The 65,040-nt window shown below is 42.5% G+C and overlaps 6 protein-coding genes and 1 long non-coding RNA gene across 12 annotated transcripts; 4 read left to right on the top strand and 3 right to left on the bottom strand.

Annotated features, from left to right (window-relative positions):
• Window positions 1-27,352: 27,352 nt before the first annotated feature.
• Window positions 27,353-33,144, top strand: LOC114794449 (uncharacterized). Its single transcript, XM_028987003.1, has 9 exons — window positions 27,353-27,473; window positions 27,597-27,667; window positions 27,758-27,884; window positions 27,978-28,141; window positions 28,415-28,563; window positions 28,702-28,855; window positions 28,937-29,027; window positions 29,115-29,190; window positions 31,246-33,144. Exons 2-9 carry the CDS (start codon window positions 27,616-27,618, stop codon window positions 31,750-31,752), a joined length of 1,320 nt encoding a protein of 439 aa, XP_028842836.1. The 5' UTR covers window positions 27,353-27,473; window positions 27,597-27,615; the 3' UTR covers window positions 31,753-33,144.
• Window positions 32,617-40,683, bottom strand: LOC114794448 (UNC93-like protein MFSD11). 3 transcript variants are annotated; one of them, XM_028987001.1, is made up of 14 exons: window positions 40,151-40,683; window positions 39,950-40,055; window positions 38,955-39,010; window positions 38,565-38,672; window positions 38,348-38,427; window positions 36,729-36,825; window positions 36,315-36,373; window positions 36,077-36,221; window positions 35,770-35,819; window positions 35,514-35,579; window positions 35,315-35,440; window positions 35,050-35,224; window positions 34,834-34,969; window positions 32,617-34,482 (listed from the first exon to the last, which is right to left on the bottom strand). In XM_028987001.1, exons 2-14 carry the CDS (start codon window positions 40,037-40,039, stop codon window positions 34,330-34,332), a joined length of 1,341 nt encoding a protein of 446 aa, XP_028842834.1. In that variant the 5' UTR covers window positions 40,040-40,055; window positions 40,151-40,683; the 3' UTR covers window positions 32,617-34,329. The 3 variants fall into 3 exon arrangements, with proteins under 3 accessions (XP_028842834.1, XP_028842833.1, XP_028842835.1); XM_028987000.1 differs by having other exon boundaries at window positions 39,950-40,683; XM_028987002.1 differs by lacking the exon at window positions 39,950-40,055.
• A 287-nt stretch (window positions 40,684-40,970) lies between these two features.
• On the top strand, window positions 40,971-43,736 carry LOC114794396 (ubiquitin domain-containing protein UBFD1-like). Its single transcript, XM_028986917.1, has 7 exons — window positions 40,971-41,048; window positions 41,757-42,038; window positions 42,121-42,329; window positions 42,426-42,491; window positions 42,845-42,950; window positions 43,076-43,158; window positions 43,314-43,736. Exons 1-7 carry the CDS (start codon window positions 41,033-41,035, stop codon window positions 43,422-43,424), a joined length of 873 nt encoding a protein of 290 aa, XP_028842750.1. The 5' UTR covers window positions 40,971-41,032; the 3' UTR covers window positions 43,425-43,736.
• Window positions 43,737-45,203: 1,467 nt separating this feature from the next.
• On the top strand, window positions 45,204-46,493 carry LOC114794739 (recQ-mediated genome instability protein 2-like). The gene is made up of 2 exons (XM_028987497.1): window positions 45,204-45,549; window positions 46,254-46,493. The coding sequence occupies exons 1-2, from the start codon at window positions 45,267-45,269 to the stop codon at window positions 46,403-46,405; spliced, it is 435 nt and encodes a 144-aa protein (XP_028843330.1). The 5' UTR covers window positions 45,204-45,266; the 3' UTR covers window positions 46,406-46,493.
• A 256-nt stretch (window positions 46,494-46,749) lies between these two features.
• Window positions 46,750-50,079, bottom strand: LOC114794526 (uncharacterized). 3 transcript variants are annotated; one of them, XR_003750358.1, is made up of 4 exons: window positions 50,001-50,079; window positions 47,956-48,193; window positions 47,171-47,327; window positions 46,750-47,073 (listed from the first exon to the last, which is right to left on the bottom strand). It is a non-coding gene; the product is annotated as an uncharacterized LOC114794526 (long non-coding RNA). The 3 variants fall into 3 exon arrangements; XR_003750359.1 differs by having other exon boundaries at window positions 49,990-50,062; XR_003750357.1 differs by lacking the exon at window positions 50,001-50,079 and adding an exon at window positions 49,200-49,440.
• A 402-nt stretch (window positions 50,080-50,481) lies between these two features.
• Window positions 50,482-52,955, top strand: LOC114794467 (stannin-like). The gene is made up of 3 exons (XM_028987032.1): window positions 50,482-50,734; window positions 50,985-51,049; window positions 51,486-52,955. The coding sequence occupies exon 3, from the start codon at window positions 51,601-51,603 to the stop codon at window positions 51,856-51,858; it is 258 nt and encodes an 85-aa protein (XP_028842865.1). The 5' UTR covers window positions 50,482-50,734; window positions 50,985-51,049; window positions 51,486-51,600; the 3' UTR covers window positions 51,859-52,955.
• Window positions 52,956-54,009: 1,054 nt separating this feature from the next.
• LOC114793949 (zinc finger CCCH domain-containing protein 7A-like) lies at window positions 54,010-64,410 on the bottom strand. Of its 2 annotated transcripts, none has more exons than XM_028986140.1 (23): window positions 64,292-64,410; window positions 63,156-63,262; window positions 62,545-62,584; window positions 62,253-62,450; window positions 61,989-62,147; window positions 61,810-61,887; window positions 61,646-61,699; window positions 61,503-61,542; window positions 61,145-61,422; window positions 59,735-59,972; window positions 58,942-59,033; window positions 58,697-58,847; window positions 58,443-58,601; window positions 58,156-58,361; window positions 57,841-57,941; window positions 57,567-57,748; window positions 57,207-57,280; window positions 56,820-56,956; window positions 56,418-56,523; window positions 55,805-55,913; window positions 55,558-55,691; window positions 55,320-55,483; window positions 54,010-55,232 (listed from the first exon to the last, which is right to left on the bottom strand). In XM_028986140.1, the coding sequence occupies exons 2-23, from the start codon at window positions 63,221-63,223 to the stop codon at window positions 55,046-55,048; spliced, it is 2,955 nt and encodes a 984-aa protein (XP_028841973.1). In that variant the 5' UTR covers window positions 63,224-63,262; window positions 64,292-64,410; the 3' UTR covers window positions 54,010-55,045. The 2 variants fall into 2 exon arrangements, with proteins under 2 accessions (XP_028841973.1, XP_028841974.1); XM_028986141.1 differs by having other exon boundaries at window positions 58,942-59,030.
• Window positions 64,411-65,040: the final 630 nt, after the last annotated feature.

The raw sequence follows: 65,040 nt of genomic DNA, 5'->3' as shown, positions 1-65,040 counted from the left end.
CTGGCTGCGCCGTTTCCCAGACGGAGAGGGCACTGGGGATGGCGATGTTCTGAAGAGCCGCAGTATGCGCAGAGGCCCTCTCTCCAGCGGCGGTCTCGTTCCCCCTGCGGCAGTCGTCCAAGCTGCATGGGTTCCTCGGCCGCTGGGCTAGCGGCCGCCGGGAAATGAAAAACGAGGCGGAGACGGCATATGAGTGGAAGGTGGTCGGGACCAACGTTGAGCAGGTGGAGGCCGTGTCAGAATCCGCTGATCTATACGGAGAGCCAGATCCACCGCCGCATCGAGGGTTTGAGGAGCTTCCTTGCCAGTCATCTCGTCTCGTATGTGATCAGCCAGGCCCTCTATGAAGAGAGCGCGAAGAGCGTCGTCTCCCCAAGAGAGTTTGGCTGAGAGGGTTCGGAACTCTGAAGCGTAGTGGCAGACGGAGAAAGACCCCTGACGCAGATGGAGAAGCTGGGAATCCGGAGCCCTCTCACCGCTGGCTGGGACGAAAGTCTTCCGGAGCTCCTCGGAGAAAAGAAAATAATCATTGCAGATGGGTGATTTGCCGTTGTATAGGGCCGCCGCCCACTCCTGTGCATGCCCGGACAGGAGAGATGTTAAGAGAGCCACCTTGGCGCGAGACGTCTCATAATGGGAGGAGTAGCACTCGAAAATCATATCCAAGGTGGCTAATAACCCGTCCGGGCGGCCGTCCACCCCGTTCCATTTATCTGGCAGAGCGATACGAGGACCGGCGGTGGCGCCGGAGAGCTGGCGCTGTAACACTGTCATGGAGGTGGAGAGTTGCAAAACGGAGTCCTTGAGAGTATTAATGGTGGTGGCTTGTGCATCAATAATACCATGTAAATATGTGACTTCTGCCTTCACGCGCTCAAACTCCGCTGGGTCGACTACGGGCTCAGACATCCTGTCAGGCGTGTAACCACACAGACAATCGTGAGAGAGGTACGCCCTTGTAGCGTGCGGGATTGACCCAAACGCGGAGAGAGCCGTGGGAGGTTGGAAGACACACGTGATTGTTGTTGTAACGCCCGAGCGCTAAAAGCGGAATCCCACCGGGGAAACGGCGTTACGATAAACCGGCCGATAACAGTAGCTCGCGAGCTGAAGAGATGGAGGAACTCACGGTACCGGAGATGGAGAGGACTGGATATGGGAAACAGGTGAGAGCTCATGGACCATGAATTAAACACGATGTCTGAGCGAGGAGCAGGCGCCAGGACTTCCTGTTTATCTCCTGTCCTAACCAATCCTCGCTCTTCCTCGCAGTCACCTGACTCGCTCACCTGACACAGATACTGTACACTGATGAGGCAAAAATCAAAGCAAAATCCAGCATCTCTCAAAAATTAAATTAACAATACATAACAAAATAAGGCATGTGCCAGCATACTCTTTTTAAATTAAATGTAATATTTTTCTGCATATTAGAGATACAAAAATGAAAAGTGTAACCTGAGAGCATTAGGGGAACCTCAGAATATGCAGTGTAAACCTATTAGCACAACTTGGTACGAGTGAGTTCAGTCAAAATCTACACCTTCAACGTCATCTGTATGGCTTTTAAGCATGCAAACAGACCTTGAGATCGTGGTTTTTGGAAGACATGTATCTTAGGTCCAAGGCATAGAGAAGGCCCATCAGATAGGTGCAAGCATGAGCCACATCTGGGATACCAAAAAGGATTTATTCTCCTTCGATGGCTATTCCAGCTAGCTTGGAGAGATCTTCGCTGGCTTTGCTGACCACAAAGATGCCAAGGACAAATGTAGTAATGGCTTCTTGGACAGCTGCAGCATCGCTGTCATCGAAAACCTGTGAAATACAACAGTGAATAAAATGTATTATTGTATATATTTTAAAATATCACATATTTGGGTCTGTCATTTACAATTCTACAAATGGTTATACATCAGATATTACTGTAATTGCACTACAGCGTTTAACCATATAACAAAGCAAAATCATACGTCAATAGAATCTAATCTAAATGTCATAAAGTAAATCAAATCCAACTGTCAGTAGCAGTTCTCAGAAAACCCCAGGATGTTATTTTACATAGAGTAGAAGTAGTCTCCAGGCATCTGTGATGATTTTACATGTTTCACTGTCATTTTTAATTAAGACACTAAAATCTTATGAACACCACAATGGAAATAAATCCTAGATATGGTGTTCTTTTTTTATCCTTGATTGTAAATTTTTCCTTTTTGTGTAGGGCATGTTGATACAATCAAATAAATCAAATCCCATTAATTTTGACATAGGCATGTTATTTAAAATCTACTAGAAAATCTGGTCAAAGTATCATCATCAAACAGCTTTTTTGCACAAACTTGTATGTCATTGACAGGTCTTTGAATCAGTTATATATTCAGGAGGTAGAGCGGTCGCCTGCCAATCGTGGAATCGATGGTTCGATTCCCCGCTCCTCCTGTCATACGTCGAAGTGTCCTTGGGCAAGATACTGAACCCCAAGTCACCCCTGGTTTGTCAGGTCAAGCTGTATAGCAGCTCTGCTATCGTTGTGTGAGTGTGTGTGTGCTTGTGTGTGTGAATGGGTGAATGAGAAGCAGTGTAAAGCGCTTTGAGTACCATAGGTAGAAAAGCGCTATATAAGTGCAGACCATTTACCATATCTTCCTGACCTTGAAGTCCTTGATTAACTCCCCTAAGTTTTCACCAAGGTAGACAATGAGGCCCCTTATCACAACTTCTCTTCGAGACTGAAATATGTCAATGAGATTACTTATTAATATGAGATTAATTTAAAATACAATATTATACTACTATTAGACACTAGAAAGCCACTACATAAAACTAACTACTAATACATGCCTCATTTAACATGTCAAGGGTCTAATCAAGTTTTTTCCCCACGGCTCCACCCTTCCTCCTGTACAGGCTCAACAGCGTGTGTATTGGTCCAACTTGCCCAAGAATGTGGATTGCAGTGGCTTCAGTGTGATCCTGCGGAATTCCTCCTCTATCTGAGAGACCAGGAGAGAAACATGGAGATGTAGAAACATGAGATACACACACACACACACACACACACACACACACACACACACATACAAAAAAAGGAATTACAGACAAACATGGGCAAGAGAAACAGAATGAGACACAGAAACATGGTATCCTGACTGTCCTGAAAGCAACATTTACTTGATAAGTGATGTAAGAATACTGCAAAAGTATTCACAGGTAATTAGGTGAGAATAGCATTCATTATGGTAAATATATTGTTCATTTCCCCACCAGTGTTAATCAGATAAGTTTAGCCTTTATTCTCAGAGCTTCACGAGCTAAGCATTGATCTTATTTGTGCTCACATATAATGGAGTGAAGAAATTTTTGCTTTACAGCTTAATTTAGGCATAAGATTGACCTTTCGCTGGCCCCGCCCCCAAAACGGCCATTGACCAATCACTCAACTGTTACTATTTGAGCAGGTCTGACAAACATTAACTCCAAGCAAGATGGTGAAGCGGTGCGCCCAGCTTTATATATATATGCGCAACTTTTTGTCTCAAGAGTGAACAAACAAATTTTTGGCTCACATTCAATACTACAACTAACCAAGTGTTTGTATACAAACCTTAATCTGTAGTTATAAAGGCACCTGGTAGAATATCTTCATCCAGTTTAGAGACAGCTGATAAAGAAAAGTCATAGTTACTGACCATGTGTCAGGATTGACTGCAGCTGGGCTCATCACCTGTACCCAATCCTGACAATGCATAAAAGCCAGAGATTTCTGCCCCTTCGGAATCTCCGGCATTTTCGTGAACTCGGTCATGAACTTGACTCCCGTTAGTGTATGTGTTTATGTTATGAGTTCTGGCAATCGCCACACGCCTGCGGGTTTGTTTATGTTCTTTTCTTAAGTTAAATTGTTTTCGGCCACCGCGGATCGAACTCTGCCCCTCCACCACATCCAGCACCAGTCAGGATCCGGGGCAAGAAGACTCAGCACTGGCGGACGACGAGAAGGTCGCGCCTCCTGAGATCCCGGAGCTGCCATGCGGTACCACGCCGGGGAGCCAGCCCGAGGGACCGGGGCTGCTACGCCTGACCTCACCGGGGAGCCAGCCCGTCTATGATACTTAAAAATGAAATTAAAAAATTTCAAACTAGAAACCAAAATTCCAAGATAAATTTTGATGGGCCTGTCCGTGTATTGGTCACAGCTGCGGGTGTAGCATTTGTAAAATGGGGCTTCTTTTAAGTGGTACTGCATTGAATGCTAATTTTAGCATTGGTAGCATTTGTAAAAATTGAGCTTCTTTTAAGTGGTACTGCAGTATCACCTAAAAGAAGCCCCATTTTACAAATGCTACCAATGCTAAAATTAGTACAAAAGTACAAATTTTTGATATATAGCACACTGGTGTGCGTGCTTCGGTACAACCCGCATTAAGTGCCGAAGACTAAGGCTGAGATAATAAATAAATAAATACATTTTTTCTCGCCCATTTGTTTTTCCAAAATTGTGCATGATCCGTAAATCAGACAGAGACAAACCATATGTCAAAACGTCGGTCTTCACGAGATCTACGAGACAACATTTTGTATGTCAAACCGTCTGGACACAAAGTCCAAAAAAGTTCAATTTTGGACTAGGATAATAAATCGCAAATTCTAAGAAACCAAAGTTTTTCACACTATATTTCCGGCCCTTCGGAATCTCCGGCATTTTCGTGGACTCAGTCATGAACTTGACTTCTGTGAGTGAATGTGTTTGTTTTGAGTTCTGGCAATCGCCACACGCCTGCGGGTTAGTTTACGTTGTCCCCCTTTATTTCCCGTTCTTGGCCACCGCGCCGTTGTTTATTTGTGTTTATTGTTAAATTTATTATTAAAAAAAGCCAATCACAATGCAGGACATCATGCAAAAAAAGTATTTAAAGTATTTATTTATAATTGCATCATTTGAATATTAAATCTCCAACCCATAGTGCCACAAAGTACAGAGGTTCTTTCGGCAGATAAGACTGAGGACCCCTTATTGGCTACAGGACCCCTTATGGGCTAATTTGCCCCAAACTACGGCAGATAATACTCCACTGCAGATCACACAATTCACCTCTTTGCTTCTTGCACCCCCTCAGCAGGCTTCCAGACCCTCTTCACCTACCAAAAGCAGCAGTGCATCCGTGTCCTCGGCACAGCCATCTGCCGGGCCAGTATGCCAGTTGTTTTAGTGTCTCATAAGTGGCTCTGGTGCCGTGGTGTCCCACACTTGGTGTGTCGTGAGCATACATTAGCATAACCCCTCTTAGGCACTGTGGCACCACAAGCCTTGGCGCAGTGACGTCATCAGGGCAGTACCCTAGAATGTGATAGGGTGGTTGGAGGGGTCAGAGAGGTGGAGAAGGATAGTATGTATAGCTGCGTCAGAGGCTTGCATGTCAGCAATGTCATTAGTGGTGATTTGAGGAGCCAGCGTAAGCGGCTGTGAGGTGGTCATTGAAGTGGGCTGAGTCTGTTTGCTGCGGGTTATGGCTGCCACGTTAAGGGTGGGTGGGTGGGCAGGTGGAGACCATAACTCGCTGTGTAGTGCACCTGCTAGCTGGAAAGTACATAGCAATGACCTTGAACCTTGCTCTTGGGTCGATGTGTTCCTGTGGCTGTTGGCGAGACTTTCTGTCTGGTGTGATCTTGGTGACTGAGGAGGCAGAGGTTCTCGCACTTGAGCCAAATTTTTAGGAGTTTGAAGTCCAATAGGGGCTCAAAGCGGTCTAGCAGGTCTTTGCCAATAAGGAGAGGGTACGTGTCAAATGGATAAATGTATACAGGGTGCACTAAGCTCATAGGGCCGATGGTTAGGTGAATGGGAGCTAGTTGTTCTAGTTGTACATCATTCTGGCAGTATGATTGTACATTCAGCGCACAGTTCTGATATTTAAGAGTTCAATTCTGTCTCTTGGCAGCAATCTGAAGTCTGTGAAAAAGTTGGGCTGACATCAGAGTCAGGTCTGCTCCTGTGTCCACCAGGGCCTCTAGTCTCACCTCATTTTCCAATGTGATGGCCAGGTACAGTTTTTTTGGCCACCCCCCTTTCAATTAGGTTCCCCAACAGTCTTGGCATTGGGGCTTGTGTGGTGATCGGCAAGCAGTCAGGACTCTTCTGGAAGACAGACAACCAAGACAGCACTCTCAGGTACATCAAGGTCCTGGCCTGAGGTGTGATGCTGGAAATTGGCTGGCTCTGGTGGTTCTGTAGTCATCTGCGGTGGTTGCGTGATGTCATCACTTGGTGGTGGGACCTCTCGTTCTGTGGTCAGCAGAGGATTAGTATTGAGTTGGTTGGGAGGATCATTTTGAGGGGACTCTGATTGGGTGTTATGGTCAGACTGCACGCTTAGTCATGTTTGATCTGACTCATCCTTTTTGTCTCCCTTTTTCTGGAGGAGTTCCTTCAAAACTCTCATAATCTCTGCTGATTCAGATGTGGCAGTTCGGTTCTGCTGATGATTTAAATCTTGACTGATCCAGAGCAATTGACGCTTGTGTTGTTGAAAATCGGCTCCTTCTGGGTCATCTCTTTGCTTGAGGTGGTTGTGACCTGTCCCAGGATCTTTCGGGGTGACCAGTTTGGGCCGGGCACCACCATGTCCACGCTGCCCCCTGTCGGCTGGAAAGGTTTGTGACATTCTGTTGTCATTGTGGCTTTGCTCGGCGTCCTCTAGAGTGAGTTCTGCACTCTGATTAGAAGCAGGATAGATGGTGTGGTTTTTCACTGTCTTTTCAGAAACAGCTCTTTGTTTGGCATAGACCTTGTGGGCCAAGTCTCTCAGCTGTTGGGTGGACATCGTCCGTGGGCATGCAAGAACCCCCAGATGGTGACTTACTGTGGGGTGCAGGTTCCGGAGGAACAGGGATCTAAAATTGAAATCGTTCTCCATTCCCGGGCTAGTTGCTTGCCCCTAAGTAGGCCTGTCAGATGTAATAAGCTTGCGTGGTTTCCTGTCTGCCCTGTTTAAGGTCCTTGGCAGTGATCAGTCTATGTTCTGACTCTGGGTCAGATAACTCCCTGATTAGAGGTTGCTGCAGTTGCTGATAACACTGGGTTACAAAAAAATTTTTTGTGAGTTGTCTAATATATTTCGGCTGATTTAACATATTTCTATTTTTAACATCACTCATAGATCCAAGATTTTCCGGAAACCGATTAATATGTCAGTATAAGTAATGCATTTTGATGCTCATGTTGCATCCGAGGTTCCTGAAAGCAGTCAACATATTTGTGACAAGTTCCGCGTAGTTAGGGGCCTTATTGTTGCCCAGAAAGTTTTTCACAACCATAACAAAAGCCTTCCACGCTTCCAGCTCCACTTCGTTCATTGACTTTTCGAAGTGAGGATCTGTGATGAGCTTATGGATTTGAGGACTGTCAAAGATGCCAGCCTTTAACTTCTCAATGGTCAATCCTGGAAAAGCCTGGCACAAGTAAATGAAGCAGCCACCAGCTTTGTCCAATGCTTTCCTGAACTGCTTAATCAAACCAAGTTTGATGTGCAGTGGTGGGAAGAGTATCTTATCTCTGTCTACCAGAGGGTTGTTGATGACGTTCTCTGCTCTGCAAGGCACCAATTCCTTCCGTTCAGGCCAGTCCTTCTGTATGTAATGATGAGTTCTGTCCCTACTGTCCCACATGCAAAGGAAGCAGGGGTACTTGGTAAACCCCGACAGCTGTCCCAACAAAAAGTTCACCATCTTTAAGTCAATACCAGTGATGCTGATCATAGCAAATTTTCTCCAAAACGTACTTCACTGCTTCATACTTCTCCTTCAGTGTAGTCGAGTGTGTGAGGGGTACAGAGGCATAGAGGTTGCCATTGTGCAGCAAAACACATTTCAGTGATCGCTTGCTGCTGTCAATGAACAGTCTTCAATCTGTGGGTTCATATTGTGGCACTCCAAGCTTGTGTAGAAGTTGTGCAATATCTGAACAGTACACCAAATCCTTCTCTTGACAGAAATAACATAGGTAGTCTTGATGTCTGTTGCGGTAGAATGTGATGCGAACGCTGTCTGAGAGAAAGTTTTTGTCCTTTAATCTGGATGCTAATAGTTCGCAAGCTGAGATCAGGAACTAGATCATTAAGCTCCATCTGAGACAAAAGCTTTGGCGCACCTCTTTCATCAACCACATATTCTTCTTCATTTTCTTCAACACTGGAAGAGTCTTGGTCGCTAATTACAGGAAGTTCTCCAAAGACAAGTATTGGGATTTCATCGCAATGAGCAACAGGACGACGTGCTGATTCAAGATCAGGATATGTTTTTTTCTGTTTATCCCAGTCACATCAATAGCGCAAAAGTAGCAATCAGTGTCATGGTTTCTCGGCTCCCTCCAGACCATGGGTATTCCAAACTTCAGACAAATCTTATGACCCTTGGTCCACTGACGCAGATACTCAGTGCAGTTTTTGCATAGCATGTGTGGTGCCCAAGCTTTGTCTTGGTCACCTAGTGCCATACTGAAATAAGCAATGTATGCACACTTTACGAAACCTGTGATTGGTTTCCTGTTATGAAAAAGAGTGTATTCGTCGCAAATGTAACAGAAGACATCAGGCTTATTTCTGCAAGATCTTCTTAATGATGCCATCTCATTAACTTTGAAACTCTAAATAAGAATATTTGTAATATGCAGCAACAAAATTTTAAGTATAGGCCTATGAATGAGAAACACACAATGTAGTTTACGTAATGCTTTGCATGGCATTAGTTTATCTAATTTCGACAATAGATCAAAAAGTTGACCTGGTAGCGCAAAACCAATGTGATTTTTGCATTTAGCACATTAAAATTATCCTTAGACCTTTTTTCACTGTTGACTAGTGAATCCATTTAGACTCTCTCTGGCTGTCGGTCCAGAAAACTGTGCACCTCACGGCTAGCAGTGATTCTGAGCAGATAAAGTCTCGTGTGGTAACGTTAGCCACAGTTTGCAAGTGGAAGTCCACATCATCGAGGTATGAGTGGACATCATTTCCTCCTGCAGGGTTGGGAGTGAAAATAGGAATGTTCCTCGTCATGACCTCTGTGGCATCCTTTTCCTGCTCTTCTCGGTATGCTGTGTCTGCACGGAGATCAGTCAAGGCATTCTGGAGTCTCTCCAATTCCTCCTGTAGCTCTGGGTCCTTTTTGTCTGTTGTCCTGTCCTGAGTCTCCAAAGTTAGTTGCTCCAGTTGTCTTCGAACGAGTGTCAGATTCCTCTGCGCTTTCTCAGCCTGAAGCTTTAGCGCTGCAGTCTCCTGTTCTGGTGGTAGATTGTTGCTTCACTCAGCTTTGCCTGGCCGAGGAGGTTGTGAGCCAGTGACGCGGTGATCTTGGCCAGCTCCTTGTGGCTGTAGTCCTGCGTCGGATTGCGGGCCATCAAGATGCTCAGGTTGTTGTCAAGCTGCTCTTGGCTCAGGTTCTGCAGGTCCCCGGTGGGTTCAGGAAGAAGGTTGCTAGTCAGGGCACTCAGCCAGACTTCTAGACGATCCCAGTGGGCCTCAGGGCTGGATGATCGAGACATGTTTGCTCGCTGGTCAAGCGAGAGAGGGAGAGAGAGTGAGAGAGAGAGGGACAGCACAAAACAAAACTAATGGAAGTCGTACCAGTGTTAATGACTGCGAGTATAGTACTTAGATTTGGTCTGTATAATTTGTGTGGTGAGTAGCAACAATTAATTATGAGTGGGCCAAAGCACCTGTTATCTCAATCATGAAATGGCAAGGTACGTCTAATTGTTGTGGGAGTTCCAAGAAGGGTCTAACTTATTATTGTTGACTGCGTGACAGTCTTAAGGCTGTGGCAGCTTGGGTCGTCAATCTATTACTCAGCCTTCCCTGATGATTCTCCAAGGTTTGGTCTCTAGTCAAAAAAAGCAGAGGTGAAGACAATGTGGACAAGCCCCAAGGGTTAGAAAAGAGGGGGTAGAGTTGAAAGATACACTTATAAAGTAGAGATACACTTATACACTCGAAAATAGGCAATTAGAGTTTAACTAATGCAAATAGAAAGTTGTAACTAGTATAATTCATACAAGGGAATGTACACACAATGCATGCATATACGGGATCCACTTATAATCGCATATTCCTAGCACAAAATACAAAAAATGTCTTTGGATGAATGTCTGGGAGAGGAAGTCCCCTTTGTTATTGGCCACCCAGAGCCCAGGCACCACAAGTTCAGCAGCCTCCTCCTCCTATGTTTGTTCTGCCCAGCCTTCATGGTCCTCCATGGCACCCCATTCCACAGCCACTTCTATGGTACAGGGCTACCCCTGGTTCAGGGGTACAAATTGGTGCACAGCCTTCAATTCCCAATCCAATCCCACCATTGGCAACACAGACAGTTTTGCCAAAGAACTGGCAGCAAAGATGGCTGAAGGAAGAGTAAGTGGATTCAGATTCTAATTACCAAAATGTATTTACCTAATAATACAACAGACTCAGACATCATTGAAGTATAATGAATGCTTATTAACCTCTGATTGAAACATCTATATTTATTATCAGGGAGAAGACCAAACTGGAGAATTTTGCCAAAGAGTAGAAAAAGGTACAGAAGGACAGGAGAAGGTTCTACATTAGGTGTGTACTGCTGTCTTATTAACAGAATTTTAAAGATAACACTTGAAAGTTCTATTAACTTTTATTTGAAATGTGTTTTTGTAGGTCCAGGTTCCCATTTAAGGTTTCTTCACGTGGTGCACCCTTTTACAGGGACTTTGAGCCTTCGTGTTCCCACAGCCGCTCACCTTTTGATAGGAGACCACAACCTGTCCCACAGTTTGGAGGAGAGCGGATTTGCTTTGAGAAGGAGAGCTATAAGGAAGTACAGAGAATGGTATGAGACTTTCTACAAGAGTTGCAGTAACTCTTCCGGCAACCAAATGCAAGCTTGTCCTCCTCTTTATGCCAGAAATCCTCCCAAAACATCCCTGAAAGAACTGTCCCTACGTAAGAGGTCAAAGAGAAGAATATCATCCCCCTATTCCAGGTCAGCAAAGACAGGATGCAAACCAACAGTTACAACGTGAATTCTTCAAAAGGGAGACTGACTTAAAACAGAGGGTGGACATGCTACAGAAAAGAGAAGAGAAAAACTACATTTACATTCACATTTAAGGCATTTGGCAGACGCCCTTATCCAGAGCAACTTACAATATGCTTTCAAGTTACCATTGTAAGGTTCCTGGCAGGACCAGGCCTGTCCCAGCAGGGGACATCCTGACACCTCAGAAAAACCACGAGAACCAGGAAACGTAATCGATCCCACAGACTATTCTTTACCAAATGGTAACAAGATCAAAGATTGACCCCCATGGACAATTATTACCAAATGGTCACGAGAACGGGTGGATGAGATCTCTCCCACAGACTCCTCATCCTGAGGATGGCGGGAAAGCCCCTCTCACCTCTGGGGGAAGCAGAAAGGTTCCTTGAGTGTTTAATTTGAGTACAATATATATATGGTGGTATCATGACAATACATGCGTGTTTAGATTTATTCTCATTGGCTCAATGTCCCCTGTCACATAAATTAAACAGATAAAAGATATAACAAATATGTTAGTACTAAAACCAAATCATAAACAACATCAAAGATCTCCAACACCTGAGGGGGTCGTATAGTGACCCCCCCAAAGTGACCCAGATCGAGGATACAAAAGGGAAGGTGACATGCCGTTCTGGGAGTTACTGCATTCTCCCACACAGGTTCTCCCACACATGCGATGATTTTAAGAACTCTGCTACCTGTACTTTAATCGAGCGCTGTGTGTAACATCTGTTGGGTATGTTGGATTGATTTTCATTCTATCATTCTATCTTGTTTTGGACAATTAAGGAACTGTATTTACTATATCTGTAGAACTGTGAAGATTATGTATCATAATAAATGTAACTATTGATATCCTTAATCTCCAGTCTTGTTATAGAATATTCTGTCAACTAAAGTTGTTGGTTATAGGGGGAACTTTCTGATCGTATGGCAACACGCCAGATTTATGTATGTTTAAAGAACTTCTTGATCCTATAGCACGTAAGCAGGTATTTTATGTGAACCGTAGAGAATTCCTTTCTTCCTGCCCCTGGTGTGATCAGCCTGTCAGTCGGTGCAAATCCGCATGGTAGAAAGTTATTTTATTAATTATACTTGATCTATTAACTGGCCACTGTTTTGCTGATCAAGATTCGTTAAGTCAATGCAAATTTGCAGAGTCTTTAGTTCTCCCTGACTTTGTAAATTATTCAGTCCCTATTGTCCTCTTCATTCCAACTACCCATCTAAAGTGAATAGTCTTGGTAGTTATATTGGAGTCAGATAATACAGATCTAAGACTATTTATCCGGTTGATAAATAACTTAGTTTTGTAGATTCGTTATTTTATTTTGCGTCAAAAAATGTCATACACGTTAAACCCTTCACCGTCGTATCAGGTTCCGTTATTGGGCTGATAGGCGGGTTTTACACCATCGATGAACAGATCAATTCTGGTTCACTAGGACCCCCAACTATGAATACAATCTTTTTATTCACTCTGTTGTAGATTCTGTACACAAGTTCGACAATAAGAAAGTTACAAGTTAATCTAAATATTCTCTAAAGAGGAAGGTCTTGAGCTGTCGTTTGAAAATACTCAGGATAGCTTTATTCAATTATATAATTATACACAGGTGATACACAAGACTAACATGAAACTCCGGTCCGAACTCCAGACCCAGAGTAACCCCTGCCGGACCGGATCATGACAGTACCCCCCCTCAAAGGCACGACCTCTGGGCATGCACTCAGAAACGGTCCATGAAAAAGGGGGAAGGAAGTCTATAAGAATGAGTGGCAGCTGTCCTGCTCTGGTGGCTTCAGGCCTGGGCCAAAGCACGTCTCATCCATGGGGAACCGGCATCCTGTCCGCCGTCCGCAGGTGCCAGGTCACTCAGTCAATCTCCAGCATGCCCCGCTGGGAAGTCCACCGCTCTACTCATCTCGTTTATTGCCGGGAGCACCTGAACTGTGCGACGGGTCTCCTTGACCCCATGGTAGCTTTTGTAGACCACCGAGGTCTATGGTAAGTTCCACCAACCATCTGCCTATTGGTCACCACCACCTATATAAAGAGACTTCAGATAGAGTTCGGCAGGTCCCCAGGGTCTGCTAGGCCCTTACTCTTTTGGGAGGTCCCCACGGCCCACAGAGATCTGCAAGGAGCTCCGTTGGGGATCTCATTAATGTGTCTTGTTGCTTTGTGTGATAGACTCTTTGTTGTTAGCCTGTTAGCTTTATGTGCCCTTTTTGTTAACTTGTGCGTGTTTGAGTTATCCCTGCTGGACCATCTCTTCCTTTAGGCTGTTTTGATGTTGGTTAGCTGTGCTGAGTCCGCTGTTTATTGTACCTGTTAGCACCCTGTAAATAAAAGCACTGTTTGTATGCTTTGTTTGTTTGTGTGTTTAACAGTGGACCTCCTCCTCTCCACACACTTGTTGCGTTTCTTAAACCCCTAGACTTAGGAACGTGACAATGCTCTTTAAGAGGGTTGAAGCGTTGTAATCGGTGCTCTGCTATTTGAAGATTATTTTCCATATTAATATCAACAGAGCTGTTTGTTGTGCTTTTAATCTTATCTCTATTCGTAACTATTCTGGGATTATTTTTGCTCTTGTATAGTAACAAGGAGAGATATGTCAATCGAGCTGTGCTAAAAACCTTCTTGTAGTTAAGGAGGCTCTCCTTCCATGCTATTCGGTATACATTCCCCCAGTTGTCTGGATGAGTGGAAGGTGGAGGTGGTGATGGTGGAGTCCAGTGGCGGCCAGCAGGTGACAGTCAATGTGCCAGAGCTAGTTAGGTAAGGGCTTTAAATTTAAATTTACATTTATGGCAGTCCCCCTGGAGCAACTTAGGGTTAAGTGTCTTGCTCAGGGACGCAACAGTAGTAAGTGGGATTTGAACCTGTGACTCTGTAGTCTTCTGGTTTATAGGCAAGTGTGTTACCCACTAGGCTACTACCATCCCGGTAGATGTCTCTGGCATCTCCCGGCTGACCAACTCACCGTGAATTCCCGGGGCCAGCCCTTCGTAATAAATCATCCAGAGGGCAAGGGTGTCTTGCAGAGTCTTGGCAGCCAGGGTTCGGAATTTCACGGTGAATTGGCTGACTGAAGAGGAACCCTGGTGCAGGAACCTTGGTGCAGGATCCCTGACGCAGGAACCCTGCGACGAGACTCCTCCACGCTGTCAGGATGGCAGAACGTGGTCTTCAGTTCTGCCATTAAGGATGGATATGTCAGTAACGCGGGGCTTTTAACCACGCCGCTGCCCATTTTGTGGTGGGGCCGGTCAGCAGTGAGAGGAGGAGCGCGATCAGGAAGTGGGAGGCTGCAACTTAAAGATGAGAGACAATGTGTTCAGAAGCACCCCGCCCCTCCCCTTGGTGCCGCTCCATTGCTCCGATAGAGAGCTAGACTGGGTTCCAGAACCGGGGGGGGTGGAGGAGGACGTTGCAACGCATCCACTGACCCCATGTTATGTCAAAGGGAAAAATAAAAAACTTCATGATGAGAGAGTGGAACTTTAATTTCAAAAAAATTCTTGAATGTAGCTTAAACTATGGGAGTAGATGCAGTGAGAAAAAGTGATGGATTTAATAAGAATAATGAGAAGAAAATAAAGAAGAAGAAAATTAAAGAATAATAAGTTGGCAAAGACGTTTCAAAGAATCCATAATCATGCAAAAAAAGTATTTAAAGTATTTATTTGTAATTTCATCATTTGAATATTAGGCACAATGCTTTTGTTATCTCATGGAATCTCCTCAGCCTTTTTCCTCATGAAGGGGCATGCAGAGAAGACCTTGGGTTCTGGAAATCTCCGACCCATAGTGCCACAAAGTACAGAGGTTCTTTCGGCAGATAAGACTGAGGCCATTCTTTTAGAGGGCACTCAGCACGGGAAGAACTGTCATGGGAAGCAGAAGTTGATTGACACGGATTTAATCAGCAGGTTGGAAAAGACCAAGGCAATGGCTTACGAGATCTCAGAGCCTCCACTACTGACTAGTGATAAAGTCGCTGCACAAGACATGCATGGCGTCTTTTCCTTGAAAGTGTGGCAGGACATTATGCAGCAAAGAGAAGTGGCCAACCAACAGTTACAACGTGAATTCTTCAAATGGGAGGCCGACTTAAAACAGAGGGAGGACATGCTACAGAAAAGAGAAGAGTAAAACCAACAAGCAGAACATGGATTTAACAAGAGGGAGGCCAACTTAGAACAGAGGGAGGACATGCTACAGAAAAGAGAAAAGGAAAACCAACAAGCAGAACATGGATTTAACAAGAGGAAGGCCAACTTGAAACAGAGGAAATACATGCTACAGAAAAGAGAAGAAAAACATCAACAGGCAGAACATGGATTTAACAAGAGGGAGACCGACTTAAAACAGAGGGAGGACATGCTACAGAAAAGAGAAAAGGAAAACCAACAGGCAGAACATGGATTTAACAAGAGGAAAGCCAACTTAAAACAGAGGAAATACATTCTTCAGAAAAGAGAAGAAAAAAATCAACAGGCAGAACATGGATTTACCAAAAGGGAGACCGACTTAAAACAGAGGGAGGACATGCTACAGAAAAGAGAAGAGGAAAACCAAGAAGCAGAACATGGATTTAACAAGAGGAAGACCATCTTAAATCAGAAGGAAGACATGCTACAGAAAAGAGAAGAGGAAAACCAACAGGCAGAATATGGATTTACCAAAAGGGAGGCCAATTTAAAAAAGAGGGAGGACATGCTACAGAAAAGAGAAGAGGAAAACCAACAAGCAGAACATGGATTTAACAAGAGAGAGACCGACTTAAAACAGAGGGAAGACATGCTACAGAAAAGAGAAGAGTAAAACCAACAAGCAGAACATGGATTTAACAAGAGGGAGACCGACTTAAAACAGAGGGAAGACATGCTACAGAAAAGAGAAGAGGAAAACCAACAGGTGGAACATGGATTTACCAAAAGGGAGACTGACTTAAAACAGAAGGAGGACATGCTACAGAAAAGAGAAGAGGAAAACCAACAAGCAGAACATGGATTTAACAAGAGAGAGACCGACTTAAAACAGAGGGAAGACATGCTACAGAAAAGAGAAGAGGAAAACCAACAGGCAGAACATGGATTTACCAAAAGGGAGGCCGACTTAAAACAGAGGGAGGACATGCTACAGAAAAGAGAAGAGGAAAACCAACAGGCAGAATATGGACTTACCAAAAGGGAGGCCGACTTAAAACAGAGGGAAGACTTGCTACAGAAAAGTGAAGAGGAAAACCATCAGGCAGAACATGGATATACCAAAAGGGAGACTGACTTAAAACAGAGGGAGGACATGCTACAGAAAAGAGAAGAGGAAAACCAACAGGTGGAACATGGATTTACCAAAAGGGAGACCGACTTAAAACAGAGGGAGGACATGCTACAGAAAAGAGAAGAGGAAAACCAACAGGTGGAACATGGTTTTAACAAAAGGGAGACCGACTTAAAACAGAGGGAGGACATGCTACAGAAAAGAGAAGAGGAAAACCAACAGGCAGAATATGGATTGACCAAAAGGGAGACTGACTTAAAAAACAGGGAAGACTTGCTACAGGAAAGAAGAGAGGAAAACCAACAGGCAGGACATGGATTTAACAAAAGGGAGGTCAACTTAAAACAGAGAGAAGATATGCTACAGAAAAGAGGAGAGGAAAACAAACACCCTGCAGCTCAACAAGCTTAACCACATTTGCAGCAGCCCATCCTACCAATTAATGTTCCTGGATCCTGCCAGCAGGACCCCTTATTGGCTAATTCTCCCCAAACTACAGCAGATAATACTCCACTGCAGACCACACAGTCCACCTCTTTGCCTCCTGCACCCCCCCAGCAGGCTTCCAGACCCTCTTCACCTACCAAAAGCAGCAGTGCATCCGTGTCCTCGGCACAGCCATCTGGGTGGGATCTGTAAGTGATTTGTGTCTTTTTGTAATCAAGCCGAGCGGGAATGTGATTTATTCATTAAACATTTCTTATTCCTACAGGTCCGCTGGAAGAGGAAGTCCCCTTTGTGATCGGCTACCCAGAGCCCAGGCACCACCTCCATGGCACCCCATTCCACAGCCACTTCTAGGGTACAGGGGTACCCCTGGTTCAGAGGTACAGATTGGTGCACAGCCTTCAATTCCCAACCCAATCCCACCATTGGCAACACAGCCAGTTTTGTCAAAGAACTTCAACAGGCAGCAAAATTGGCTGAAGGAAGAGTGAGTGGATTTATACTTCAGCATCATACACATTAATACAAGAGACTCAGAAATCATTGATGTATAATGAATGCTTAATAACCTCTGATTGAAACATCTATATTTATTATCAGGGAGAAGACCAAACTGGAGAATTTTACCAAAGACCAGAAAAGGGTACAGAAAGACAGGTGTGTACTGCTGTCTTATTAACAGACTTTTAAAGATAACATTTGAAAGTTCTATTAACTTTTATTTGAAATGTGTTTTTGTAGGTCCAGGTTCCCATTTAAGGGTTCTTCATGTGGTGCACCCTTTTACAGGGACTTCGAGCCTTCCCGTTCCTGCAGCCGCTAACCTATTCACAGGAAACTAGAACCTGGCCCACATTTTGGAGGAGAGCGGATTTGCTTTGAGAAGGAGAGCTATAAGGAACAGGAAAGAAAGTACAGAGAACAGTCTGAGACTTTCTACAAGAGTTGCAGTAACCCTTCTGGCAAACAAATGCAAGGTTGTCCTCCTCTTTATGCCAGACATCGTCCCAAAACATCCCAGAGAGAACTGTCCCGATGGAAGAGGTCAATGAGAAGTATATCCTCTTCTCCCATTCTCCATACAGAAGTTTGCTGCTGGTATTATAAGTTTTATAGAACATGATAAATTTGTGTCATCATGCCTCCAGCCCGCCAGAGAGCGCCAGACCAGCCAGAGAGACCACAACCCAGAAGAGGAAATGGAAGCGTGCAGCGTTGAGTATAAAAGTCACTGCACGCATTTTGTATGAGATTCCTCAATCGTGACGCTCACTCCCTTAATTACAATCCTGAGAAATTGACCCATGAACAACGACCTTCGTCTGCCCCCGACTCCGAGAATTGCCTGATTTCCTTGAAACGCTGAATTGAACTTCACGGCCTCGACCTCTGCCCGTTAATGACCCTGAGCCAGCCTGATCCTTTCAACTAAGACGAAATTCATGCTCCCCTTCCTGCCGCCTAAGACATCCTCCTGTCCAGTCCACGTTCCCGGACAATCCTGAAACCCGCCGTCTTCTGATTCTCTTCTGCCCCGACTTCACTCCCCGCCACGCTACAGCGCGTCCACTGCTTCCTCCACGTCCTCCTTCCCCGCCAGTCTCTCCCTCACAGACCAAACGCCCCCGATCCTCCTCCCCAGCTTGTACAGTGTCCGGCTTGTTTCCTAGCACCTAGCATGTCTGCAAGTGCGTCACAGAATTCACCTTGTGACAATTTGGCTTATCATGTAGAGATGGTGATGAAAAAAACAGCACAAATCGTGAGTATGTACTGCAAAGCAACGAAAGCATTGTGATACAGTTGTTGGTTTGGGCCCACCTCTATGCTGTTATTAGGATAAATAGCCATAGTAGATAGAGCAAGAGCCCCCATCATGTACACATTCTACCGAGGAACCATCGAGAGCATCCTGTCTAGCTGCATCACTGTGTGGTTTGGAGCCTGCAATGCGTCCTGCCAAAAAACTCTCCAACGCATAGTCAGAGCAGCTGAGAGAATCATCGTTGTCCCTCTCCCCTCCCTCCAAGACATCTACAGCACACGCCTCACCAAGAAAGCCCTCGGCATAGCAGCTGATCCCACCCACCCAATGTAAACCTTCTTCAGCCTGCTGCCATCAGGGAGGAGACTGCGGAGTCTCCAGGCCAGGACCAGCAGACTGAAGGACAGCTTCACCCATCAGGCTGTCAGGAAACTCAACTCCCTCCCAGCTCTGCCCCCACTCCCCTCACTCCCCTCTTCAGCTCCACAAACTTTCTGAACCCTAACACACACAAACTGACCATGCACCAGTCACTCTGTGCAGCTCTGGTCTGCCAACTACCTCACTTGTCACTTTGTCACTTTAAACTTACCTCTGTTGCACTACATGGTTTTGCACTCTCCACCATGTGCCTTTATTTGTATATGGTGTTTTTAAAATTGTATATTGTGGTTTTTTTTTTTAATTGTATTTATACTTTGTATTCAATGTTACTGTTACTGTTTTTGTATTTAATGTTACTTGTATGGGTCAGAGAGTAACGTAATTTCAATTCTCTGCATGTCCTGTACATGTGGCAGAATTGACAATAAAGCTGACTTGACTTGACTTGACTTGAAGAGAGCGAAAACACTGCAGGGGAACAAAGTGTGGCATATTGTGCTGGCTACAGGTCGTGGGGGGTAAGGGATTGTTTATATTGTATTCTTTGTATTTGTATGTTTTTTAGTTTGTATTTTAACGTATGTAATTATGTGTATGGGAACTAACATTTTATTTCCTTTTTTTGTGATAGTTGCTGTAAAGCTGCTGGGTTGTCGTTCGTTCTTTTATGGATAATTATTGTCACGACTACGGACTTACGGGGGAAGGAAGCGCAGAGGTCTGACATACTGGGAAGGGGTTTTTTATTAATAAACAAACACTAAACACAAATAAAGACTGGCGCGGTGGCCGAAAACGATTTAACTTAAACAAAGAACACAAACTAACCCGTAGGCGTGTGGCGATTGCCAGAACTCAAATCACAAACATACACACGGTTGCCAAATGAAGTTCACGAAAATGCCGGAGACCTGGAAGGGGCGGAAACATCCAGCATTTAAGCGCTGTCAGGATTGGCCACCGGTGTTGAGCACAGCTGCAGTCAATCCTGACAATTATTTTACTATGTTCTAGACTTTATCGGTGAATCTTTTTTAAAACTTTGTTTTAGATTTTCTTATTGGTTATTTATTCCGATGTTTTAGGATTTTAGTTTAGTTCTTTTAAGTAGCACCAGTAATCCATAACAGAGGACCATATAAGGAAGGTTGGGTTGTTACCAGAGTGTACTATTAATTGCATGTGTTTGATGTGGAAACAACTAACAGATTATTTTGCATGGAATGATTTTATTTTGATTGTGTTATTGTGTGTTTTTATACTTTTACCTTTATACTTTTTGCTTTTATACATTTACCAGTGAAAGTGTACACCCAACTTCTCATTTCAACTCTGTGTTTTAGATATTTTAAATTGTATATTAAACCTGATCCTACATTAAAGGATATTGTTTGTTCCTAACATGGTGTAGTGGTTTATGGGTTAAACAGAACCCGTAGCTATCTATAGGCCTACAGAGTCCAAAAGATTTCAAATGACTGACCTGCCTAACATGCTGTACATAATCAGCCACATCCCAGCATCAACTAGCTATGTGGAAAGAATCTTTTCCATAATGACCAATAAATTGAGTGACAGCAGGAACAGATGCTTTGTGGAGCTCATTAGGAGTGAGATCTTGATCACCCTCAACTTTAAACAGAGTTTTACTCTAGCTGTTAAAAAGACAAACAGCTACTCAGTGCTGCACGGAGTGACAAGCTCCAGTACTGCACACTTATAGTTCTGGTCTGCTGGTGTCTAAGAAAGGTTCCTTTCCAATTTTGTGCACTTTCTATATTTTCCAATTGTATTTCTGATTATAAAAATCAGAATAAATTAAAGTTATTGAAATGTGGTTCTCATATCACAAGGTCATCCAAAGCCTGTTTTTGTGCTCACTGTCACACTTTGACCTATTTTAAAAGAAAAAAAAAAGTGAAGTGATTGTCACATGTGATACACAGCAGGACAGCACACGTTGCACACAGTGAAATTTGTCCTCTGTATTTAACCCATCACCCTGAGTGAGCAGTGGGCAGTCATGACAGTCTCCTGGCAGCTATGCCTATGTGTTCAGCTACGATTATAATTAGAGAAGTCTGTTGAGTTGTAAAAGAGAAAGACAGTTTATTTTAATGTCCAAGTGTTCATACTTTCCTGAAAACATATTTTAAGTTGCGTTTTACCACCACTGGAATGCTATTGGGCCTGTGATCACTGTGGTCTTGGCCCCCAAGGGATGTGGCCCCTGCTGCAGTATGCATCCCTTATTTTTTTGTATTAAAAGTGGTGACCACAATGGCAACCCAACATACCACCTCACACCCTCACTAAACAGGCATTTCTGAGGGTTCAAAGCCATTAACAATGTGTTCTCTCTAGATATCCTTCTTCTTCACCAACCTCTTCTTCTGAGTCCCTCTCCTGTACTTCCTCCTTCCCCCACCAGATGCCCTCTTTCCTCGGTCCAGACTTCACACCAAGCACCTGTCTAGGTGTTTTCCTCTCCACTTCTGCAGTAGATGTTAAGCTATTTGGCAAATCTTCCCTGCCACTCAGTGCCCGACCTCCTCCCTGAAGTCCACCTTACAGTCTCCAATGTCCTCCTGCATAGGATATAATCAACCTGTGTACATCTTACAGTGTCCACACTTATACTTCAGAACGCATCTTTTTAACCCATCTCACCCCCACCTGCGGTGCGTGTGCAGCAGAAACATTCATCAGCACCCCTTTGATTTCAACATTAAATTCACCACTATGTTGGTTGCATATTAGATATGGCTTGATTGAAATCAAAACACTGGTTTACCTTTGTTTATAGTGAATATAGCACTTTTAACTATAAAAATGTGTGAAAGTCTGTAGAGGGTTCTTGATTGTGTTCTTGAGTGTACGGTTAGGTTCTCTTTTCTGCTCTTAAAGGCCTCTTTTCTACACACTCTAAAAAACCCAATTTGGGTTGAAAACCGGTCTTCATCTGTAACCCTGCGGTGCTGCGGGGGGAAGGAGTGAAGTTAATTTTTTAAGTTTTCTGCAAGCTTCTCTACTTAATATCTTGCAAACTAACACTTGCTATGCTAACACTGATTAACATTTGTAGTTTGAAACGTGCATTTGAATGTGTCTATATTATGAGGTCGTCTTTAAGTGAACAGTGAGCATTCGATACTTGCAGCATTGCGTTTTTAGAGTGGCTCTCTAGTTATCTACATACAGTTTTGAGGAATTAAATTATTTCAATGTAGGTTTGAAAAAGTAAACACCCACTTTCAACCATTTTTGCACTACTAGTTTTGTTCTCGCCATTTGCGAGACGTTTTTTAAACATTACAGGCTAAAACATGGAACTTATGCAAGAACTAAGCCCTTTCCTTGCTTGCATCAGGAATCACATTTGCTCTTAGACGAGAGGAGGTTGTAAAGGATAAGCCTGACATCAATCAGACGATCCAACGCTGGCCAGCACTTTTCACTGAAAGCCAGGTTTGTGAATGTGTTTTATACCACTTTGCAGAGCACAGAGCCAACAGATGCCTTGTCCTGAGAGGACTTCCAATCATTCTTAGAGATGACGCATCTATGTACTTCAAGAGCAGTTCAGTGAGTAAACCCTTTCTCTATTTGTACCATTCAAATATCAAATTGTGTAATATACCACCTACTGTCACAACATGAAAGACACCTATATATATATAAACGCACACGAAATACACATTGAATTACAAAAAATAATTCTATACAGCTGATTGTAGACAAATTGCTCTTTTTTTCTAGTTTCTTGCACTATGTAGAGTCTTAATGAGGAAGACTCCATGGACATCCCATTGGGAATCCTCTGCTATGAGGACAACAGTGCTGCAAGCCCAGCATTGCCACAACTCAACCCCTTAAGACTGGGCATCATCCCAGAGGGTAACTTAGCAATGGAAGCACTCACCAACCTACCTCAAGCAATGCGCCTCTTGGCTTTACCCTCGCACTTCACCTGCAGAACCCGAAGTGCTTGAAAAACACTTTTACCTTCATTCAGCAGGCAATGCTAAATTTAGATCGAAGTGAGCTACCTCCAAAGGAATGAGAACGAGCTAGCAGGGTAAGACACAATTATGCTTATAGCACAGCTCTTCATGTCTGTGTCTGGATTGTTACTTTGCACTGATTAGAGCAAATAGGCTTGCAGTTGTTCATTTTGTATCTGATTCTACTTGTGCTAGATGTGTCTAGTATTGTATTTTTTTTTTTTTGCTATTTTTACTGAGGGCACATTTTAGGACAGTTGCAAGTTTATTTTTACCAACTCTGATCCTTACTGCATAGTTGTTCTTAATGCCTGCTTTGTGTGTTTCTTACAGATGACTCTTATATCTTAGTATCTTTTGATGTTTATGCATGATGTAAATGTAATGAAAAGTTTTCATATGGCAAATTGTGTTTTTCTAAGGTTAATTTCTCTGACTTCAGTCTGATCCATTGTTACTGACTTTAGTCACAGTGTTTCTGGAATACAGTTTGACACATTTTCATAAAAATTCTCTTAATGCTGAGGTGGAGATGGAAAAAATGTCTTAAAAATGAAAAATTTGAATAAAATTCCATTACTGAATGTATGTATTGCTGTAGAATTGTTTTTATTTTATTTTAAAATAACCCAGCGTTGGGTTGGTCCCTTTTTGACCCAGTGCTGGGTTACCAGAATGTAGGGACGTTGCTTTTGGGACTGTGGCACTGTCATGATGAAACAGGAAAGCAATTTAAGAAGCACAGAATGGTGACTAAGTAGCCATTTCACATTGGTGACGATATGAATTTAGTCTCAAATGTGAACAGCCTAGTAAAATACACCAGTTTTCATTCTAATTATGACTTTATTGGGCACAGCTAGAAGGTTCATGCTTCAATCAATCAATATTTATTTATATGGAGCTTTTTACAATGTACACTCTCACAGAGCACCTAACAAATAGAACATTGCTCAAGGCCCCAGATGAGCAAGCCAGTGGCAACTTCCCTCTAACTGGAACAAAACCTTGAGAAGAAACAAAGACTCAGCAAATGGAACCCATCCTCTTCTGGTCAGTACTGAATTACATGCTAAATGTAATACATCCAGGAAATAATGGAATATGAAGGTTATTGCAGTCCACTTGTGTATTAAGTAGCATCCAGGTATTGTGTTAGAGTCCCAGCAATGGGGTCAGATGGGCCACCAGAGGGCCAAGCAGGACAGTCTGGAGGTGTGATATGTCATGTGATCACTCAGAACCAGCTAACTAGCTGGAACAATGAATTATATCCAGAGTGTGGTGGATGGTGAAAGATAAAGAAAAGAGAAGAGTGAGTTAGTGATGAGTTGGCACCAATGACAGTAACTGAACAGAGAACTAGACATTTCCGGCGGCACTAACTACTGCAGCGTTACTAATGTTGTTAAAGGTTTTTAGCCTGGATTTAAATACTGATACCATGTCTGATTCCCGAACTATTCCCTCAGAATATTATAAGCAAATGCTCTTTTTCCAGCAGTGACTTTGCATGCAGCCAGTAATCTTTCTTCCAGAGAATGAAGGGGGTGGGGTTGTAATGAGGGACTAGTAAGTTACTAAGATAAACTGGAGCAAGACCATGCAAAGCTTTATAGGTGATAAATAGAATCTTAAAGTCAAGTTTAGAGCAACCAGAAAACAGAGAATTACAGTAATCAAGTCTAGATGATATGAATGTGTAAACTACTTTATCTGCATCACAGATGGAGAGACATCTTAACTGTAGCAGTGTTTCTTAGGTGGAAGTAGGCCAACTTGGAAATATTTTTAATAATATTTTTAATATTTTGAAATATTTTGACAAATATTGGCTGGGCACTTCTTCTAAATGCTGAATTATGGGTCTAGATGCTGGGTTATAATGGGACACTCTGGGCATAATGCATAAACGTAATGTGACATAATGTAAATCGTTTTATTCAGATCATTCATGTATTCATGTACAGTCATGTCTGCGGCATACAGTTTACATACACTGTATAAAAAGACATATAACTTTTTTTCTTACTGTCTGAAATTAAATTATACAAAACCCTTTCAGTTTTAGGCCCGTTCGGACTCCCCAAAAAATTATATTTGCTAAATGTCAAAATAATGTGTGAGAGAATTTTTTCATTTCTTCAAAGTCAAATGTTTACATTCACTAAGGTTACTATGCCTTTAAACCATTTGGGAAAGCCCAGAGGATGATGTCATGGATTTGGAAGCATCTGATAGGTTAACTGTCACCTCTTAAGTTGACTGGAGGCACGCCTGTGGATGTATTTAAAGGCACACCTCAACACACTGCTTCCTTTTGTGACACCATGGGAAGTAAAAAAAAATCAGCCAAGACATCAGGAAGAGAATTGTGGACCTCCACAAGTCTGGTTCATCCTTGGAAGCAATTTCCAGATCCCTGAAGGTGCCACTTTCATCTGTTCAAACAATTATATGCAAGTATAAATTACATGGGAATGTCCAGCCATCAGGAAGGAGATGGCTCTTGAGATGAATGTGTTCTGATGAGGAATGTGCGTCAATCCCAGAACAAAAGCAAAGATCTTGTGAAGATGTTGGCTGAGGCTGGTAAGAGTGTATCACTATCCACAGTGAAAAAAGTCCTGTATCGACATGCTCTGAAAGGCTACTCAGCAAGGACAAAAGACATTACTCCAAAAGCGACACTTTGCAAATACACACAGGGACAAAGACCCTAATTTCTGGAGACATGTCCTGTGGTCTGACGAAACAAATATTGATCATAATGATTATCGTCATATTTGGAGGAAAAAGGGATTCACAAAATAGATGGCATATTCACAAAATAGATGGCATCATGAAGAAAGAACAGTATGTTGAAATATTGAAGCAGCATCTGAAGACATGAGCCAGGAAGTTATAGCTTGGGCACAAATGGGTCTTCCAAATGGGCAATGACCCTAAGCACACTGCAAAATTGGTTACAAAGTGGCTTAAAGACAACAAAGTCAATATTTTGGAGTGGCTGTCACAAAGACCCAATCTCGATCCCACAGAAAATTTGTCAGAGCTTAAAAGACATGTGAGAGCAAGGCGGCCTACAAACCTGACTCAATTACTCCAGTTCTGTCAGGAGGAATGGGCCAAAATTTCAATTAAACTGTTGTGAGAAGCTTGTGGGAGGATACCCAAAGTGTTTGCATCAAGTCATTCAGTTTAAATGCCATTCTACCAAATACTAAGCAAATGTATGTAAACTTTTGACTTTGAAGAAAGTAATAAAAAAATCTCCAAAAAATCTCTCACACATTATTTTGGCATTTAGCAAATCAAAATTATTTTAGGAATCCGAACAGGCCTAAAACTTTTATACAGTAAACTTTTGGTTTCAACTGTACCTACTACATCCAGTTATTAATAAATGTGTGTGAGTACTGAATGAAAGATGCAGGTGTCACAGCTGATGTTACTTTGCTGGACCACCAGAGAGGGGTGGAGACCATGAAGAAGACATAGACTGGCCTAAAGGGACAAGATGTAAATGTGGACAACAGAAACTCATTGTTGATTAATTTCACATAGTTGTAAGCCATTGCCGGATTTGATACTTGTGTTGCTGGCCTGTTTTGACACCAACCTTGACTTCTGGATATTTCTTACCTGTTTGTGTTTGACCACGAAGCTCTCCGACCCCTGCTGACATTACCCATGTCAAGCCGATCCACGCTAAAGCCACAGCAATAATAATAATACCTAACACAAGGACCCAAGGTCACCTTACAGAGTAAAACAGGTCAGGAGGATGGGGTAAAATATCGGAAAAAAGGACAGAGGAGGAGGATTAAAAAAAAAACAACCCCCGCTCAGCGGTGACGCATGCCATCAAGCGCAGTCATTCTGGTGGCCCGACGGGCCATGGCTGCCCCACAAACCCTGGGCTCTCCATGGACAGCTCCGCCCCTGCGATTGCACCCCAGGTCCTGCAGTCTGATAGTAGGCAATAGTGACACTAATCAAACGTTCTACTGCTTCCCAACAGTAACCCAGTCATTGTTCACAAAGGCACTGTTTAAAAGGGACTTTAGAGAATATCTGTTGATATCTGTTGAAGAACCGGGGCTTGAGCTCTGGACCGACGGAAAACAACATTGAATTGTTTCAATGGGGAGTTCAATGGGGAAGCAGAACTATTTTGGCTCTTTGCTGGTCATACAGGTTTATATCTTGTTTGCATCTCAGATAAACACTTGTTTCGCTTTTTGCACAGTGCTGTGCGTGGGTGTCTGCGTGTATTTCGTCGTTTAGATTCCTTGCGTTTACACTACAGCTTAACAGAGTACAGTAGCGGCATTTTGATCAGATGAGGAATTTCCACTTCCGCTTTTCCCAGACTTCCAGTAACGTGGCCACGCCCCTCCTGCGCCGCGCTCCGCGTTTCCTTCGACGCGCTTTTACTTCATTCCGCGTTTCTCACCTTGAGCGCTTCGCATGAAGGAAACAGCCGAGAGTTTACGATGAAACGGTGAGTATTAAACTCGTATAAAAAAACGACTTTATAAAATCTACTAGAACTGGTCCATTCGGTTTTAGGTGCGTGTGTAGTTGTACTTGGTCTTTGTCATGTTGGTTTTCATAACTCTTTCAGATTTGGAGGAATATGAACCATGCGCCTGGAAATTGTTCTCGTTTTCCAAGGCTTCCTCCTTGTTTTTCCTGGTGGGACATTTGATAAACGTATTTTGGATTTCGAAGTTTGAACCATTTCTCTTCCTTGAGCTGAACGTCACCTCCTTTTTACTCCTTTAGCACACGGCTTCCTGGGTGAACTGTCCAGCTCCAATGACTATGATGAAACTTTGACTTGTGCTTTTACACCGATGAGCCGGGTTGACTGCTCAGAACTTGGACTGCGAGTCGTGTTCAGCCCATCAAGGTAATTATCCAAAATTCCCCATCAGCAGAAAGCAACATGTTATTATGACAGTGATGGTGTCTTATATTAATAATCGTGTTGTTTGGTCCCCAGACTTTATTTTGGTGCTTTTGAGGTTCAGTATGAAGGTGCTGAGATAAAGTGCCAATGTAACCTTCACGTTAGAGAAGGTTTTGTCTCAAATGAAGAGTTCACGGCTGAAATATTGAAAGGAAACAAAATAGAAAGCAACTCCAGCTTCATTACCCTTGAGACGAGTAAGTGTCCTCAAGCTTCTAGTAACTGTTGTAAATGTTTGGGTAAATGTTGCTGTAAAATATCAGTAGGTCAGGGATAATCTACAATGTTGCAGGGAAAATTGTGTTTAATATATTATAAAATTCTAATATACAGATGTCAATATATCGAAAATTACAGGTTTTTACAGAAAAAGTATGTGGACAAGAGGAAGATTGTTTTTAACAGTATTATTATGTAATATTTTCATCCAACATAAAATCATCCTGAATTTATCATGTATTTGTTTGTAGTCAAGCCTAAAACCCCAACCATTACATCTGCAAATCAAATAAAAACTAACGTTGACGTAACTTGGAAGACGAAATATACTAAGGAAGATTATTTCGAAAGCCTCTTGAATACGGAACTTAATTATAGAGCTGTGGGGGCGAACGACTGGGTGAGTTGTGAGCTTTTTCAGTATATTACACCCATGTATTAATCATTTAACTGCAGCAGCAAATGGCTTTTCATCACGTAACGCCTGCACCTCTGCCTTGTACAATTAAGTGATATTTGCATTCATTTCTTTCTGAAGGTGTCTGTTAACATCACAGAGTCCTTTAAAACCAACTTTGAGATACTGGGAATCAAATTAAAGCCAAACACTGATTATGCAGTGAGGACCAGGCTCTTGTCAAAGTACAATTTCGCATTTAGTGACTGGAGCGATGAAAAAATATTTACCTACTGTAAGTCGACGCATTTTATTGCAGTTTTTTTTAATTCTCTTCGTCAGCCCCAAACAACATCTTTGTGTTTCCATTCATTAGATCCTTCATCACCTGACATGAGAATAATCATCCCAATCCTGTGCATGATTGTGGTGTTCACAGTTTGCACACTTGGCTTCTGCTGTTTCAAGTAAGTGGAAAACTGGCAACTGACTAAACAGATTTTTGGACAGTACGGTGTATCTCTGGAATTAAATGACTTTATTTCATTCTACAGAATCAAGAATAAGACGTGGAGTAAATTCTCTGCTCCTCCCAAAATTGTCCCATTCGACAATCTCCATAAGATCCCGGTGAGGAGGCTTTGTAAGATAATATAAGATAAGATAAGAAGAACTTTATTTATCCTGAGGGAAATTCTTTTGTCAACAACATGCTCAATGCAGAAGGAGAAACAGGACGAATAAATTATATTTACAAAAAATAGTACAATAGAGCAAATATCAAAAATAGCTTAAGGCTCAGTCACAATAATGATATCACTATATCCAGTGAAATGCCCGAGATAGTGCTAAGTGACATAATGATTATGCCATGGGTAAAAGTAAGAGGGGGTAGCAGCGGCAGCGTGTGCAGGGGGGTAAAACAAACATTCAAAGACATCCAGGTGAGTAGTATTGCACATCTGAGTGAGAAACATTTGTGTTTGAATAGCCCTGAAATCACCTACAGAGCAAGGACGAGTTATACAATCTGATCGCTCCAGGTAGGAAGGATTTCCTGTGGTGGTCGGTTCTGCATTTAGCGGCTATGAGTCTTTGCTTCTTGTACTCCGATGGGCCATTATGGAGGCATGCATGGGGTGAGAGGGATTGTCCATGATACCGAGAAGCTTTTTCAGCATTCTCCTCTCATACACTTCCGTCAGGGTCTCCAGTCTGATACCCAATACAGAACCAGCCTTTTTAATCTTCTTGTTCAGCCTGTTTGCATAAGCTGACTTCACCTCACTGCCCCAGCACACAGCTGCAAAGAGCACAGCACTCCCTACCACAGAGTGATAGAACATGGTCAGCATTTTCCTACTGACATTGAAAGACCTGAGCCTCCTCAGAAGGAAAAGCCGACTCTGCGTTGGTGTTTTTGGACCAATCCATTTTGCAGTCAATGTGTACCCCCAGGTACCGGTAGTCTTCGACTACCTCCATGTCAGATCCTCTGATTGTGACGGGTGGAAGGAGGAACATGCTTCCTAAAGTCCATGATCATTCCCTTTGTTTTTGTGATGTTAAGCTGTAGATGATTTAGCTCACACCACTCAACAAAGCTTTCCACCACCGTCCTGCATTCCTCCTCCTGTCCGTCTGACTGGCTGAGACTTGTACCTGAAGTCAGATGTGTAGAGGAAAGGTGATAGGATGGTCCCCTGCGGCGCCCCCGTGCTGCTCATGATGTTGTCCGAGCGGCAGCTCTTCGGCCGGACGTGCTGTGGTCGATTTGTTAAATAGTCCGTAATCCAAGTTACCAGTGGGGCGTCTACCTGCATTTCAGTGAGCTTATTCCCCAGCAGTGATGGTCTGATAGTGTTAAAAGCACTAGAGAAGTCAAAAAACATGACTCTCACAGTGTTCCCAATAGTGTCCAAGTGAGAATGAGTCTGGTCCAGCGGGTAGATGATGGCATCCTCCACGCCAATACGAGGTCTATAGGCAAACTGTAGGGGGTCCATCCACGGCTCCACAATCAGATGCAGCTGTTTCAGGAGTCTCTTCAGCGTCTTCATGACATGTGAAGTTAGGGCCACTGGCCTGTAGTCACCAGGGGACGACTGGTTGGTCTTTTTGGGGACAGGAACTAAGCATGATGTCATCCAGAGTGACGGGACACTCTGTAATTTCAGAATGTGGTGTCTATGTGCATTAGTCTTACTACAACAGAACTTTTAAAATAAATGCAGAACTGTGACTCTACTTCTCACAGTCAGACTAACAGAATAAAAGAATGTGATTGGTAGTTTAGCTACACCTGCACAAACTGGACTAGAAGCCCTCTAGGGACCTGGATGCGGTGGCATCTGTCTTCATGTAACAAGTAATAAGGGATCTGAAATGTACAGAGTTGTAAAGCTGCCAACATCACCACTCAATATGGCACCAGTTGTTTATCTAAAAAGACGTAAAAAGATCAAATGGAAAAAGTGCAACACTTACAAGCTGAGGCCGGCACCCAGTCTGGCATCCATCAGTTAATACATCAATTTATGTGCACTGGGACAAGGACAATAGTCTGATTGAATGGCCTTTGTCAAGAATTTACTGCCTGTGTCAAGAAGTGATTAACATTTTAACTTTGTTAACTCTAAAAGCAAGTGTTTTCCATCATTGATTTTTTCCTATTTCCGTCCTCAGCTCCTTATTCCTGTAAAAGAAAATCTATCCATCATTGTTATCAGCGATGGAAAGAAGAGGCATCCAGAAGTCATCCGCAATCATTACTGCAACCAGCCAACTGAGGCAAGTTCTTCAACATCAATCTTGGGCTCATCGCCGGATTATGCTCAGGTTGGTCCCTCAGCGGAGGTGGACAGTGGAGGACAGAGCAGAGACAGCAGCCTTTGTTCATCTGAAGCAAACACTCAAAGGACCAAAGACTCTTCCAGGTCTTCAGCATCATCGTTTGAAAATAAGGCATACCCTGCACCTCTATCAGTCCACGAGTCGTTCTTCATCAAAGACTTCCAACCAATCATTCCAATGGGCCCAACCTTCCAGCCACCCAACACTTCTTCTATTCTGGCTCCAATGGAGGATGGATATGAGAGCTTCAGTAAAGCAGTCAGCCAAGGAGATTTCAGGTTAAACATGGTTTGCACCGAACCTGGCTTGTCCGTTGTGGATGAATATCAGGCTTTGTGAAGTTGTTGAAGATGGAAAATACTAAATTCACTCAACGCTTTCAACATCTAGAAGCAAATAGAAGGTAAGAAAAATGGACATGGTCTCCACAAAAGTAGGGCCAGCAGGAAGAGTGTAGTCTTTAGTCTTCCAAGCAACTGCTGGGTGTGTTCCTCAACAGCGGAGGCATCACTGGAAAGTTTTATTACTGCTTTGAATCCTGCAGTGTTAATGCAAATGGGCAAAGCGTACAGATGACCAGTTACATTTGCATACATGTAACACTGGCAAAAACTTTTCTAAAAGCTTTTGTACAAAATACCTAAATCTAATGGGAGTGTAAGAGATTGTGGCAAAATAGCGCATATTCTTTGTTTACTGTAGATTCTTCACTCATTACTTGTCACTATGTGTCAATGTATTGCATTAAAAATGCATATCAGGTTCCGTGGAAGTAAGGCCCCTCCCTACTCACAAAGAAAAACAAGTAAAAGGCAGCCATTGTAATTTGATTGAATCATAGCTCAAAGTTGAACTTGAACACATATTAATATTTCATTTCAAACAGTAAAGTGTACAGTCTTCGAGCTGCAGGGCTAGACTGAAAGAAAGTGAAGTGATTGTCATTGTGAGATCAATGAATAAGTTCACGAACTGGCTATTTTCACATGATTTCTAACAATATGAGTTTACCTTCTTTTTTGTTAATGATATTGCTTGCAAATCATGTAATTGTAATTGCAAGTACAGGAAAATAATAATACACTTTCAGTTATCAAAATCACTATAAACTAAATAATAGGCATGGGGACAAAACATGTATAATGTGTAGAATATTCTGTTACAGACTGTATTAAAAAAAAAACACACACACCTCACCTTTCATTAGAGTTCTATTAATACTTTAATACTGTACACACACACACATACAAAAAATGTTTTGCTATGAATATTTGCAGTCATTAATACAATAACAACCATTAATCTGGTGCTGGTGTCTATTTATTTTAAGCTTCTCTCCTAGCGATAGCCCCAAGCTGTACTAATAGATAGATTTTTGGCATGTCTGAATAGCTACACATCAGATGTATATTCACATTGGTCAAAATATAACATGATACATAGCGATTTGGCATTTTCAGTGGATACAATAGACAATTAATGTGTAATATTAATGCATATGAAGCAAGTTACATTTACATTACATACACTGAACAAGCATCATTCAATGAAACAGAAAATAAAGAATAGCTAAAAATGACTAGAACATGTGATATGACTAAAAAATAGAACGTATGACACATACTTGTGTAATATCAGTTCAATAACATAGGTTGTTTGGAATCTAAATCTAAAAAATTTTATAAAGGCTATTAAGTCATAAAATGTTATTCCAAAATCCCCTCCCTCACAGAAAAACTGCTCAAGTTTATAAAAAAAAAGATAAATTACAATCATAAATTACTGATACAATTAATATATGTTCATGTTCAATAGCCCTGAGAGAGATGGTGGTGGACTGCCATCTACAGCATTTTGGGGGAACTAAAAGAAATTCACGTTGTAAAAATAGAAATGTATACTTAAAAAACTTGAAAACATAGAGTTAAGATGAAAATGGAACCATTGCTTTCATGACAAAGTAACTGTTTTACACATACTTTTAAAGGTACTTTTGGTAATAGTGCAAGTTTTCATACTCATTTCAAATACCATACAGGGATGGTTCATGAAACAGGTTTAGCATAATCTTGGATTAAATCACTCAACATATTGGGACAATCTGGAGAACATGGAGACATGTAGGTGACAACTCAATCTAGGGGTCTCAAATCTTAAAAAAAAATATTTAGGAAATTTTAGGAAAGTCTCTCTTTGTGAGACTATTTAATGGCTATAAATGGCGATGTGTATAAAGAGTGCCGTGCCCATTCTGTTTGCCGTTCAGAGAGCAGCAGCTCTGATGGTCTGATCTGGAATTTCTCATGCTTTGTCCACCCACAGGATTTCCCACGCCTCCCATAAAACAGAAACTCCACCCACAGTCATGGATTTGAAACGTGCAAAGAATTGCAGTTGCTTGGTAACTGGGTGTAAAAATGAGCACAACTGTATGAGCACAAATGCGCGACTCTGAAGAACCAGAGGGTTAATTAAATTTTTTTCTGGAAAAATGCCCACTTAGGCGTCTCTCCTCCTCATTAGCATTTAAAGCTACACACACTGAAACGGCGCATCCTGGTGAAATCTCATTGTCGGACTGGCCAAAAGTGGCTGTGACTCTGCACCACGGCTGAATCCTGAAAGAAACTTCATATACAGTGTTAGGGGACCACTGAGACCGATATAAAAGCAAAATAAAATTAATGTCAGGGAATCTTTAAAGTATATCAAGGTTTTTGCTGAAAGTCCATAATTAGTCACTTCCTCATTAAGTTTAGACACCGCTGTTGAACACCAGACCTAAAAGTAATCCTTCCTGTACAGGATTGAACACATCTGATTTGGTGCTTCTTTAGTGTTAAAAAGTACTTATTTGGCTTTTTTTTGGCAATTGTATTCCATCCATCAGGGTGACTGCCAAAGTCTTAAGAAGGATCAATAATCCTGTAAATCGGCTGAGACGTTGTGCATCCTCTCCACCACAAAGAAGCAGAGTGTGCCAAAGAAGCCCAGGATGACCATGACCGTGAGCTGCCAGCTGAGCAGCAGGTAGCCACTGTAGAAGAAAGCCACTGCTGCAAAGATGGACTGATGGAGAAAAAAAAAAAACTCACTTAGTCCATCACAATACACACAGTGAAGTGAAAGTGATTGTCATTGTGAAACACTGCAGCACAGCACACGGTGTCACAACAAAATGTGTCTTCTGCTTTTAACCATCACCCTTGGTAAGCCGTGGGGAACCATGACAGGCACCCGGGGAGCAGTGTGTGGGCACGGTGCTTTGCTCAGTGGGACCTTGGCGGATCGGGGTTCGAACCGACAACCTTTTGATTATGGGTCCGCTTCCTTAACCACTAGGCCACCACTGCCCATAAATTGACACCATAGATGATCATTTACCGCAGTTCTCATAAATGTGTGTTTTTTTTTTCCTACCTGAATAAATTTAAAAATGGCAAAAGCTGGAGAGCTCTGTTCAGCGTATATTCGACCCAGGATGCTGTATAACTGAGTATTGAAACAACTGTCACCAAGACCAAGTAGGAAGCTGCACAGAAGTGCAATGGAAGCACTGAAAAGAAGAAGAAGAAATAATATTACATTTTAGAATTACTGAAAGTTGCTTTCAGCGCTGGCTGAATGGGAACATACCTTGGAGTTAAATACGGCTTCTGCTGCGTGCTGGTGTAGAAAACCACAGGCGCATCATCTGGTATGTTTAGGAAGATTAAGTAAAAGGCGACAAAGTGCACGACCATCCCCAAAAACACCACTGACGTGCGCCTGAAGCGGTTGTTCTTGCACACGAGTCCAAACAGCCCTCCACCTTGCAAGAGAGACGGCATGAAAACATGTGAGACCATGCCGAGATAAAACAGAACACAACGCAAATATTATTTTTGGACTGCAAGCCCACCGACAATCTCTCCAACTCCCACCACAATGCCAGAGAGCCCAATAAGGCCTAAGGCAGAGTCACCGAATTGTGTTGTGGCCCCTATGCAGGTTCCAAACACACCGCTGTAGAAGGAAAGCTCCAGGCCTGCGAAGGAGAGCACACACAAACCAGTCACCCCATTCGGTTCCGGAACACCGACCAGTTTGAATCAGTTTACCGCTGTATGCCATGCAGGAGCTGAGCAGCAGGATGGTTTTAGTGCCTAACAGCTGCAGAATGGTTCCTGGTGGGAGAGCACACAGGCACAGACACACACATTACTAATTATTAAAAAGATCAGTCTACAGGGCTCTTGGTATTAAAGTGACAACACACACACAACATGGCATTTCGGTACTAATTTCATCGTGGAGTCGCTTGTAAAGGTTATCTTGCTCTGCAGTGCTTTGGACGTAATGGAAAGAGCCACTTACTGAACTCGGCCTTCGCCTCATTTACAGCTGCATTCACTCTTTGCGTGTACCTGTAAAAACACAAAATGATCACAGGGGGTAAGATCGCAAGTATTTCCGGACACAAATGCCATGAATTACAATTCTTCATGTGTTTCAAAGAACTGAGTGCCATCACAAACATCAATATTACATATTTAATAAATTCATACACACCGATCCATAATTTGGAAACTTATCGTTTTTATTATCGAAAACCCTCAGCGAACTTCATCATCAGTTTATCAGCAAGCGATTAGCAAGAGAATCCACCATTCATTTTGATTACCTAACTCGAGCTGAAAGCAGCGCCTGACCCTCCTCCTCGGTGAGGGCTTCCTCCCGCTGCCAAGCCCTTCTCAGCGTGAGGAAGCTGAGCGTGCCAAGCACAGAAATGACCAACAGAGCAATAAACAGAATTCTTCTGTTGGCGTCTGTAAGGAGGGGGACACGATGCAGAACATTACACAGGCAAGTAAAGAGACGTGAGACGTGCACATTCGGTCAAATATAGGAAAAGGAAGAACCTGTGATTTCAGTTTTTCCTGTCCAGGCTAAATAAATGTACAGATTTCCAAATAGCATACTGAAAAACACAAACATTTCAATCATTAAACATGCAATGCAATAAAAAAATGTATACATGTATAAGTGATAAAACTGCTGCCTTCAATATATACAGAAAGCCAGAAATGTATTAATATTTGAGCTGGCATTTACATCCCCAATTTTACAGTTGTTTAGTATGTTCTTTTGTGAATAAATGGGACATTTGCATCTCACTCAGCATTTTACTTTATTCTGGAACTTGGGTTGTATGATGATCTCTCAATATATTCTGACATTATGACAAAATTCTTATTTCTTACCATCATGTTGATTATTGTTTTGTACTAAATTTTAGTTGAGGGGTACTGAATACAAACTCCCTCAACATATACCTGCACTGTAAAAAGGCCCAGAATATTCCAGTATTTCTGTTGATTGTGGAGACATCTGAGTTTTCCACAAGTAAGTGTCCTTGAGCAGTCCACAGCACTGAGAAGACAGACAGGTTAAAAAAAACAACAACACTTTCTTTTTATTCACTCTTTAATGAGCATCTCATGAATTGGCTTTTGACAATGACAAAAGCGAGCAAAGTAGTCATGGAAGTAAAACTTCACTTTCTCCCTCTACAGAAAATACTAAATGTTTTTCTTATAAATCGACTCCATCTTAGTCTCCATAACTGCCATAGAGTAGGTGTGTCCAAACCATCGACCGGTAGTGTATTATTTATTGAAATATCAATCCTTAATGAGTGTTACGTAACCCAGCAGCAGGGAACACATGTGATGTAGAATTTCTTGATGTCAGTCCCATGCTGGGATAAATGGGGAGCGTTGCGATAAGATGGGCATCTGGCGTCAAACTTTTATTAAATCTTTGTGTGGACAATCAGAACGGCTGATCTGCCTAATGGCAGAAGCCGAAAGGAGACACCAGCAATGAGTCTCAAAGGTCCCCTATTTTATCAATGGGTGGTAGTAGCCTAGTGGATAAGATACTCGCCTAGAATGGGACAAATGAACCAGAAGACCCAGGTTCAAATCCCATTTCCTACCATTGTGTCTCTGAGTCCCTAAGTTGCTCCAGGGGGGGACTGTCCCTGTAAATACTGATTGTAAGTCGCTCTGGATAAGGGCGTCTGATAAATGCTGTAAATGTAAAAATTCTACTTTGTGAGATATAGTCCTGCAGTGGCTAGATATGGCGATGACAGGCGTCCGGGGAGCAGTGTGTGGGGACGGTGCTTTGCTCAGTGGCACCTCAGTGGCACCTTGGCGGATCGGGATTCGAACCGGCAACCTTCTGATTACGGGGCCGGTTCCTTTACACTAGGGACCTTTAAGTGACTCATTACAGTCGACCCCACCACAGTGCTCAGGGTTCCAAGACCTGTGTTGAGAACAACATTAAAGGTGTAACAATCAATTGTTACACAAAAAACACTATACACAGCTCATGCTGAATGTACTGAAGGCCATTCTATGTGAACAGAAACATCTAAGAAAAGATTTAGACCTTCCAAGGTCGATGATATGTGTAGCTGTTCCCTGGATATTACATATAATGAAATTAAGTAATCCAATAATCACAGATCAATTAAAGGAGCCAGTCATGTGCTTTTCAGCCAATCAAGATCACAGTATCTCACAGACGTGGGTACACCCCTCACGCAAAGATTTAATTCATATCTTTCCTTACTGAGATGTCACTGTGATAAACTGCTGGCAAAGCATTTACCAGACGCCCTTATCCAGAGCGACTTACAATCAGTAGTTACAGGGACAGTCCCCCCCTGGAGACACTCAGGACACAATGGTAGTAAGTGGGATTTGAACCTGGGTCTTCTGGTTCATAGGCGAGTGTGTTACCCACTAGGCTACTACCACGCAGACAAAAGTGAGCACACCCCTTTAGAACTATTCAAAAGTACTGAAATTATGATGAGACATGTTAGTGATAATAAAAGCTTGTGTGGCGTCGCTATTGATTTTTAGAGGATAAAACTTACTGGCAGCTCCTAAGCCGATTAGTAGTGATGTCAAGTAAAAGGACCAAGATGAAGGATTGATGAATACAGCAATGTAGCCACTACAACAGAAGAGTTAATATGGCGAAAAACAAAACTTGACATGGTTAGATTTTAAAGTGTTAATATGAACTGAAACGCAGGCCGCCCTGGCAAAGTAACTCACTGGGAATAATGTCCCTCTGCCCCCGATACTCACCTATACAGAATTCCACTAATAATCATGGTGAACTGTGGTCCCACCACAGCCACAATGCTTGGGGCCAGAAAATTTGAAAAGGAAAAAATTCCATAAATAATTCCAAGACTGTAAAGAGAGGACAAGTACACACATTATTACTTGTATATCACTTTATTGTGATAGATTAATAAATAATTCACGATCAAATCCCACTGTATGTGGGAACATTTTTCTACTTGAACTTTATCAAGACACTTTTTCAAATGTCACCAGGATGTGACGGGGCGAGAACGTAACTTTTGCCCAACTTTAGTTTTGGGAATAGACAAAACATATTTTTCTCTACAGACGTGTATTGTTAATTCAACAACCCCCAAAACATAAAAACTATTAACAAATCCACCTTACCTGTGATATGCACTTCCGGTAAACGTGCCATTTTTCAAGCTCTTCACTACAGTTTGCTACAAGACAAAGAAAGGAGGGAATTAAGAACATGGCCTCACCATATATATGTCGGTCGTGAATCGACAGGCGAACCTGACATCACCGTGTTGTAGTTTGGCCGAAGGGAGAGAAAAACATGAATACTAGTCCCTCACGGCATTCATTTTTTCACTGCCACTGTGCAGATTGTTAGCAAGATACTGATTACTGGAGACGGAATTCTGGGAATAAAACATGACGAAAGATCCTGTCCAGATGGTCCTGTCCATTGATCTTGGCAAATCAGATGGTAGAAGCAATAAAACAGCTCTTCTAATGGCAACTTGGCTTCTGGAGTGGTGGTAGCCTAGTGGGCAACACACTCGCCTATGAACCAGAAGACCCAGGTTCAAACCCCACTTACTACCATTGTGTCCCTGAGCAAGACACTTAACCCTGAGCGTCTCCAGGGGGGGACTGTCCCTGTAACTACTGATTGTAAGTCGCTCTGGATAAGGGCGTCTGGTAAACGCTGTAAATGTTTATGTTCTGCCTTAAATCAGAAGACTGTCGGCAATAAACTCGCGGGAAAGCACTCTTGCGCTATAAACTATCAACGGGCACAGAGAGGGAGGAGAAAAAAGAAAAGATCACGCAGGAGGACTTTAACAGAAGACGGATTATTCCAAGTGAACTTGATGTCTCGATATCTCCATGAGACCACGGACAGGCCGAATTGGAACCACGAGACGCGCCTGACCCGCTGTCACAACGGCGGTTTTCACAGCGGATTAGCGACGAGAGCTTCGATAAAATCCTGATAAAACTTTCCGGGGGGGGGAGAGGTCGCGTTGATGTCTTTGGACGCCACGCACAGTTTATTGCATGCAAGCATGTTCGCTTATCTACGTCGCCTGTAGATTTATAGAGCTGATGCATTGGGAGGAGCAGCAGGAGTGTTTTTCCCCAGTTCTTACTTCAATGTTTCCACAGGTTGTGAAGGCAGTGAAAACGAACAAAAATCCTATCCCAAGTACAACGACATTAAACGTCCGGAGGTCTGCCATGGCGCAAAATAATCCACTGGGGGCGGGAAAGAAGAAGAAAAAAAAGACAGTAATAATAACGCGTCGCGACCAAACCCGCTTAATATTCCCATAAAGTCATAATCCCCATACGTGCGTCCAACGCGTCGGGAGCGACTCGACTCCTCGACTCGGTTTCCAGTCCGGCTCTCACTCGATCCGCGGCGTTCGGGAACCGAATCGGACGCCGCTCCGACCCACCCATTGGCTAGAAGTTACTGGTAGGCGACATGTCGTCACCGTGTGATTCAGTCCCAGCGATTCGGGTCTTCGCTCTGCTAACGGATGGGTGGTAGTGGCCTAGTGGGTAACACACTCGACTGTGAACCAGAAGACCCGGGTTCAAATCCCACTTACCACTTACTGTGTCCCTGAGCAAGACACTTAACCCTAAGTTGCTCCAGGAGGGGACTGTCCCTGTAACTACTGATTGAAAGTCGCGTCTGATAAATTCTGTAAATTGGCTTCATAATCAAGTCATAATTGAAGGTCCATGTAATTCTGTTTGCGTGTCAAGTGCGTCTCGAGACGAACGGTTGATGGTTTACACACAGTAAAGTGTGTTTAAAAGGTGTAAAAGTGAAAGCAGCTTGCCGAGTCCCACCAGCAGGAAAGCCAGATTTTTTAACGCGCGACCAGAAAGGGGTGATGTTGCCACGCCCGCCACTTACACGCCGCCATGTGGCGAACACCAACCCCACTTACTGCCTTCGTGTCCCCGAGCAAGGCACTTAACCCTGGGCGTCTCCAGGGGGGACTGTCCCTGTAACTAACTGATAAGAGGTCACTTTGGATATGGGCATCTGTTGCTTCATTTAATGCTGTAAATAAATACATAAAAATGAAAAGACGTCTTTTTTTGTTGTCGTCTGCCTTTCGAGATCTGGCAACAGCCATACGGCGGCCCCTTAGGCCAATCAGCGGAAGCCCAGTTTTTTTTCCCAGCAGCCACACTTCAGACTGTACACAATCATCATGGCGGCCCAGGATGGTGGGTATAGACGAAATAAGCCTAGCCGAGTGTCAGTTGGTGGTGCGCTCTTTACATTTCGTGGGTTTTGTCAGCGAAGGCGGCAAACTCCCAACTTGTTTCGGTGGCGCGTTGAACTTGTCAGTTTAAAACGAGCGTGGAAAACCACCGCGCTAGTCTGCGAGCTACACAGCTAACATGACTGGAGCTAGCTGGCTAACGATAGCCCTTTTGGGTTTTGGTGCGTGCCAGCAAATAAGGTCACATAACTTGGTGTCATTCAGTGAACCCCCTGCGCGCCAAATGTGGAATGTAACTTTTGATGGTTGTCCTTTCGAACGAGTCTTTCTGCTCAAATCGCGTCTCATTCAGAGAAATGCTCGAGTGTTTGTCGTATAAATGTGAAACACCTACAGCTGAGTATGGTGTGGGGCTTTTCGTTTCGATTCTTTCTTTTACAACATTGTGGGTAAAGAGGCCTGAAAAAGAAAACCGTTCGCACATTTTTATGCTCACTGTGAATCTCACATGATTGAAACTCGTCTGAACCTTGACTGACGTTATAAGTAACAGGGCACCTGAAAGGCTGAAACGTGGTGATTAGTTACAGCGGGTGAAACGTGAGACGGTCGTCATTCAAGATGACAGTAGACAGGAAGCTAGAAGCGGCCGCGCCAGTTGATGCCGACTGTGCTGTGAATGCTGCGTAATGCAATTTTTCGTTCTCAGGAAGCGAAGGAGTAGTCGTGGAAGCAGACGTCGCTCTCGAAGACTCACAAGTGTTCGGTGAGGACGATGGCAAAGCAGATGCGGTGGCGGTCGACCAGGAAGCGTGGACAGATGGGGAAAACTCCTCAACACATGGTCCCGATATCAGCTATGGGGATGATGATGATGAGGGGAAGGAGATGGTAGAACTGAAAATTATTTGGAACAAGAACAAATATGATCTGAAGATTCCTTTGGACGGAACTGGAGCGAAGCTGAAAGAGCGGATTCACTCATTAACTGGTAAGAGTGCGAAGATCAAGCAAACCAATTGCAGTGCATAAATGGCAAATAATATTTAATTCTTGCTGTAACCTATTATTAGGTCTTCCACCCGCTATGCAGAAAGTGATGTATAAGGGACTGCTACCAGAGGATAAGACGTTACGAGAGATCAAAGTAACGAATGGGGCAAAAATTATGGTGGTCGGCTCTACAATAAATGACGTTCTAGCCGTTAATACTCCGAAAGAGGTTATTCAACAAGAAGTAAAAGCTGAAGAGAATAAAAAGGAGCCTTTATGTCGACAAAAAGTATGTAATTGTACAGATTTCATTGCTTGTTGCCCTTAAGTGTTATTTGCAGGTTTCTATGAAAGCATTTATGTTTCATTTTTGCTCACACTGTAGCAACACAGAAAAGTGCTAGATAAAGGAAAACCAGAAGATATAATGCCGTCTGTAAAAGGAACTAAGGTATGTTTGCTCTAATTTGGAAATGTCATTAATTGTACAAACTGCTGAATAAATCATGTACAAGACAGCGTGGTTCACAGGCCGAAGTTTAGAAAATCTGCTTTGTTTGATTTTAGCTGAGATCTGGCCTGGCAATAAAATAATTAGCTGCATTTGTAAAGGGTGCTCTTCTGCAATTTATTTTTTGTTTGTGTAAATGCCGGACCTATGTTCATACACTTGTTACATATGTTCAGCCTGAATAATCTTCTTTCATGTAGGAAGTGTAGGAGAGGTATTGAGTAGGCGGAGCTACTGGAATGACTCCCTTGTAGCGCTAATAACTAGCAAGTGATGTCTTATTTATTGAACAGGAACGCTTACCAACCGTGCCTTTATCCGGAATGTACAACAAATCCGGAGGCAAAGTGCGGCTCACCTTCAAACTGGAGCAGGATCAGCTGTGGATTGGAACTAAGGGTGACACAGGCGTAGTTTCATAAATGGCCTTAACAGCCCAAATGCTACTTTTTTTATAAAGGGAGAAGCGGGGGGAAACACGCTTTTTATCATTCGATGTGGCTGACTTTTTTTCTGTATTGCAGAAAGGACAGAGAAAATTCCAATGGGTTCCATCAAAAATGTTGTGACCGAACCAATTGAAGGTCACGAGGACTATCACATGATGGTAGAATTGTCATTCAAAGTATTAGTCAGTGTTAGATATGTCTCAATTTGTATCAGCGTTGAAGGGTTGACACGAGAACGTCAGTGTTGATGATCTTGAATATCTTCTTATATGATCCTTATCTTTCTTCTTCCCCTCCCCCTTTCTTTAACCAGGCATTTCAGCTGGGTCCAACAGAAGCCTCTCAATATTGGGTGTACTGGGTGCCAGCACAATTTGTTGATGCAATCAAAGACACGGTCCTTGGAAAATGGCAGTATTTTTAAAATGTGCCTCTCTCCCCAAACTGACTGAGGAACTGGGATTAAATGTAATCAACTGGAAATCACCACCTGATCCGAAGAACTTTTGAAGAATAGACAAGAAAAGCAAACTGAAGGATTGCTGATGGACACAACCGTGTTTTTTTTTTTTTTTGGTTTTTTTTTTAAACTGCACTAAGTGACAGCGTACTTTTTTTATTTTTGTTCTCCTTTGAAGCAAACCCAAGGAAAACATGAAAAGAATTGTACAAATACTAAGGTTACAAATACAATTCTCCCAGTTATTCTTAAAGAAATAAAATTTATTTAAGGAAATGAAATGGTGCACTAAAACATTTTTATCTAGTTTTTTTTTTTCTCTCAGTGCATTTTGTGCAACAACCCAAGCGAACCTGCCAAAGTTGACTGCAGATTATACTGTTTTACACTAGGCTTGGCTGTTTCGTGTAGCATGGCTTATGATGTGTAAAGCAGTGTTCACTTTTTATTTATTTATTATTGTTTTTTTGTTTTGTTTTGTTTTTTTGTTTTTTTTTTTAGAAAGAAAGAAAAAAAAAAAGTCAAGTCAATGTTTATTACCATAATGCCAGTTGACCTCAGTTTTATACAGTTTTGTCAAATACATCAAACACATACTCTGCAAGTGTCTTGTTTACCCCGTTTTTGACACTGACGTTTTGTCCACTGAGCCTTTAATTTAGGTGCTAACTAAAACAATTCAAAGTCATTAGACTTCGGCATCCCAATTAGATTTACAACTTGATCAGATTGTGGTTTTATTGCTACCGACTGAATTTAGGTATTAGGAAGCTCTCCGTGACTTGACCGCATTCTACAATGAATAAATGAATCGCAAGCATGTACTGTCAATCATATCAAAGCATTTTGGTGCTAAAATGGCAAGATTTTTCATTTCAATAAAGGTTTTGGATTAGTCTCATTAAGGGGGAAATCATTACATGTTTGGTAAAGTGGTCTGTGGTGAACAAAAGAGGTAATTTACGGGTAGTTTCCGTGAAAGAACAACGCGACAGGACGGCAAGTTCCGACAGAATGAACTGGAGTCTGGAGTTCAGGTCGTGGCGGACGTTACCGCTCTAGCCCAGTTGGTGGCGCCACCACCGGCCGCCTGAGCGTCACCTGTTGGAAAGTTCCGACGTAATGCTCGAGAAGGATACTACGTGCATGTGGGAATTACCTAGTCTGACCTGTTAGACCTGTTTTTTTTTTTTAAGAACTAAAATTACAGCAGTAATTTATTGGCAATTTGACATGTCTCTGGAAATACCAGCACACAAATTACTGAACTGTTTGTGTATCGTTTAATCTTTACACCTGATATAACCAGATATAAACGTGGCCAATACATGATTAACAGTTGTTAAAACGGTTTCATCTAAAATCTCTAGTATGTGTGTATATGGTTTATATTTATATAATGGTGTATATAAATGTAAACCCTCATTTCCAAGCAGTGTTGTCACATAAACAATTGTTGTTCATTCTTTTTATCCTGTGCCATGACCCTTATCAGATGAGATGAAAAGATAATGTGGGCTGTTGCCAGGCAACGTGAATCATTAAATAGATAATGATTCTGTTCGCTTCTGGCCAACTGATAACAATCCAGGTCGTTGCTACATATATTTCTAAAGTATTTGTTGTGTTTAACAGTAATTAAAACACACCGAGCATGCATACATAATGAATTTGGTTCACTATGTTTAGTCGTGAGAGGGTCTTTTATTTTGAAATAGAGCACTCAGCTGCGATACACTCACCGGAAGCGGAAGTTGTCACCTGAGTTAACAGCACGATTCGAAATCCTAAAATGCGAACACCAAAATGGATGTTCCCGGCAAAACGAGGAGTCCGCCAGTAAAGGTTCTATCCAGTCAGCTGCGTGACGGCAACAGTTCCACCGGGCCGCACGGCAAAGCGGAATGCCGGATAAAGCGCCTCGGCCCGGGCAGAGGGACCCCCCTGGCGGTGTCGGTAGTGTGGATGCAGGGCACGATTGTGGAAGTTCAGCCAGATCACAATTCCGCGACCCTGCTCGATGAGACGGGGCACTTCATGGTCGTGGGCGTTAACCGCATTCCAAAAGGAAATCCGTGCCTCGCCGAAGGTCAGTGGTTCGCGGGTTTGGGAAAAAATCTGATTTATTTAGTCGCATTTACGAGTGTAAAAACCGCTTTCATATACTGTAATTCTCGAGATTAGTGGCTACCAAAAGTATCGCGGTCTCCCTAATAATATTCGTTTAAATTTCTTTGCACATTTGTCTTCAAAAGTAATTATACATACTATTTAAAAAGCAGGGTAATATATAAGTAGCCTATAGTGAAGTGAAAGTGATTGTCATAGTGAAACACTGCAGCACAGCACACGGTGACACAACGAAACGTGTCCTCTGCTTTTAACCATCACCCTTGGTGAGCAGTGGGCAGCCATGACAGGCGCCCGGGGAGCAGTGTGTGGGGACGGGGCTTTGCTCAGTGGTACCTTGGTGGATGGGGATTCACAACCTTCTAGTTAAGGGGGCGCTTCCTACTGCCCTGGGGTTTCAAGTGACTGTTTGTTTTAGGTACTTTAATACAAACCCACACACATATATAAATAATCATATAAACATGTTCCCAATAACCAACATGTGGACAAATGTTTGGAGGGAACCACCACGGAATACTGATGTGGTGTACTCTGTGCTGCCAAGTAACAGGATGGAACCCCACCCACTACCACGGTGTCCCTGGTGTGCTGGAGTAGGGTACCCTGGCTGTGAACGCCAGCTGAATGTCATGTAAATATGTCAACTGGGATTTTCTCCAGGCAAGTATGTGATGGTGATGGGGCTGGTCCAGACTCACAGTCCGGAACCGGTGCTTCATGCGGTGAAGATGGCCGACCTCTCCGATAACGCCCAGATTCACCGGAAAATGTGGAAATATGAAGTTGAGGACCTCCAACAAAATTTGCCTTGAACTTTATGGTATATATTTATCTGTATGTTCTGTTTGCATGTCTGTTGTGTTTGGACACATTTCAGTGGATTAAATATTATGAAATCTATAAGTGTGTGGATATTTAGTACATTCAATGAAAAAAGCATGAACTTTATTTAAAGGACCATTTAACAAGATTTTCTAACAAAATACAACTATTCTCTGTGGTATAACTATATATGAAGTGGAAGGTCAGGTTTAAATATATATTTTAACCTGTAAACACAAAACACATGTCTAATGGATGTTAATTCTGACATGAACAGAATATTCGGAAGCTAATGGGCATTTTTCCTCCCAAGAATATTCAGAATACTCGTGACCAATTTTGGATGGATTTATTTATTTGTTTGTTTGTTTGTTTGTTTTACATAGAGGGATCGCAGAACGAAAGACACTGGCACCACATTATGTTTAACAAGAGAATTAGGCAACTTCACAATTTTTTTTAACATGAATACATTTATGAGGCACGTACACGGCATATCTTCAGTTTAAACAGTGATCGTAAGATCAAGCCTTCTGAACTATGGTAGGATCAAATCCGCCTGTAGGTTCCCAAAATGCTGTTGCAGCTGGGACACACGTGTCTCACATCCTTCAAAGGATTTAAACAGAATGGCGTGAGGCAACATCCATAGATGCAACTGAAACAAGACAAAACGGATGAATACTTCAATGTCCCACTTCATACAAATTGTAATTGCAATACATTTTTGTTTTGAGAATGGGTCTTTATCTTACCCACAGAAAGCCAAGCCAACACAAGTGAGCCACGTCAGGGTGCCACTACTGTATTGCAGACGTGTAAGGATGGTTTTGGCACACACATTGCAATGAACATGAACTGGGGTCGTCCCAAATGCAACAGCAGGTTGCATGTATATAGTCTGAATTGACACTATGAAGCAAAAACAAAAGAGCCGCCTTTTAACCAACTTCAGAATTATTTCAGCAAAAGCCTTAGGGTCAATTATAATTATATGTCTTTGTTTTACAAAAATAATAATCAAGAATAATTGAAATAATGATGTAGTTGAACCCACATCTGCAATGCACTAGACACTGTTCTAGTGTGAGTTTGGCCAGTTTTATCGCTCTGGTGCAACTGTTTTCAGCTATACTGAGATCTTAGAAAATGGTTTTATAATTATGAATGAAGCTTTTAAAGTGACTGACAACATGCATTGGACTCCAGACAAATTGTGCTGAAAAAGTTCCACCATCCACAGCTATTTACAACATGAACTACATGGAGTTTTGACCCCTCTGGTTTTATTGCTGACTTAAGCATCAAAAATTTGAAAATTTCTAAATGACCCAAAACTTTTAAACAGTAGTGTATATTACATGTATATAAAACACGTTGTTAATTGATCTTCAGCAGTGGTTTAACTTGAAAGCACGTTGTAAGTCGCTCTGGATAAGGGCGTCTGCTAAATGCCGTAAATGTAAATGTTTATACTGCTCTTCTATATGTTTTCTATGAACAGTTCTTAGCTCTGGCTGAAGTAAAACAGAAAGATTACCTATGGCATTTGCATTGTTAACCGGATTTGGAGGTTGTGTTGAATAAGCAGGGGCATATCCTTGCACCGGATACACATGTTCGGTAGTCTTGCCCTGAGTAGGGGGCGGGCAGCCAGGAAAATGCCCATACTGGGGCCATACAGGATTCCTGGTACTCTCCTCATACGTTGGTGGTGGCTGACCCAGAAATGCGTCAGATTCCAGGGGAGGAGCGCTTGCCATGTTCATGGAAGATGCCTATGTTTGAAAAATTGAAATTGAATTGTTAACGAAGAAATAGCCTCATTGGTTTATCTGCAGATGCACCGAATGTACTTACAGACCGTGTACGACCATTTCACAGAGAAACGTTATTAACAATTCAGCCACATTTGAACCATAATAAATTGGCTCAGACTTGCACCTCATAAATTTAAGATCGAACTTGAAATAACTTTGTCTTCTCTGCCCTTGTCCAACAAATGCATCAAAGCCAAGCCCCTTTGTCAACTTTCACTTCCAACTGCGACCTGGAAGAACATCCTGCTATGTCTAGTAGCTGTAATGGAGAGGTACCGCCAGATTGGCCCGGTAGTGTGTGTGGCCCGGTAGTGTGTGTGTCGGGGCGCTTATTTCGGCAGGTAGCGCCATGTCTGTAAAGGATACAGGCCTTTAGTCCCGCCCACTTTCTTTCATGAGAAACTTTGACAGATGGAAGTAATTCATGATTCATGTACAAACATTTCAATATGACACAGTGGGCATATTGAAGTGGTGGCCTAGCGGGTTAGGAAGCTGACCCGCAATCGGGAGGTTGCCGGTTCAAATCCCGATTCACCAAGCTGCTCCTGAGGTGCCACTGAGCAAAGGCGCCTGTCATGTAGGGGTGTTGAATTTAACCCTATAATCAATGCATCGTGGTGCAGACGTGGACGATATTGCAGAACATAATCGATTATATTATAATGGTGATTTTCTTGTTAAAAAGTAGTGCCGGTAGTGACTGTGGCGGCCTGAGTACAGCGTGGCTCCGGGTACGAGTTTCACGCTGCACGGTGAGGCACACGGTGAGGCGAGTTTTCTTTCTGCCACTTCTGCCACAGGCGAGTTTTCTTTCTGCCACTTGGAAACACACACACACCAAGCTGGAACGTCTTACCAGGAGTCTAGAAAAACACGCTGACTTTTCGCACTGAGCCATGAAAAGCGGCTTTAGATTTTCTACAATGCGCAGAAAAGCGGTCTGTGTTCAGTCCGCACTCACCTGACGCCACGGACGTCTGGACCAGGTGCTTTTGTGGCTTCAGGTTGTAATGGGTATCCTCCACTACACACGAATCAGAGAAATGCAGAGAAAGGTGTGCATTTAAAGGAGAACGACCAGTACATACGAGACTATTACAAGGTGAGTGAGGACTAAACGGAGAGATTTTCTGCTCATGGTTGCAAAGACCTTAACTGTGTAGAAAATGTATGGCATGCATTGTGATGCATCAATATCGAGGCACTGATAATCGTAATCGAATCGAATCGTGAGACCAGACAAGGTTCACACCTCTAGTGTCATGGGTAAGCAGAGGACACATTTCGTTGTGTCACCATGTGTTGTGCTGCAGTGTTTGACAATCACTTCACCTTTCATTTTAAATAATTCGTGGAACGTTTCATGATTTTTTTTTGTCTATTTAATTTTGGCCCTGGTAGCACTCTAGGCGGACATGCCACTCCTACACCGACATCTGTCTCAAGGCACTGAATATGTCATTTTAAGAAATGCACTTGTCTAAGTTTCGTTCCGCGAATTAGAAAAGGATTTGCTGAGTATCCGTACTTCATCTTTTCAATTAATGCCTCGACACGTTCTAGTTTCTAATGTAACGACCATTTTCATTTAGACTTAGTAAAAAGAAACTTTTCACCACTTTTCAACGAATCAGAATACAAGTATACAGATGCGCGTTTTCAGAGCATTGACTCATAAACCAGGTATACACAAGCGTTGCAAAGTTCTGGTTTTACATGAAATTAGCTTAAATGTTACAACTACTACGTACTAAATACGTACAGTGGGCTTCACAGCAGACACCAGTCGTCGAGCATCACGGCGTAGTTTCTATTTTATGAACAACTTCCTATGTTTTCCGGGTCGAGTCACGTGGTGCACGAAACTGCGTAATACTCTTTCAATTGTTTTCGTCATACTCAATATTTTTTACAAACTCAAATGAAACAACTGACATCTTTATTTAATTCAATATATTGGTACGAATATATGACGAATATATTTATTCTTTTTCTTAGATGCCTATACATATCCGACCTTTACCAATGTATGGTCGTTTTATTAAACTGGACATACTGTAACCTAGAAATATTCTGTATTCTAGTCAACACGGCCTCTAAAAATATTCAATCGCTGCAGAACTTTGCTAGAACAAGTGACGGTGCAAAGACGCTCATTTGATTGGACAAAACCGGCCGCGAACGTTTGTGTTGTGTTGCCATATCCGCTTACATCAAGTACCCGTTTCGGGCGTTCGTTGGGCGGAGATGTGTGCGTGATTTTCTTTCCCTTGATCTGGCAACAGAGCCCGTTTCCTGCACGGCGTCGGGCCTCTTGTCGTGGCCGGAGCGGAGGAAGAATCCTCCGTGTACCGCCAGCCGCACACGGGCTCGGGGAGGAGGCCGGGCGATGGTTCTGTTCGCGGACAAAACGGACAGTCTGCCGTTTTTTGCACAGATTTACGGCCGGCGGTCTAGGTCCCCGGAGCGCCCAGCCTGTCCCCCTCCGCTAAAATGGTGAGAGAAATTAGAATTTTATCTCACGTTTGCTGCAGCGAATCGGTTATCACCGCGCGTCGCATGTTCTCATGTTTCCGATTTCTGTCATGAAAACGCAGCTTGTGTTTGGTAGAAGTGTTTTCTCGCTTTTTAAAAATATTTGGCTCGCTCGCTGGAAACCGCTGTTCTGGCGCCCAGTCATTTCTTCGCACTTTCCACACGCCGAGGGGTTTTAAACCACAAACCGTGTTGCTTTTATGCTCAACAGACTGGAAATGTGAAATGCGGCGAGAGAATACGGAGCGCAGGATGCTTCAGGACTGAAGTCAGCAGGTATCAGTTCATAATGCGTATCTGCGTTGGAAAATCCCAGTGAGACACGATCAGCTGATCAGCACAACTGTCCCATGAAACAAATAAAGCATGTTCTGAGGGTACAGAGTCACTTCTGGTCTGGCATGTTGCATCCGATAACTCTCGAATGAAATATTGACAGGTATTAACTGTGGTATAATGCTCCTGGTGCCGCATCAGCCCTTGAATAAAGACTAAAGGAAACCGGTGTCAAAATCTTTGCAATTTGTTGCCTCTTCCATCTAAAAGTCTTAATGGTAAAGTACGTTCCTGGATTCAATGCTTATGGTAAATTGAATTGTCCTGTTGCCATAATAATACAATATCAGTGGATTGCCCAGTCATATTAACGTTTAACAAGTTAATGACGTTTAAAAATACATTTTTAATGAACTCTCTCTTATTTGTTCTGCAGGTAGAACAGTGGACCAGAGCAGAACTGGTCAGATCTTAAACATCCACGTCACGCTCTCCATTTAATCCTTTTTTTTTCCTGTAATACTGACACTTTTCTGCCGGCAGAGAGCGGAATGTCCATAACGGATCATAGCCCCACGACTGGGGTGGTGACGGTAATTGTCATCTTCATTGCCATCGCGGCCCTTGGTGCCCTGATTTTTGGGTGCTGGTGCTACCTGCGCCTGCAACGCATCGGCCAGTCTGAAGACGAGGAGAGCATTGTGGGTGAGGGGGAAACCAAGGAGCCATTTCTTTTGGTCCAGTACTCTGCCAGGGGGCCTAGGGCTGAGCACAAGACCAAGCTGACACCAACAGAGAGTCACACCTAGCTGCATCAGTGGCCAAATTATCACAGGTCTTGATCATGAATCGCAACAAGTGCATGCATCCGTCCTGCAACAATCAAGTCGTAACTACGCTAATAAGCGAGCTGAGCCTTCTGTTATACTTCACCACTGTTATACTGAGACCATAATGTAAGATGTCGTTTAATATGAGTTCCTTGTGCGTTTGCAAGCTTAGTCATTAATAATGTTAAAATTATTAAACTTGTCCCTAAAGAAAGGTCTGCAATTCATTGTGAAGCAAGGGTGCTGTACCTCTAAGTAAATTAACCCAAAGGTTCAGATTAGAAACTGTGTGCCTTTTTATTGAAAGTATTTGGTGTTTGGCTGAAGATATTTTTTGCAGTATACCAGCCTGGTCTCAAAGTGAATTTGGTGTCCTTATGGTGGAGTGTAGAAAAAATCTGTGTTGTAATTGCCAGAGCTGGCTCTGGATTCATGGAGTTTTTTTTTGTTGAGCCATATGGTTGTGCCACTTAACAGCAATTGCTTGCTTGTAATTTGTTGTAATTTATATTCTGTCTACATTATTTTATGTGCACAGGTGATGATTATTCTTCAATTACTTCAACGTGAGCATAGCATGCTGTGGTGTTTGTGCATTGTTTTCAGAAGCACGAAGTTCGGCCTACGTCATTCCTACTTCCATAGGAAGTCTTTTTCTGCTTGACTGCCCTTTAATGGATCTTATGAGAGGGTGTTGAAATGAATGTGCTTTAAGAAGGGTTCTTCCAATCCGGTCTTCAAAATGGATTTGTTACATTAGGTTGCTAATTTAAAAAAAAAAAAAAAAAAGCACTTTTGAAATGGCTGGAAATGGTGTAAAAATCCATGGCCCAAGAGGACCACAATTAGAAGAATTCTGCTTGAAAAATGTTTACTTCTTTTTCACAGAATGCAAGACTTTGCTATGAAGCCACGTAACAGAGGTGCTGATGAGGGGATGTTAGGTTTGACCTGTAGGCTCCCTGAAGGCGACCACTGTGGCTGAGCATGTGAACGTGTCCTAGAAAGCCTGTAGAATAAATATGACTGTTACATGCCAGAGCTATATAAAATAGTACATTGCTTTGATCAAATCAGTTCCTATGTTTTTTTTTGTGTATGTGTGTGTGTGCTGTTGGTAGTTTGCTATTTGGAAGTGTAAAGAAGAAAAAACACGGGAAAAAATAGTCTATTTTTCTATTATGCAGACTTTTGTCTATAGAAGTCATGAGGAAAAATGTTATTTTTCACCATTCAGGCCATTTTTGGGAATTATTTATTAACGCTGATGATCTTAGAGTGCACATACTCAACTTCTGTCATTCGATCATGAGGAATTGTGATGAACCGTGTTCAGGAGATTCATATGATGTTCGTATGTTAGGAATGATGAAGAACCTGTTTGAGAAATACCTCCTGCTATTGTCACTGATGTGTTTGAACTCTTACACATTAAACACAAAACACATTGCGGTGTTGCTCAGTTTCTTTACACCAAACACACATTGTGAAAGATCAAAAAGTACATTCTATCCCACTGTATAAAATGTATGTGACCATAGTCACCATTAATAGGGTATCTGCAGTTTTAAGGAAGCCAAATGTAAGGCCCTTTTTGGGCCACTTTCATGAAATATATACATTTTGTTTTAATTAAGTAATATATTATTTCAAATATAAGATCTCCTTCAAAAAAACATTTTTTTTTTTAGCCTTTGTCAATGTGGTTTCCGTGGCGTACAGAAAATTGAACAAACTGCCAAATAATGATTTAGCCTTTTTCATATCTGTTCAGGAAGTAACAATATGAAAAGCCTGCTTCAGCTCGAAAACTGGGTGGTAAAGTGCTGCTTTTAAAAAAGCAGTTCTAAAGGCCATCGCTACACACTGGCAAGTGCTCAACTAGCCAAACATCAGACAGGTTTGACAGGAAGGCAGATGATTTACTAGACCAAAGATTTTAAATGACTGTGATGGGCTGGTGCCCCGCCCTGGTTGAGTCCCCGCCCAGCTCCTAACGGCCTAGGATGGGCTCCGGACGCCTCCTCTCTGATCGAGATTCTGCAGTTATGGATGGTAAATGAGTGAGCGAGCTCTTAAATGATTTGGATGACTGCACAATAACAGGATCGAACAAAACATTAAAGACAGTTTCAGGGGGGAAATATTTTTTTATTTAAGGAAAATTGAACAATATAGCCGATTCCAAAATAATGAATTAAAACAGGACTTCCTAGGGGTTTAAAATAAAGCAACAAAAGAAAATCTTTAATTGGTGTAAGACTGATTAATTGTAAAATCTTTAGTTACAAAAAGGGTCACAGACCTATCCTGTTTGGCATAAACACAGCCAGAAACTCTCAAGTCTAAACAGTTCAGCTTGGTATGGTCCCTTAACAGAATATACATTCAGAATACTCATTACCTCAGACAGATAAGTGGATGAATACTGATTGTGATTTAGTAGTTAAATGGCCAGTCAGATTGCACAGAATGAAGAAAGAATATAGTTCCCCCCCCCCCCTCCATAAAAAGACAACAGTAGACAAGTGGTGGTGGGAGAGGGGTGGTTGGCACCTACAACACTGTCCATACCCCAAATTCCCTTTTAAAAACAGGGAATTAACATAAAAACAGCTTTTGACAATACAACACTGAAAACAAAAGTGAAAAACAAAATACAGTTTTGACTGCTTTTTGAAAAAGAAAAAAAAAATAAATCCAAAAGGTAGATTTTATGAAAACTATAAAAAAATACACTGAACAAGTCAACCTAAACATGGAGAATAACAAAAGATTTTATTAAACAACAACAACATTGTCATATCAAATCCAAACTGGTTCCTCCGACCAAGACAGCGGCTTCCCTTTGGTCTTTTTGTTGGCTGTGACCTTGTTTCATTGATCCTCATAATAAAATCCATGTTTACCAGAGAAATGACTGCAACATAAAACACAATGGTGCACAATCATCTGTAACAGCAACTAGGCCAAGACCGCCGAGTACACAAGGCCAGCTCCGTTCTGACTCTCCATGCAAACTGAGCTAGAACCAATTTCCAGTTCCCCAACTCAGAGCACATTATTGCCCAACCGGGTTGACAATGGTTATTAATCTCCCTCATCCATTTTCAAAGAAAGTCTGACATTTTGCTCAATGATTAACTTATTTAAAACTAAAAATCCTTTAAATGTCTTTAAGCAGAAAACTATATTTGCCAAAGTCATTGTCGTTCGGAGATATGAGGTGATCTTTCCGGGCTTTGGCGAGCTTCATCAAAAGGAATTCCCGGCGATCCTTCCACTCGGTCAGCTCCTCCTCCCCATGGGCCAGTTTACAGTGCTCTTCCTCAGTGCAGGTACCTTTGAGGAACCTGCGACAGGCAAGTTTATTTGAACAGTTGAACACAGTGGTACACAGTGCAAACGGGCGAGGCGTCTCCGATCCAAGGTGATTTTACCTCTCGCAGACTTTGAAGGTGCCGGTAGGGAAGCGATACTGCCAGCAGTTCTGGTCGTCCTCGGAGTTGAAGACTCTTTCCTTGTGTTTGTCCGAAGTGATGTGCTGCTGCCACTGCTTTTCACTGTTACAGTTCTTGCCACACAGCCAACAGTGATTGCCGGCCTAGAATTTCAATGAAAACGCAGGGTAATTAACCGATATTAAGTAATGTGTATTTTTCTACAGCAGAGACGTACCACTTCCTCAGCATAGTCAGTAGGCATGTGGATCTGCTTGCCATTCTCCCTGACGGAGCTGCTGGAGCTGTCCTCATTGTAGCCTGGCTTCTGGGACTGCAGCCATAGCTCATAGAGCTGCTCCATATCCGCAACTTGATTAAGAGAAAACGGAGAATTTGGTTGCTCTTTCTGCGTTTTGGCTTCCATGACTTATTTGCAGCAAGAGGACGAAACGTCAGAGGAGCACTGGGATTATGTTACTCACTGTTGTTGTCTTTCATATACGTCCACAGGTCCTTTTCCTCGATGCCGTGGGCAAAGGTGCAGTTCCCAACATACTGGCATTTCTTGCCGGTCAACACGTGATTGCAAATCTGTCGGTCAGAATGATAGTTGTCACATGTATGACAGACATATCATTCTGTCTGAGCCAATCTGATTACTAATAGGTTGTTACTGATATTCCCCGGCCACACTAAATTGAAGCCATTATATATACACTTCCCTCTACATGATTCTGCACCTACACCATATACAGTACAGGGCAAACTTTTGTACATCTTGTCATTCTATTTTTATTTTCATGACCATTTACGTTGGTAGATTCTCACTGAAGGCATCAAAACTATGAATGAACACGTGGAGTTATGAAAATAAAGAAAACACATTGAATGAAAAGGTGTGAAAAGGTGTCCAAACTTTCGGCCTGTACTGTATATCTACCTATATCTATTATTCAGAATTTTCCTTTTGTATGAGCAAAATATCTACAAGAAAATACATTAATAATACATTTATATTGTTTTAATAAAATATATTAATAAAATCAGCACAAAGAAAGCTCGAGTGAGATGGACGAAATAAGACAGCATCTTTACCTCAAACTGCGAAGGTACAGGTTTCTTTGTGGGCAGAGGCCGCACAGTAGTCCACTTCTTGCGGGCAACTTCTTGCACCAAGACCACTCTCCTGTCTTTGGCCCATCTAGATATGAGACGAAAATAAAGGGATGGATCAGTGTTCTGCCGTAACATCCTTCTCAAATTACATGTTCAAATAGCAGATTCTGTTTCACAATATTGATCATTTCCCCATAAAGCATCTCAGTTGCAGGAAAAACTTGCATTTCTGAAACAGACAATGTGACTCACAAACAGCCTGTTACAACACACTGTTGTCACACTGTGTGTCTCAGTGAAAATGCAATTAGCTTAGTAAATAATACTGATCAGATACCCAAACCTGAGTGTGAGGTGTCTTGGAAAACTGCCTGGACTTACGGATGCCTGGCCTTTGCACTGCAGTACTTCCTGTTCTTGTCAGGCTCACTGACTTGGCCATTTCTCCAGCACTGCCCACACACAAACTGCAACTTCAGGTTTTGGGGCCCGAATTTCTTAAAAGCCACAGGGAGCTCCTGAATTTAGCAACAGAGAGGACATGGTATCAAAATCAGATTGGTCAGGATGTTTACCACCCCAAGGCTCTGGTCAATATGCTAACATAATGGTGCAGTGGTGGCCTAGCGGGTACGTAAAGTGGACCAATAATCAGAAGGTTGCCGGTTTAAATCCTGAACTGCCACTGAGGTCCCTTTGAGCAAGGTACCATCCCCATACGCTCATTTTCACGTCATACAGCAAAAGAACATTTCGGTTTCTATTTACCTGAATGCCCTGTGAACTGGCCTGCACATTCCAATATTTTTGTGCCTCCTGGACAATGCTCTCATGTGAAATACCTTTAAAGAAAAAAACATTATATAATGTATTACTTTACAGTATTTGTTCATAACCTGTGCACTCCCCCTAGGATGCTGAAATTATGATTCTGAACAAAAAAAAAAAAATTAGTCAATGTATATTTTTTTATTATTAAATTAGGCTAATTAGTAAGATGCACTACTATGTAGAATCCACAATACTGTCAATATAACCTCGGAATCACACTGAAGTTTGATCACTATAGATACAGCTTTTAAGTATCTGGAGTCACTTAATCAACATTTATGTTGTGCGTGGGCTGACCTTGCTCAGACTGGAGCATCCACACCTTCAGCTCAATGAGACTGTGGGCGTAAAAGCAGAAATCCTCCCGCTGGCACCCATATCGCACCTCGTGCCGACACAAGTCCATCTGGTGCTGGGAATTGTAAGGCCTGATTTTGGAGAACCTCACCGTGCTCTCCTTCAGAATGTGAACCATGCATCTGTAGGACATTAAGACCCCCCTCATTAAAAAGGCCAGAACGGAAGGAGCTTCACTTCCCTTCACTGAAAGTGTAGTCTGAGGGGCTCTTACTTTTTGTCTTCAAAACTATGCTTTGTCACAGGATGAGAGCAGAGGCTTGGGTTATCCTTGTTTGTTTTGCTGATGATCCGGGGCTTATGATCAAAACACACCTGCGAGATACAAGACGAGACCGGGTCAATGTTCCCCAGAGCAGCGCCATCAACGCCATTTACAAGTCAAATGCGTCCTCCTGCTGTACAAAGTGAAGGATGGATCCCGCCCACCATACGGGGCAGGGGTGCTTTGCTTACAAATTACTTCTACACCTGAGCCTTAAAAAAAAAAAAAAAAAAGCTAGACATCATTTTAAAATATATGTCCTACCTCACACAAAAACATAAATGTCCCATGATGCTCCTGTAGGATGGCAGAAACTGTGAGGTGCATCTTCTTTCTCGAGCCATACGGATCACACAGCAGCTCTCTGCAGAGGAAACCTTTCCTTTCCAAAGTCCAGACATCGATCTCCTCTTGGCAGTATGCAAATGTGCAGTGACCAGGGTATCTGCATTCTTCTCCCATGGCAACATCTAACAGCCAGGGAAAATATTTTAAGAACACTAACAATACAAAAACAAACAGATATATAATAATACACAGAACAGGTTTACCTTTGCATATGTAATAAGGACCCACATACTGGTTCTTTGTTGATCTTGGACGAATTAGCTTCCAAGTGTTGTCTCCAGAATATCTGATTCTCCCCAGTAATAGGTCTTGTCTGCATTTATGGTCATCTGTGTAGTGGGTGTAATCTAGCACCCCAGGTCCTGCAGAAAGAGGAATACGTCAGGAACTCAGAACAGAGGCCAGAACATTCACTGTTTTGCCAATCGGAGTAACAAAAAATCAAAAATGATCTTACCGGTTTTAACATAGCATACGGCACACGCCTGCTTAAACTCGTGAGTGTCCGAAAGCGGGTTGTTGGATAGATCCACTCGTGAAAAGCTCCCCTCAGATATGTTAAGGGACATCCCAATTGGTGGCAACAAGGCTTTTTCACTGCTGCTCATCTTAAACAACAGTTAGCAGTCAATGAATCAAAGAAACTAAAACGACAAACCATAACCGATGCTTGTGTCCTCACTTAAAAGAGGTATTTCTTACTGGTACAAATGGAGACGTTGAGCAGTTGAAGTCTGGTTTCTCAGCAGGCTTTGTATAAGTGAAAAAGGGATGGGATGTCACTTTAGATTCTTCTATAAAAAAAAATAAATAAAAAAAAAAAGACACTTAAGACCTTGCATGTTGGCTTTTTCCCCTTTTCCACTGCATGATACTGACTCAACTCTACTTGCTTTTTTCCAGGGCTGTTATGCAATAGAACTGATAAAGGCAATGTATATATGTGTGTGTGTGTGTGTGTGTGTGTATATATATATATATTATAAAAAATCGAATGTTTTGAAACTCTACTGTACTAGCTGGACATGACATATTTTGAGTGGAACTGGTTGGTTCCATACAAAACTTCCCTTGTCGTGTATTTTGACTGCAAGTCTACAGAGTGACACATCAAGCCACATGCACGAGGTTCACACCCAGAAGTTTGCATTTTTCTGTGTTCTAAAGTCATTTTAGGACTTAGGTGTTGTGATTGAATACATTAATACATGTGTTCCATTTTCAGGCACATACTATTTTGCTCAACCACATTTTTCTTTTGGTGTAACCAAGGTTTCTAATGAGATAATGAAACATATGCAAATAAACACTGCAGGATATTGCATGGTAAGAGAGAATCATACCTTTGCTGATATTGAATGATTTTGGGTCTCAAGCGCCACTAGCGAAAGACCCCAAACTACACTAACTTACAGAATATTATAAATGTCCTTTATCTGTTTACAATTTGTTTGTAATCTGTTACTACTAATTTTCTAACTTAGTTTGTACGTACCTTGTTTACCATCAGAGAGGGACAAACTGTCCAAGGAATCCAGCGGAGATGGAAACGTGTCCAATCCGATAGAGTAGCTGGAGGTTTTATGGTATGGTGCTGGCAGATTCACTGTGCATGGCGGCAACACGTTCATGAATGGGTGGCTGATGTGCGATGGCATGAGGAGGGGGGCGGACAAGACCGTGGCGGACATACTGGTGGGTAAAGGAATAGGGCCCTCTGCTATGGGAATAGCCTAAAACAGGAGTCAAAGAGCAGTCAAAATATGAACACCCACAGAGTGCAAAGCTAATATACTCGGACAAAACCAGCTGAACACTGAACCAACATAAGGCCTGAGCACACAGAATTAAGTAGTTTTTTCTTTAGGATCAAACATTTGTGTGTGAGAACAGAATAGGATAAGTATGATATGTTTATGTGAGTACTATCTATGTATGCAAAATTTGAGCAGGAATTTAAGGGTGTATAATTAAATAACGAATTGATCATTTTTATACACATTTCAACTTCTAAGCAAACACACAGATGAGAAAGTAAGCTCACAAGGGTGCTTTCATTCTTTATCATTTACTTGGCTTGCACGTATCTTAGCAGAGAATGTAAGTATCTAGACAAGAATGCATGTCATTTTTAATTAGCCATACATACTGAGCACATAGATAAGATTGATACACCCACACACAAACAACCTAGGAGAGCAACCATCTCGCGATGTGGAAAACACTGAATCCAACAAATAAAATGGGACCGGTTGCAAAACATGGAATTGTCTAAAATGTGTGTTTTTGGCTGCTGCAGCCCACTACATGCGTTGAGGCAATGTACAATGTACATGTGGTGATGCTGCATTACCGAAAAGTGTATTAATATATATATATTAATAGTGAAGCCAAGGTCCAGTTTGTCACGGTTGCGTGGACTGGATGTTGGCTGGATGTACTTCTTCTGCCTACTATAATTTTCCTGAAAGTTTTTCCAGAATGAATCTTGAGCATCCTTTGCTAAGGATGGTAGTAGCCTAGTGGGTAACACACTCGCCTATGAACCAGAAGACCCGGGATCAAATCCCACTTACTACCATTGTGTCCCTGAGCAAGACACTTAACTCCACAAACTCACCAGGGTTCAAGGGACATGTTGTTTTCAAAACCAATCGTGAATGGCAAGCCCGCCTCTGATTGGCTGTGGCCCAGATATTCCTGTACGTTTATTATTGTGGCGGAGGATGCCGGCCAACATGACCATCAAGCAGCTTTGCACACGTTTCGTGGCTTTTATGTTTGTTTTTTAAATTTTTTTTATGGTCAAAGTTTTGTGCTAGTGCGCTCAAGAAAGAGTTTGCACCCAAGCAAAACGTTAGACTAAAGCCGTGTTCAAATGACTTATTTTGGTAGAAATGCTTACCGCCACTGAATCAGAGGGATTTGCACTGTCAAGAAGCTCATCCAGGTCATCGCCAATGATTTCTGAATCAAACTCCACATGGGATTCTGGCACTGAATAGGTTTCGTTGGCTCTGCCTCCATTGACGAGGGTGTGTGGTGGCATGGGAATCTCATCAACAGAGATGACAGAGGAAATGGCACTCGGGGGGGCTTGCTCAGGTTCCATCGTTTCAATGGCAGGGGGCATACTGGGGACTGGCACTGAGCCTGAAACCTCAGTAGCAAGTGGGGGCTCTTCTGCACCAAAAACAAACAAAACCAACTCTCACACATATAGTTTTTGCAGAAAAGAGACCTTATGTCGTGAGCACACTTACCAATTTCAATATCATTGACAGATGCAGATCCAGCTAAAATCTTTGAAATAAAAAGTACACTATAAGCAATAAAATCATTTATGTTCATTTGAACAGCTTGAAACATGTTCTGGGAATCTGAAAATGGACTTGTTGAACCTCACTTTTTCACTGGCAGCACCAGATAAACTTGGCCCACATACAACATTTAAGGCAGGCTGTTTAAAAAAAACAAAACAAAAGAGGTTATGTCTATGGGCAACCTGATGGAAATAAACTGAAAAGGTTACTATACTTTAACAACAAAGTACAACACGTATACCCGTACCCTGCTTCTGTAGGCCTTGCGAATTTTAAGCCCCAGCACTTGTGCAAGTTCATGTGTCAACTCTATGACTCTAGCATCCTGAAGTAAAAAAAAACAGAACATGTGACATCTATACAGCAAAATAACAACAAGTAACTGAACGCAAATCAACATATCAAAGAGCTGGACGTATTCCCAACCTGAGGCACTGCTAAAGAGCATTTGGCCACAGCCTCATAGGCTTCGCTGTGTCTTCCCATCTCTTTTAAGGACATGGCTTTCCGATACAGGGCTCTGTAATTCCCAGAATTCAGCTGTAGAGCCTGTTCACAGTCGCCCAGTGCCTGATCATGAAATCCCTGCAACGCAGACACTTACGTCCAAATGCAGCACATGAAATCAATAAACAGCAGAGTTGTGCACTGCTTAAAAAAAAAAAAAAAAAAAAAAAAAAAAACACTCACAATGTTCAAGTACGCTGCAGCTCGATTAGCATACAGCTTCTCCCTTATTCCACTGGATATAATGATGTCTTCAGTCTCCGCATACTCAGCTATATTTAAGGCTTCCGTGTACAATTCTACAGCTCTGGTCCATTCCCCTTCACTGAAGACATCGTTCCCTTCACCAAACAGATTCTTCACAAGGTCCCGAATGAACACCTGGAGCCACATAAAGAAAGGCACAATTACAAATACTGCTGCTGTAACGCCACTCTTTTAACACTATGTATCGTGGGACACAAATGAGACAAACCTCATACTGTTCCTGTGTTCCTGGATATGGTAAAGTTGATCTAAAAACCAGTCAGAAACAAATAAAGTCTGAACAGCAGTTCCTGAACAATAAAAAAAAAAATACAGCACTATTGATGACCGATTAGTCCCCATTTTACTGACACAGCTGATATTGCTGAGGAGCGAATAGAGGTAAAGATGAAAAAGTGCATGATAAGAGGAGAAATAAAATACTGTGGGTCATTCAATGTATTTTACACGCAGGCGACATGATAGCATGTCACACGGGGAAAGATCAGTGATCAGAAAGAAGTCCTGGGGATAACGTTTTCATTGCGGTCGGGTTTCTTTTACAAAAAAAAATAAAATAAAATTTGACTACTTTTACATTACTCTACGGCACATTTTCATGACCATATGTTCTCTGAAATTTCTGTGCAAATTTGAAAGAAAAATAAATAAATAAAATTAGAAAAAAAAAATCAGGCATAGATCATCAGGTGTAATTTACATGACTCTGAAATATGGAAGCAACACACGGCACCACGCGACATGGTTCACTACGTAAAACCAGCAATGAACCTGTACAAGACGTCACGGACGATCTCCCTTCGCCGCACTGGTACTCACTTTATAAACTTCAGGCCCTCCTGGATGCCCTGCCATCGGCAGCTTCGGTCCTGATGCCGCATGGACATGCTTGCACGTGCATTCGGGATGGGTTTCGTGGCCAAGAGCTGAAAGGCAGAGCAGCAGCATTCTCGCGTGAGACGACGGTTACCACCGCATTGCCCCTTGCGTGGTGTTCGCATCTTTACGGGTCCGGAAGAGGGAGGGTGTGCTTTTACAGTGCAAAGTCACTGAAGATCTGATACAAAAAGCGAACCAGAGTCAAGGAATCTCAGGTTTCAATTGTAATTTTGTTCCTTTAAGAGAACATTGAAATGAGTAGCACGAACCAGAACTTCACACAAGGTTCAAGACAAGTATTTAATAATAAGCAAAGGTACTTAATTTAATCTTAATTAGTGCTAAATGTGACTCCTGGTCATGTTCTTACGGATCCATCACGTGGACATTGCCACGAATGAATTTTTGTCTTGGTGTTCCATGCAGGCGCATTAAAAGGCAGAAACAACTTTGTTGGACAACAGCTGGCTGCCACGACGTTCTAAAAAACCTGCCAAATGCCCACGTGAGCAAAATGGATGCAATTGTGCAGGAACAAAAAAAAAAGTGCGTCTGATTCACTTCCTGCTCGGTGAGAAGTAAAAGTCAACGTGGACCAGTTCGACTCGCCTACAGAAGTACACGAAACGCCAAAAAAAAAAAAAAAAAAAACACGAAATTGTATTTACCTGATAAACAGCGCGATAAATCATCATCAGGATAGCCAAAATAAACCGTAGCTAGAGCAGCTACGGGATTAAATGAACGCACGAAAGACGAATGAGGCCTTTCGATGCTTAAAACCAAATACCACGAATTCACATAAAATCGCGCTTACGTGTTATAACAAACGCGTCGTTCACCGCGCCACAGTAAAAGTGGCAATTTGTTCAAAGGCCCAAAACAACGTCTTGTGACGACTGTGACGTTCAGAATCACCCGGCGGCTCGCTAACTCTCGATTCGGAGCATAAACTACGTAAAATCAACACAGCGCTAGCCTGCTAGCACGCCTAGCACAGTTTCTTTTATTTTTCAAACCCGCGGAAGAGACGCTAATTCGCCCCGGGGACGGTCGCGCTTCGGCGGTACACCCACCTCCACGCCACTCCTGACACTCCGGAGTCCTCACGGCGCGAAGCGAAAGTTACGCGGCATCCGACAGAAATCGGCAGCGGCGGCGGCGGCGTGACCGGGGGCGGTATTGTTCCATGTGCGGTCCGGTTTGGGAAGGAGCGCCCCCTACCGGCCCCGCCATTCGACCGCCGGGTCCTGGCCTGACTCGACCAGGCGTTTTCGCGCCAAATAATGTAGACGGTCTCTCCCGCTCTCGCACTCGCTTTCCACATATAATCTCGCACAGGACGAGGTCCACGTTCATTTCACACACACACACAAAATCTATTCAAATCAACACAGTGTTTTATTTGAGTTCTGGAATTATGAGATTATTGTTTAAATAATGTACAGTACAGGCCAAAAGTTTGGACACACCTTCTCATTCAATGTGTTTTCTTTATTTTCATGAACATTTACGTTGGTAGATTCTCACTGAAGGCATCTAAACTATGAATGAACACATGTGGAGTTATGTACCTAACAAAAAGTGGAGACCTGGCCTCCACAGTCACCGGACCTGAACCCAGTCGAGATGGTTTGGGGTGAGCTGGACCGCAGAGTGAAGGCAAAGGGGCCAACAAGTGCTAAACTCCTCTGGGAACTCCTTCAAGACTGTTGGAAAACCATTTCAGGTGACGACCTCTTGAAGCTCATCGAGAGAATGGCAAGAGTGTACAAAGCAGTAATCAGAGCAAAGAAACTAGAATATAAAACATGTTTTCAGTTAT

This window comes from Denticeps clupeoides, chromosome 7, assembly GCF_900700375.1.
Source record: "Denticeps clupeoides chromosome 7, fDenClu1.1, whole genome shotgun sequence".
Lineage (NCBI taxonomy): Eukaryota > Metazoa > Chordata > Actinopteri > Clupeiformes > Denticipitidae > Denticeps > Denticeps clupeoides.
The sequence above is the reverse complement of the archived record's forward strand: the minus strand, read 5'-3'. Positions and strand labels throughout refer to the sequence as shown.

Excerpts from the sequence above, each read along its gene's own strand:
- LOC114794449 (XM_028987003.1), top strand. The coding sequence starts at position 27,616 with ATGCGCCTGGAAATTGTTCTCGTTTTCCAAGGCTTCCTCCTTGTTTTT. Across the intron at positions 27,668-27,757 it reads CTTCCTCCTTGTTTTTCCTG|CACACGGCTTCCTGGGTGAA; the intron begins GTGGGACATTTG and ends TTACTCCTTTAG. Across the intron at positions 29,191-31,245 it reads ACAATCTCCATAAGATCCCG|CTCCTTATTCCTGTAAAAGA; the intron begins GTGAGGAGGCTT and ends TTCCGTCCTCAG.
- LOC114794448 (XM_028987000.1), bottom strand. The coding sequence starts at position 40,039 with ATGGCAGACCTCCGGACGTTTAATGTCGTTGTACTTGGGATAGGATTT. Across the intron at positions 36,222-36,314 it reads AGGAAAAACTGAAATCACAG|ACGCCAACAGAAGAATTCTG; the intron begins GTTCTTCCTTTT and ends CCCTCCTTACAG. Across the intron at positions 35,820-36,076 it reads CTGCTTTCAGCTCGAGTTAG|GTACACGCAAAGAGTGAATG; the intron begins GTAATCAAAATG and ends GTGTTTTTACAG.
- LOC114794396 (XM_028986917.1), top strand. Across the intron at positions 42,492-42,844 it reads CGTCTGTAAAAGGAACTAAG|GAACGCTTACCAACCGTGCC; the intron begins GTATGTTTGCTC and ends TTTATTGAACAG. Across the intron at positions 42,951-43,075 it reads GCTGTGGATTGGAACTAAGG|AAAGGACAGAGAAAATTCCA; the intron begins GTGACACAGGCG and ends TCTGTATTGCAG.
- LOC114794739 (XM_028987497.1), top strand. The coding sequence starts at position 45,267 with ATGGATGTTCCCGGCAAAACGAGGAGTCCGCCAGTAAAGGTTCTATCC. Across the intron at positions 45,550-46,253 it reads AAATCCGTGCCTCGCCGAAG|GCAAGTATGTGATGGTGATG; the intron begins GTCAGTGGTTCG and ends GATTTTCTCCAG.
- LOC114794467 (XM_028987032.1), top strand. The coding sequence starts at position 51,601 with ATGTCCATAACGGATCATAGCCCCACGACTGGGGTGGTGACGGTAATT.
- LOC114793949 (XM_028986140.1), bottom strand. The coding sequence starts at position 63,223 with ATGTCCATGCGGCATCAGGACCGAAGCTGCCGATGGCAGGGCATCCAG. Across the intron at positions 59,973-61,144 it reads ATCCCTCTGATTCAGTGGCG|GCTATTCCCATAGCAGAGGG; the intron begins GTAAGCATTTCT and ends CTCCTGTTTTAG. Across the intron at positions 57,749-57,840 it reads CATAGTTTTGAAGACAAAAA|ATGCATGGTTCACATTCTGA; the intron begins GTAAGAGCCCCT and ends AATGTCCTACAG.